This window comes from Phoxinus phoxinus (assembly GCF_949152265.1).
Source record: "Phoxinus phoxinus genome assembly, chromosome: 10".
In the NCBI taxonomy this organism is placed as follows: Eukaryota; Metazoa; Chordata; class Actinopteri; order Cypriniformes; family Leuciscidae; genus Phoxinus; species Phoxinus phoxinus.
The window spans coordinates 23,800,870-23,861,817 of record NC_136885.1 but is presented as its reverse complement, the minus strand read 5'-3'; the positions used below and the strand labels follow the sequence as shown (position 1 = coordinate 23,861,817).

General features: G+C 43.3%; 2 protein-coding genes across 2 annotated transcripts in view; one reads left to right on the top strand and one right to left on the bottom strand.

Moving 5' to 3' along the window:
* Positions 1-7,527: 7,527 nt before the first annotated feature.
* On the bottom strand, positions 7,528-18,474 carry LOC307005084 (uncharacterized protein). The gene is made up of 8 exons (XM_079624888.1): positions 18,431-18,474; positions 18,005-18,054; positions 17,687-17,899; positions 17,379-17,475; positions 9,421-16,936; positions 8,966-9,238; positions 8,772-8,875; positions 7,528-8,143 (listed from the first exon to the last, which is right to left on the bottom strand). The coding sequence occupies exons 4-5, from the start codon at positions 17,472-17,474 to the stop codon at positions 9,833-9,835; spliced, it is 7,200 nt and encodes a 2,399-aa protein (XP_079481014.1). The 5' UTR covers position 17,475; positions 17,687-17,899; positions 18,005-18,054; positions 18,431-18,474; the 3' UTR covers positions 7,528-8,143; positions 8,772-8,875; positions 8,966-9,238; positions 9,421-9,832.
* A 36,061-nt stretch (positions 18,475-54,535) lies between these two features.
* The window catches only part of dgat1b (diacylglycerol O-acyltransferase 1b), a 10,837-nt gene continuing 4,424 nt past the window's right edge, over positions 54,536-60,948 (top strand). Inside the window, exons 1-6 of the mRNA XM_079626213.1 lie at positions 54,536-55,049; positions 57,556-57,643; positions 58,622-58,662; positions 59,379-59,464; positions 59,943-59,995; positions 60,544-60,649. Coding sequence (XP_079482339.1) covers positions 54,844-55,049; positions 57,556-57,643; positions 58,622-58,662; positions 59,379-59,464; positions 59,943-59,995; positions 60,544-60,649 — 580 coding nt within the window. The 5' untranslated portion in view covers positions 54,536-54,843. The remainder of the gene's footprint in view (positions 55,050-57,555; positions 57,644-58,621; positions 58,663-59,378; positions 59,465-59,942; positions 59,996-60,543; positions 60,650-60,948) is intronic.

Here is a 60,948-nt window from a genome sequence, read left to right as displayed (position 1 = left end):
AAGTTGCTCTAAATGGTTGCTAGGGCGTGGCTTGAAAGCTTCACAATGATCCTGAGAGACGGATTGGTCGTCTGAGTAAAATGAGCCCGCCCCCTTGTCTCTATGACACTGTGATCCAGAGTTATATTCAATACAAATGCGGTTTCTATGGTGTAGGACAGCCCATTTCATGGGCTGTCCTACACCATAGTATGTGAATGGGGCAACTTTGGGCCAGGCCTGCCAACCAGGGGTGCAACTTTTACCCCATTGTGTGGTATTTTGTTACAGAGCCTACCAGCCTCTTCAAATGTGATCCAGAGTTATATTCAATACAAATGCGGTTTCTATGGTGTAGGACAGCCCATTTCATGGGCTGTCCTACACCATAGTACTTCATTGGGGCAACTTTGGGCCCCTCCTGCCCCCCAGGGGTGCAACTTTTACCCCATTGTGTGGTATGTTCTTACAGAGCCTGCCAGTCTCTTTAAATGTGCCAAATTACACGTTTCTGCGACATCCTTGCTCTGAGCTATGAGTCTGTGAATTTTGGTTGCTAAGGGGCTCAACAATGGTTGCTAGGGAGGGGCTAGGAAGTGTTGAGGCTATTCAGGATTGGCTGTTTTCTGCCCCGAGTCAAACGAGCCCACCCTCGTGTTTCTATGACACTTCTATCCAGAGATTGCTAGGCAGTTGCTAGGGTGTTCTGGGTGGTTGCTAGGGCACCACAGATGGTTACTATGGGCTTAGGGCTAAGGTTAGGCACTCGGCCTGCGGCCTCGTGCCTATGAGTGAGTTTTTATAGAGTATTTAAAATCTCTATTAAACGAGTGCATTATAATGAGTGCACGAGGCCTGCGGCCTCGTGCCTATAGCCTATGGTTGCTAGGGTGCTGTAACTGGTTGCTATGGTGTGGCTATGAAGATTTTAGGCCATTACTTATTGGCTGCTGGATAATATAAATCCTCTGAGGGAGAGAGAGGGGGAGACATGCAGGGGTGTCAGGCCCTTTGTGTCTGTGTGTGTGAAAAATGACAGTTGGGATTTGAATTTCTGAAAATTCCGCAATGTTAAGTCAATGGGACTTTTTGGGCCGCTTTTTCGTCCGCTGTGCGAACATCGTACACCCGATCGCTTAGAAAAGATATAGCACACCTCTCCTCAATGAGCCGGTCGTTTTGACACCTCACTCAGGGGTCTGTGACAAACGGTGCGGGGCGAGTTACGCGCCGAACTTTTGTGTGGAAGAATAATAAGTATGCAAGATAACACTAATGTTGCTTTGCCTATAGGCAAGCACCATTAACTAGATTAAAAAGTTCGTTGAAACAAACTTTAAGTTGGCTTGTGAAAGTTTGGACCAGATAGTTTGAAAAAGTTTAAAGTTTAAATTAGCTTGAAGTTTAAAGTAGTTTGAAGTTTAAATTAGTTTGAAGTTTAAATTAGTTTGAAGTTTAAAGTAGTTTAAAGTAGTTTAAAGTAGATTTAAGTATAAAGTAGTTTAAAGTTTAAAATAGTTTGAAGTTTAAAATAGTTTGAAGTTTAAATTAGTTTGAAGTTTAAATTAGTTTAAAGTGATTTGAAGTTTGAAGTAGTTTAAAGTTTAAAATAGTTTAAAGTATAGTTTGAAGAAGTTTAAAGTTACTAGGGTGTTTCTAGAGGGTTGCTAAGGTGTTCTTAGTGGTTGCTAGGTGGTTGCTAGGGTATTTTGGGTGGTTGCTAGGGTGTTATGGATGGTTGCTATGGTGTTGCTAGGGAGTTCGGAGGTATTTTGGGTGGTTGCTAGGGAGTTCTAAGGTGTTTTGGGTGGTTGCTAGGGTGTTGCTAGGGAGTGCTAAGGTGTTTTGGGTGGTTGCTAGGGTGTTGCTTGGGAGTTCTGAGGTGTTTTGGGTGGTTGCTAGGGTGTTGTTAGGGAGTTCTGAGGTATTTTGGGTGGTTGCTAGGGAGTTGCTAGGGAGTTCTGAGGTATTTTGGGTGGTTGCTAGGGAGTTGCTAGGGAGTTCTGAGGTATTTTGGGTGGTTGCTAGGGAGTTGCTAGGGAGTTCTGAGGTATTTTGGGTGGTTGCTAGGGAGTTGCTAGGGAGTTCTGAGGTATTTTGGGTGGTTGCTAGGGAGTTCTAAGGTGTTTTGGGTGGTTGCTATGGTGTTGCTAGGGAGTTATAAGGTATTTTGGGTTGTTGCTAGGGTGTTATGGGTGGTTGCTATGGTGTTGCTAGGTAGTTCTAAGGTATTTTGGGTGGTTGCTCGGGTGTTATGGGTGGTTGCTATGGTGTTGCTAGGGTGTTCTAAGGTATTTTGGGTTGTTGCTAGGGTGTTATGGGTGGTTACTATAGTGTTGCTAGGGAGTTCTAAGGTATTTTAGGCAGTTTCTAGGGTGTTATGGGTGGTTGCTATGGTGTTGCTAGGGTGTTCTAACACACACACACACACACACACACACACACAAACACACTCAAGAGTTTTTGAGTTTAGAGTTTAGTGAATGCATGAGTTTAAAGTAGTTTATAAGTTTACATGAGTCTAAGAGTTCAGAGTTTAATGTATATTAGCATCGCTTAGGGCTGAGGATAGGCACTCGGCCAAAAGTTTAAATTAGTTTGAAGTGGATAGATAGATGAGTTTATGAGTTTACATGAGTCTAAGAGTTCAGAGTTTAGTGTATATTAGCATCCTGGAGTTAGGGCTAAGGTGAGGCACAAGGCCTGCGGCCTTGTGCCTACGAGCGAGTTTTTATAGTTTTTATTCATAAAAAGTTTAAATTAGTTAAAAGTTTAAATTAGTTTGAAGTGGATAGATAGATGAGTTTACATGAGTCTAAGAGTTCAGAGTTTAGTGTATATTAGCATCCTGGAGTTAGGGCCAAGGTGAGGCACAAGGCCTGTGGCCTTGTGCCTACGAGCCAGTTTTTATAGTTTTTATTCATAAAAAGTTTAAATTAGTTTGAAGTTTAAATTAGTTTGAAGTTTAAAATAGTTTGAGGTGGATAGATAGATGAGTTTAATGAGTTTAAATGAGTCTCAATGGCTCATATAGTGTATAGAATGGCAGTTTGATTTAGTCTAGGGTTTCAAGGGATTTTGATTTGAATTTTTGGCAGTTGGGGAGTTTGAAAATCTGAACATTCCGCAATGTTAAGTCAATGGGAGTTTTTCCGAGTTTGATCGTCATTTATAGGAAAACCGTAAGTCCGATCAGTCTGAAAAGATATAGCAACTAACTTCAGAACAGTTTGAGTGTCTGAGCCGAGTTTGGAGTATGTAGAGTTAAAGCTCTAGGGCGAGTAGCAGTCAACAGTTTGGTAAGAAGAATAATAATAACTAGAACGTACATTTCCAGAAGAAAATGTGAATGGTGCTTGCAGTGGCAAAAAACACGACCCGGTTGCTAGAGTGTGGTACATGATTGCATACGAGCAAACAACCATGTCTGTACGATGTTCTGCTGCTGAGATATGGCTTATTCATGTTGTTCAGGTGGTGTTCTGGGTGGTTGCTAGGGTGTTGCTAGGCGGTTGCTAGGGTGTTCTGGGTGGTTGCTACGGTGTTCTGGGTGGTTGCTAGGGTATTTGGGTGGTTGCTATGGTGTTGCTAGGGAGTTCTTAGGTATTTTGGGTGGTTGCTAGGGTGTTGCTAGGGAGTTCTAAGGTATTTTGAGTGGTTGCTATGGTGTTGCTAGGGAGTTCTGAGGTATTTTTTGTGGTTGCTAGGGTGTTATGTGTGGTTCCTAGGGTGTTCTAAGGTGTTTTGGGTGGTTGCTATGGTGTTGCTAGGGAGTTCTAAGGTATTTTGGGTGGTTGCTATGGTGTTATGGGTGGTTGCTAGGGTGTTCTAAGGTGTTTTGGGTGGTTGCTATGGTGTTGCTAGGGAGTTCTAATGTATTTTGGGTGGTTGCTAGGGTGTTGCTAGGGAGTTCTAAGGTATTTTGGGTGGTTGCTAGGGTGTTCCGGGTGGTTTCTAGGCAATTGCTAAGGTTTTCTGGGTGGTTGTTAGGGTATTTGGGTGATTGCTAGGACATTTCTAGGCGGTTGCTAGGGTGTTCAGGGTGGTTGCTAAGGTATTTTTGGTGGTTGCTATGGTGTTACTAGGTGGTTGGTAGTTTTCACAGATGGTTACTATGAGGGCTAAGGTTAGGCACTCGGCCGCAGAGTATTTAAAATCTCTATTAAACGAGTGCATTATAATGAGTGCACGAGGCCTGTGGCCTCGTGCCTGTAGCCTATGGTTGCTAGGGTGCTGTAACTGGTTGCTATGGTGTGGCTATGAAAATTTTAGCCCATTCTAGGTGGTTGCTAGGTGGTGGCTAGGCAGTTGCTAGGGTGTTCTGGGTGGTTGCTAGGGACTTCAGGGTGGTTGCTAGGGCTCCACAGATGGTTACTATGGGGTTAGGGCTAAGGTTAGGCACTCGGCCGCAGAGTATTTAAAATCTCTATTAAACGAGTGCATTATAATGAGTGCACGAGGCCTGCGGCCTCGTGCCTATAGCTTATGGTTGCTAGGGTGCTGTAACTGGTTGCTATGGTGTGGCTATGAAGATTTTAGGCCATTACTTATTGGCTGCTGGATAATATAAATCCTCTGAGGGAGAGAGAGGGGGAGACATGCAGGGGTGTCAGGCCCTTTGTGTCTGTGTGTGTGAAAAATGACAGTTGGGATTTGAATTTCTGAAAATTCCGCAATGTTAAGTCAATGGGACTTTTTTGGCCGCTTTTTCGTCCGCTGTGCGAACATCGTACACCCGATCGCTTAGAAAAGATATAGCACACCTCTCCTCAATGAGCCGGTCGATTTGACACCTCACTCAGGGGTCTGTGACAAACGGTGCGGGGCAAGTTACGCGCCAAACTTTTGTGTGGAAGAATAATAATAATATTAAGTATGAGCAATAACACTAATGTTGCTTTGCCTATAGGCAAGCACCATTAACTAGAACGTACATTTCCAGAAGAAAATGTGAATGGTGCTTGCAGTGGCAAAAAACACGACCCGGTTGCTAGGGTGTTCTTGGAGTTTGCTATGAAGATGCTAAGGTGTTCTGGGTGGTTGCTAGGGTGTATTGGGTGGTTGCTAGGCGGTTGCTAGGGTGTTCTAGGTGGTTGCTAGGCGGTTGCTAGGTGGTTGCTAGGTTGTTCTGGGTGGTTGCTAGGCAGTTGCTAGGGTGTTCTGAACGTACATTTCCAGAAGAAAATGTGAATGGTGCTTGCAGTGGCAAAACTCACCACTCGGTTGCTAGAGTGTGGTACATGATTGCATACGAGCCAACAACCATGTCTGTACGATGTTCTGCTGCTGAGATATGGCTTATTCATGTTGTTCGGTTGGTTGCTAGGGTCTTCTGGGTGGTTACTAGGGTGTTCTGGGTGGTTGCTAGGCAGTTGCTAGGGTGTTCTGGGTGGTTGCTAGGCAGTTGCTAGGGTGTTCTGGGTGGTTGCTAGGCGGTTGCTAGGGTGTTCTGGGTGGTTGCTAGGCGGTTGCTAGGGTGTTCTGGGTGGTTGCTATGGTGTTCTGGGTGGTTGCTAGGGTATTTTGGGTGGTTGCTATGGTGTTGCTAGGGAGTTCTTAGGTATTTTGGGTGGTTGCTAGGGAGTTCTAAGGTATTTTGAGTGGTTGCTATGGTGTTGCTAGGGAATTCTGAGGTATTTTGGGTGGTTGTTAGGGATTTCTAGGGTATTTTGGGTGGTTGCTAGGGTGTTATGGGTGGTTGCTATGGTGTTGCTAGGGTGTTATAAGGTATTTTGTGTGGTTGCTAGGGTGTCATGGGTGGTTGCTATGGTGTTGCTAGGGAGTTCTAAGGTATTTTAGGCAGTTTCTAGGGTGTTATGGGTGGTTGCTATGGTGTTGCTAGGGTGTTCTAACACACACAAACTTGCTCACACACACACACACACACAATATGAAGTTATTAAAACCTTTAGTATGGGGTTAGGGTTAAGGTTAGGCATGAGGCCGGTATTTAAAATCTCTATTAAACGAGTGCCTTATAATGAGTGCACGAGGCCTGCGGCCTCGTGCCTATGAGTGAGTTTTTATAGAGTATTTAAAATCTCTATTAAACGAGTGCATTATAATGAGTGCACGAGGCCTGCGGCCTCGTGCCTATAGCTTATGGTTGCTAGGGTGCTGTAACTGGTTGCTATGGTGTGGCTATGAGGATTTTAGGCCATTATTTATTGGCTGCATGATAATATAAATCCTCTGAGGGAGAGAGAGGGGGAGACATGCAGGGGTGTCAGGCCCTTTGTGTCTGTGTGTGTGAAAAATGACAGTTGGGATTTGAATTTCTGAAAATTCCGCAATGTTAAGTCAATGGGACTTTTTTGGCCGCTTTTTCGTCCGCTGTGCGAACATCGTACACCCGATCGCTTAGAAAAGATATAGCACACCTCTCCTCAATGAGCCGGTCGATTTGACACCTCACTCAGGGGTCTGTGACAAACGGTGCGGGGCGAGTTTCGCGCCAAACTTTTGTGTGGAATAATAATAAGAAGAAAAATAAGTATGCAAGAGAACACTAATGTTGCTTTGCCTATAGGCAAGCACCATTAACTAGATTAAAAAGTTCGTTGAAACAAACTTTAAGTTGGCTTGTGAAAGTTTGGACCAGATAGTTTGAAAAAGTTTAAAGTTTGAAGTAGTTTGAAGTTTAAATTAGTTTAAAGTTTAAAGCAGTTTAAAGTAGATTTAAGTTTAAAGTAGTTTACAGTTTAAAGTTTGAAGTTTAAATTAGTTTGAAGTTTTAAAATAGTTTGAGGTGGATAGATAGATGAGTTTATGAGTTTACATGAGTCTAAGAGTTCAGAGTTTAGTGTATATTAGCATCCTGGAGTTAGGGCTAAGGTGAGGCACAAGGCCTGCGGCCTTGTGCCTACGAGCCAGTTTTTATAGTTTTTATTCATAAAAAGTTTAAATTAGTTTGAGGTAGACAGATAGATGAGTTTAATTGAGTCTCAATGGCTCATATAGTGTATAGAATGGCAGTTTGATTTAGTCTAGGCTTTCAAGGGATTTTGATTTGAATTTTTGGCAGTTGGGGAGTTTGAAAATCTGAACATTCCGCAATGTTAAGTCAATGGGATTTTTTCCGAGTTTGATCGTCATTTATAGGAAAACCGTAAGTCCGATGAGTTAGAAAAGATATAGCATACCGAGTCAGAACAGTTTGAGTGTCTGAGCCGAGTTTGGAGTTTGTAGAGTTAAAGCTCTAGGAGGAGATAGAATTGTAAATTTTAGTCAGAAGAATAATAATAACTAGAACGTACATTTCCAGAAGAAAATGTGAATGGTGCTTGCAGTGGCAAAAAACACGACCCGGTTGCACACGAGTATATTATATTGTTGTAAATGGCACATAATAAATGTTGAGTATATAAAGCTCATTTAAATGTAAGCTTTTAAATGACCCGACCACTTACCATCTTAAAGAACCATCTGTGAATATACCTGGATCTTCTCTGAAGTTCACAAGAAAATATTCATACTGTGACAATGATGACTAACTTTCAATAACATTCAATAAAGACAAAAACACAGTGTGTGTCAATTAACCAAATGTTTATTTAAAAGATTTTTTTAAATGCCTGTTGTGTCAAATTCCACGCAGCAAATGGATTAGATCAGGGATGGGCCACTTGGGTCCTGGAGGGCCACTGTCCTGCAGAGTTTAGCTCCAACCCTAATTAAACACACCTGAAAAAGGCAATCGATGTTTTCAGGATTACTAGATAGATACAGGCAGGTGAGTTATCATCAGGGCTGAAGCTAAACTCTGCAGGACAGTGGCCCTCCAGGACCGGAGTTGCCCATCCCTGGATTAGATCCTAGTGTTGTATTAGTTATTAGATATACTTTGTATTAAAATTATCTTTAAAGCATTACCCCTAAGATTATAAAAATATATATTTTTTATTTATTATGTACTAGTTTAGCCTATAGTGCTGAGAATTTTGTTGTGAATACATTTGTAAAAATGCTCTTTATTTGAAGGAGTGGGTAGCTCTGAAAAGAGCCGTTGTTGTCTTTAAAAAGACATTTGGTTTCAACTTTGGAGTTCCACCCGCAGACCGTCTCTCAGGTTTGCTCAGGAGAAGCTGGTTTCAATCTGCGCTCAGGTGAACTCGGTCTCTGGTGTTTCTATGCTGAATGGCACGCATCTGTCTCCCTGGATATCCTGAGGGCAGAGGAGATAAAACGTATATGATAATGTTAGTGAATTTATTTGAATTGTTTACTTATTGAGCAGCATAGTTGATGGGTCAGATGTAAGCCTTTAGTTTTTACATCAAATCATACATCTTTGAACAAAACCCATGGTTTTTCCTGCATTTAACTTTTTTAGCATTTATTAATCTTTGTTAGTGATTTTTACATTTACTAATACGGTACATTGTTCAAATCAAAAGTTGTAAGTGTTAACATTAGTAAATGCAGTGAACTAACATGAATAAACATTGAACAGCAGTTTTTAAAATAAATAACTGTCAAAAAGTTCATACTGGAGTGATTAATATCATAAAGCACATAGCAAGTTGTTGTTAGCTAGCTGTTCATTTTATTCAATTGTTAGCTATATGTTAGAAAATTAAGACTATTAGTTAAAACAAACCTTTTGATTCTATTATTTTTATATGCAATATGATTATATAACAAAATTATGAAATCCAGTGGTAAAATCTGCTCTTTTTTTAAAAATAAGAGAGCAAGATAGGACAACGGTGTCTGTTGGCCACCAACGAAGACATTTGACGCGGGAAAAACCCTGAAACCATTGTATAATAAAATGCACTGAAATACTACACCTTATCAGTAGTATTGACCTCAGTGTGCTTCTTCCTCTGCTTCTTCATCTGCTTCTTCATTCTTCAGAGTTGTCCTCAATGCCATAGTTATTTGGACCCGTTCTCTGGGCAAAGAAATTAACAAATGAACAATAGGATCACGAATACACCCATACTAATAAAAATTAAAAAACAAACTCAGAAATAAAACTTACGGAAAGAAATTGACACACAATCTGGTATCCAGCTCGTCGTCGTCATTGATGTAGCACACGTGATCTTCTCAGACAATCTCACTTCATTTGGATGGTTCATGAAAAACATAAAAATTAAAATTAGAGATTCAAATATAACATTTCCATTCAAACGCGGTTATGAAAAGCAGTAGTACACAGCTAAAGCAAAACATTTTAACACTTAGCTTTAGAAGGTAAATTGCACACTCATATCCAGACAGGACTGCTATGGTCTCCCAATTCTTCCTGCAACTTTACAGAAGGGCACATATCAATCATAGAATAATAGCAGGGGACTGCATATCCCGCACAGATTGTCACAAATTTTGTAGATTGAACATCAATTCAAGTTAAAATGTATGTTATAAGGTCAAAATCAAACATTACAATGGTGTCTTGCTACTTCTCTCTTTCCCTTGTCTTTTATAACTTACTGCCACTGTTGCACTGACTGTCTGTGTCCTCCCTGGAGCTGTCACGCTAGTCCTCTGTCCTTCCTGCTGCTGCTGCTGACGTTGCTCCTTCCTCGTAGCTCAGTGGTATAAACCCTTAAATTGACCTAACCACAATCTCCTAACCACAATCTCTAACGCCACAATCTAACCGCAACACGACCATACGCGCCAACCCGTTTGATGAAGGCTGTCGAAGTCCCGTTGATGTCATGAATCCAGGTCCATTGGCAACGGTTCCGTATGGCATAACAACCCAACCATACGCGCCCAACCGTTTGTATAAGGCCGCGGAAGCCCCACTGTAGTCATTAGTAGCGGATGCAGTGGCAAACGGTTCCGTATGGCATACTAGCTACCGCAACATACAACAATACCGGTCCATCACAAAAACTCATTTACGCAAAATACAGTACACGGGATTGTGATAACTATGATAACTATGCAAGACACCTGACTGAAGGCACAAATCCGGATGAGAGATGTATATATGATCCAGTAGAGTGTTCTTTTTGGTTGTTGCTGTGGTGATCAGTTGCGTGTATCCTTTAGACTGGAACAATTCCAGAACAGTTTTATTCCCTGCGCTGAGGTGATCCTCATTAAAATCTCCACAGATTAGTACTGGATGTTCGTCCACGATGTCCAAATAATCCAGCAGACTCTTCAAGTTTTTCGAGAACTCTTCAAATCCGTAGTGTGGCGGCCTGTACACAGCAGCGATCGTTGCTTTGATCGGGCTATCCACTTTGATGACGACATACTCCAGATCGGTCACATCTTGTATAAACTGCCTAGGCTGAGCAGAAATATGCTCTTTGCAATATATTGCGACTCCACCACCAGCTTTCTGTGCAATTTCTTGGTGTGTCGAGTAGGAGACATGTCTATTTCGCATAAATGCGTTGTACCCTTCCAGTTGGACGTGGGGTGTCATGAGTGACCCGGTCAGGTGAGTTTCCGTCATGCAAAGAATATCCGACAGAAGCAGTTCGTGATGGCATCGGATATCTTCGATGTGTGATGACAGTCCTTCTGTGTTGTGATGGATTATTTTCAGCGTTTGATCCAAGTTGGTTTCCCTCACCTGCTGTAAAAGCGGCATGATTCCTTCGAATGATGCTCTCGTCATGTTTTCCAACGATGCTGTGACTGTAGCATCGGCATAGATCTTCTTTTCGCTGAAGTCCGTGATGTGTAGTCCACGAAGCGAGGTCGTTCTGCTGAGGGCAACGTAGGCCATTCCCGGCTCGAATATCTTCTTCAGTGAAACCACGGCATTCTCCAACGTCATGCCTTGGACTTTGTGAGCTGTGCAGGCGTAGGCCAACTTGATGGGGAATTGTCGACGAACGGCTCCTTTCCTCAGACTTTCTTCGGATCTCTCGATGTACACACAGTCGTCGTCTTCACCTTGCACCCTTTTGCGGTTTTTCTTCCCTGCATGTGGATTGTCGAGCTGAAGCCCTAGCATGTGTACGGTGTCGATTCCATCTTTTGTCTTATTGACAATACGAGAAATCTTCCCAAAGCACCCATTGCATAGACCGTCCTCGACATCCAAATTCCTAGTCACCATTATGCGTACTCCCAACGCAATTTGTATGGTGTCAGGCAAGTCGTCCTTTTTACCGGTGACGGGCCTCGCTTGTCTCTTCATCCCTCCCGTTCTTGGGTCTTTCCTGTAGTCTTCGGCATCGATGGTAATGATGTCAGTGTGAAGAGCATGGATTGTTTCAGTGTTGTGTCTGTGGACTTCCTTGTTGGTGGCAAATACGTGCAGTGCATCACACGGGCAGTCTTTGGGGTCCTTCACAGCCTGGAGCAACAAAGCTCGATCTTCTTCGGCAAGGTCGTCGGTCTTCTGCTTCACCCGTATGCGGTTTAAAAGTTGGGCAAAAGCCAAGTCTTCTTTCTGACGCATGATCTCGGAGAGAGTAACCATTTGGAAATGGTCTTTCCAGAAGTCCAGGACATCCTCTTCGTACACACAGAGGGGTTTGGCTTTACCCAGAGGTGGCAGTTGATAAAAGTCGCCCACGGCGAGGACAGAGATTCCCCCGAAAGGTTTCTTGCTGCCTTTGATCTGCTGACATCTCCAGTTGATGTAGGCAAAAAGATCCTTCGAAATCATGGACACTTCATCGATGATAAGAATCTCCACGTCGCGTAGTTTTGCTCGTAGTTCGTCTAGGGCATTTCCAAGTCCTTGATACGGTGGCTTCAGATTCCTTGGAAGTTTCAAAATGGAATGGAGTGTTTTACCGGAAATATTGAATGCGGCCGTTCCAGTAAACGCACTCAAGAGCACCGTAGGCACGGAGAGATCCCCTTCCTCCCGTAGTCGAGGCAGTTGTCGCAGAATCTTGGTCGCTTCTGTGTGTATGCACTTGATGACGTGCGATTTGCCACAACCAGCACCACCTGACACGAAGTAGAAAAACTGTTCTGGATTATGACCCCACACACGCTTCTGACACCACTGGCAGATCGTGTAGAAGATGGCTGCCTGCGTCTCGTTTAGACTTCTAAACAACCTCCTGACAAATTCGATGCTCATCTGCGGTGCCTCTATTTGTGGCACGACTCCATCTCCATGTTCAAGAATCTGAAATTCTGGGACATCATCTTGTACATTCTCATCATCTGGATTGATGTCTTGTCGTTCTGCAACGCACTCTAAACGATCCACTTCAATTTCAGGTGCAAAAGCGGTCCATGCGTTCTCGGATGGCCCTTGCTGTTGCAGCTGATCGAACGCCTTATCCACCTCGTCGCCGTGTTTTTCGAACTTTCCCTTGTTCGCTTGTACTATGGCAATGACAGGGAAGAGCAAACCAGGGTGAGTAGGTAGTTTCACCCTTGCACTCTTGTAAAACGTCTCATACGTTGGAAATCTAGGCGGTTTTAGCTGTTCGTTGCTCCTATGTGGCATATAAAGCTTGAGCAATCTACTGTAAAACTTTTCGGGTTGTTTTTCCTCCGAAAAACGTGCATACCTAATAACGGCAGCCTTCCCAGACGTTCTTTTCTGAAAAAAACCCATGCCGTTGAGCAGCTGGTGAACATTCTTGCCTTTCGTTTGTTGACCGTACACGATGCGGCACTCCGAAGCAAAATCTGCAAAACACATCTTTTCAAAGTCGTGCGTTTGAGGCCTTGCTCTGTATTTATCGATCATCCCTGACATCCACACATCCTCCGAATCCGGATTTTTATTTTGTAGGACGCTTAGGGGAAGACTCATCTTTAACGCGTCATCATCCGTCGGTAGAAACACAACACTACGTGAACACTTCTTCAACGGTAAGCTGCATGTTCGTGCCACCGACTCCTGAGCGCTAACTTGCCTGTGTTTGGAGTAGGCTTGCATTATCTGCTTCATTTCATCTTCCTCGCTAACGTTCGTTTCACGCACACTCTTGATCACGTTCTTAAGTAAATCGCCCATTTCATTCTCCGGCTTGGAAATGTACGAAAGCATATACATAACGCAGCTAAAAGCGTCAAGAACGAACTGAATGTCCATATTAGCGTTCCATGCCCTCAACAAATCGGGATTGTATCCATTCACCCAAGACTCCTTTGGATCACGCTTCAGCAGAATCACGTTGGCATTGGACAATGCTTTGACGTTCTCATTGTAGTCATCGATGGACAACTTACACTTTGTCAGTAGCTCTGACAAGCTGGCAAAGGAGGCTTGGGGGTCATTCAACAGATCCCACACCGGCTTGAGTTTTGTCCTGGCTTCGCTCATTGCCTTTTGAGCAGCCTCCCGTCTCAACTTACTTCGTTCTGATTCCTTTTGGGCTTTCTCGTGCTCTTCTTCAGGACGCTGTGGTTGTTTAGATGCAAACATGCAGCTTCCAGATGGAGAAGTGTCCGTGTCATCCTCTTCTTCAGGACGCTGTGGTCGCGGACGAGTGATCGTGGTGCTAGACACCGGTAGTTTGGGGAACCCAAATCGACACAATACATTTCCCTTCTTACAGGACTTTGAGTGGTTCCTGCTGTGAAGCTGGACCTCTGTGACGATCCGGTGAAGCTCAGGATCAGCCGAGGAATCGGGCAACTGGCAGGTTATGTTGCGGTCAATAAAGTCACAAACATCCTTATCAGAGTCCTTTTCAAACCCGGGTGCGTCCTTTATCCAGACAAGAAGATGGATATGAGGGCTTCCTCTAGCTTGAAACTCCACTCGGTAAAAGTAGTCCTCAACTTTACCAATGGGTTGGGCAGGCGACAAAAGCAGATGAGTCATTAGCGCATCCACCCGTTTCTCAAACATGCGCATGACAGTGACTGGGTTGCTTCGGAGGATTTCACACTTTGTCGCCCAGTCAAGCTCGGAAAAGTCGACGTGTTCACCTTGCTGGGCCTTGATTGCGGTTATCACTTCAGGCCATCTCATTTCGGCTGCACTGAATGTGCAAAAAAACGTAGGGGTTCCTAACTGTCTAATCATTGCCTGTAGATCTCTCAAAGTTTTCTCCCAATACGATGGAGTGCCTCTCAGTGGTTGCATGAACCGCGTGGCGTCTCTGTTGTGTACCAATCTTTCAATCTCCCGGTTGTCTTGAAGCAGTCTGTTGGAAATTCTCCGGCCATCTCTTGTGACAGGTTTGCCTTTTCGCAACTGGATAGACATGCTGTTTCTAGCCAGGTGCGTTTCCGTTACAAACTGTGCAAAGAAAAGATAACTCTGATCTTTTGCAAAACGCGTGTCCACGCTGAACAATCTCGCGTTGAAATACATACTGGGAGATATTGAAATTTGTCTTTCCTCGTCAATGGAATTCTGTCCAGTGGGGAATTGAACAGGGAACGCCATGGCTTCCAGTTTTGGGATTTTGAAAAATCCAACAGGCTTATGTCCTTGTGCAGGTGCGATACTAAATATTCCCTCACCGTACGACAAGATCTCCTGTCCGATGTCGGGCGGCTGCATGCACGTGTCTAATGTGAGGCCGGGTCGAAGCTCATCCTTTTCCTCAACGCTAACTTGTTGCTCATCCTGCTCAGCAACATCGACTTCTTGTTGCTTCTCAGAGACATCAGCTTCCTCGTCTAAGTGACTTTCAGTGACATCAGCTTCCTCGTCTAGGTGACTTTCAGAGACATCAGCTTCCTCGTCTAGGGGACTTTCAGAGACATCAGCTTCCTCGTCTAGGGGACTTTCAAATACAGCAGTTTCTCTTATGGAGATATCCCTGTATTCTGAATGCATTGCTTTCAGCTTTGATAAAGCTGCAAGCACGTTATGCATATTCACAGTCTGGAACTGCTGGTATCCTTTAAACTTAACGTGTCTCTTCAGCTTCACCTGCAGCAGCTGGGCCTCACTTCTTGGTCTTGGCAGAGAGTTGACAGTCTTCTCCATCTCAGAGGGCACACACACGACGGCACCACGTACTGCTCTCTGCTGTCCTTTGGGTAATGAAATTATTTTTGCAAATGGTAAAATTTTTGCAATGAGTTGACGTTCAAGGACATTTAATTCATCCAATTCCGCAGGGATTGGTGGCAACTCCAGTTTGTTGGCTGCTGCAATTGAAGACATCTGTCCTCTCTTAAGATGGTTGTCACAAGTGTGGCAAATCCATTCCTGTCTTCTCTCTTCCGGAAATACGCAGGAACCTGAGCAGGCACTGACACAAGCGTGAACATACTTCCCGGTTAGGCAAGTCGCTGCAATGTGAACGTTTTTGTCATATCTCGTTCTATTACAGGCCCTGACTTGATCAGGAAACAGGGCTCTGTGGCAGACTGTGCAGACATGTGTAGGGCCATGCTGAATCTTACACCGGAATGCATGTATGGCACTTTCCATCGCTTTGTTAACCAAAGGCTGGGGTGTTTCCTGGCTGGAACGGATGTAAGGTTTATATTTCCTTTTTATCCTGAGTGCGCATTGCAATCGATGAAGAACGTGATATGTAACATCACCGGCACATTTCTGGGTCTTGTGCAGGGTACATCGCAGTATGTGATGTGCTCTGAACTCTGGGTCGCCTGCATATCTCTTAACCATGTAGGCTTTCATTTTCCTCTGGAATAGAGTATCGGTGCTGTACCTCCTAACCATATTGTCTTTCATCTTCTTCTGGAAGAGAGCATCTGTGCTGTATCTTTTCTTCATGTAGTCTTTCATCTTCTTCTGGAAGAGAGCATCTGTGCTGTATCTCTTCTTCATGTAGTCTTTCATCTTCTTCTGGAAGAGAGCATCGGTGCTGTATCTCTTCTTCATGTAGTCTTTCATCTTCTTCTGGAAGAGAGCATCTGTGCTGTATCTCTTCTTCATGTAGTCTTTCATCTTCTTCTGGAAGAGAGCGTCTGTGCTGTATTTCTTCTTCATGTAGTCTTTCATCTTCTTCTGGAAGAGAGTATCTGTGCAGTATCTCCTCAGTATGTAGTCTTTCTTTTTGTTTCTGAAAAAAGGATCCTGATGATACTTTTGTTTAATGACTTCTTTTTTCTTTGTTTGGAATTGCAAACAGCTGACATACTTCTTTCTCTCATATTCCTTTTTTTTATTTCTTCTTATGAGACTAGATGCAGTTGTGCCCTCAAGTTTTCCACGTTGTTTTGAAAATGTTGATGTTTTACGCATTTCTTTTCTTCTCCTGTGCTTATTTGTTTTATATACCACATCTGGGTTTTTAGCTCCTGAGCCAACCAGATTTACATTGGCTCCAACATTTGTTATTGGTTCCTGTAGAGCTGAAATCACTAGTGATACCTGTTCACAAACAGATGTTGAAGGCATCTGGACAGACTGTTGCTCTGTTTCAAAAGATACAGGCATGAATTCATAGCTGGTCTCATCACCACGATCCTGGAAGATCTTGAGAACTCTGTCTGCCATGTCACTCAGGTGGGTGAAAGTCAACATGACAGCAGTTCCATGGCCAGTAGGATGGGGCAAGCCTGCAGCAGTCCTCGAGTGAGAATCAAAGTATCCGTACCGTCCAGATCCGTCTCTGAACACAGCAATACACTCAGGAGCAACAATGAGCAAAGCATGCCTGACATCTGTGGAGAGACACTGCAGTCTTTCAGTGAGTGGAATGCACCACTCTTCAGTGCCAGGGATCCCTGTGGCTCTGAGGTATCCGATCATCACTCCTGACTTCAGCACATTGTGTGTCCGGTTAAATGATGCAACACTCAACGGTATTTCCTCCATCGTCAGAAGGTTGCGATTAAACTGTCTTTCAGCAATAAGCTGCAATTTAATGCTGACATATAACGCATCTCCCTCCTCTAGAATTCTATCAAGGTCAGGCATCTTGAACGCAATCCCTTCACTCTGGTTGGCCAAAAATGTCAACGCTACACAGGTGCACTGATGATTTCTTGAGAAACTGTCATACCTATAATCACCCTGACAATGAGATGCCTGCACAGACAAAACCCTGGGTGCAATATCACCACCTTCTGCATGCATTCTACCTGAAAACTGAGCTACAGCTGCACTGGTGCTTGCCTGTTCAACCTGTAAATAATCATTCATGGAATTAGGCTGCTGGTCAAAATTAGTGCTCTGTGTTAAATTTTAAATCACAATTCATAGTGTTTGACATAAAGACATTTTTGAAAAGTTATAAAGAAACTAAAAAAAGGCAAAAAATGTGTTTGTAAATTATGATACACTTATTATCTCAATGTTTTTTGAGCATCAAATCCTCATATATTCATATTAGAATGATTTCTAATGAGCTGAGAGACAGCTGATGCGAGCTTGACTAAAGTGACCAGCTAGAACTAACGCTAGGCTGGATTTAATCATAAGGTGTAAATTGCAATCAAGGTTGTTCTTTTTTTTTTACAAATCAAGCACTCAAATTTAATCGAGGAATCATAACAGTCCTAGTCCCAAACATTAAGGTGCCCTGAAATTAGCATGTTGAAATCCAAGACACAGATATCAATAGTACCTGGTTATTCCTGGAGGCTCTGGTCTGTTCATCCTCAAGGTCCTCCTTTCGCCGACGCACTTGTTGAGCCTGAGATCTCTTTCCTTTCCGCGGCATCCTTTAAAATATGAAGAGATAAAAAGAATAATTGTTGACAAATTTATCTAACTAGGTAACTTCTAAAAGTAGAGATTTTACTTTCAATACTCAAAACATCAAAATTAACCATGTATTTATTTTTAATCCTCAAAAGTAATGCATAATAAAATACACTTATTTGTTAGTCAAATTCATTTTGACAGGACATTCTCCCTTTGATAGGCACATACTTTGAAACGTCTCCCGATGTAACTGCTGTTGAGCCTGAAAAGATAACAACTGTAGTACTCTCAGGAAGAAAAAACAAAACAGTTAAACAACAATGAAAGAGACACTGTGTAAACTTGTAAAATATATCTTTTTTTTTTCTTTTCTTTTTTTTTGTGGGTAGTGGGGGTGAGAAATTAAATGCTCTCTGCAGAAAACGCCAAAACACAAGGAACCTGTAAAGACACAGAACAGAAAGACGTATTAGAGCACAGGGACTACAATTATGGTGATGTGATGAAAATGTCATAGTAAAGCTAAGAAACCATATTAATACTAACCAAGGAGAAAAGTGCAGCAGAAGATGCAGGTTGTGCTCTGATCAGTCAGTCTGAAAAAAATAACAATAACAACATAATGAAAAATGACTAAACTCGAGTTAACTATACATAACTTATTCAATATTAATTATATATTTATCTCAAGAATCTTTTTTTATCTCAAGAAGAGTCTTTTTCTTGAAGTACATTCTTTTCAAGAAGCAAAGTTATGTCAAATATGCGTCCTAAAACCTCTGATGGACTGGCCATCCAAAGTGGTTTGGAGAATGGATGGGTAATTAATAGTTTCTTGCATAAACAAAACAGTTTTTATTTTAATAGCTTTTTTTTTATCCTGATAATTTTTTAACTATAACTATTTTCTAATCAAGAAGCCAAATCTGAAGCATTTTGTATTTGTGGCCATGTCCCTAATTAAACCTTTACCTTTAAAATGCAGTAAGGATTCGTGAAAACACAAGTATTCTGAAACAGAGAAACAAGAGTGTCATAAAATTCAACACCACACTCACAACCCATGTAACTTGAACTTTCATTGCAAATAATGCTAACACTGGGGGGAAAAACTTTCTGAAAATTTTCACCTCACTCCACTGTAATTTTCTACAAAAATCTACACATTGTCATAAATAACCTGAAAATACTTTAGTTTATTAAGGTTAAATCTTGCTAACCACTCTTAAAATAAATGGGGAAAGTACTTACTTTAGGAGGTGTTCTGAGTAATTGATTTGTATGTAACACTTTATAATATGGTTTGATTTGTTAACATTAGTTAATGTATAACAAACCATGAGCAACACATGTGTTACTGTATTTATTAATCTTTCTTAACATTAGTTAATAAATATACAGCTGTTCATTGTTTGTTCATGTTATTTCACAGTGCATAACTAATGTTAACAAATACAACTTTTGATTTCAATAATGTAGCTATATAAATGGTGAAATTAATATTACAAAAGATTAATAAATGCTGTAGAAGTGCAGTTTATTAATAGTTAATGTTAACTAATGAAGTTAGAAGTTAAACTAGTGTTTAATAAATGCAACCTTATTGTAAAGTGTTATCGATTGGTTTCAGACGTCTCGTGAATTTAGTTCAAAGTGAATCGGTTCAAAGGAGTCATAGTTCGCGAATTTGACGTGTAACGTTACTATCCCAGTAGTTAGGACATCGCATAAGATTGTGCACGTCAACACAGAAAACATTTCATCACTGGGTAAGTTAGTTTTTTTCTCGTTTATTTAAAGTGTAGTTTATGTCAGCTGAATGTGCGGAACGCTTTTCAGAGAAGATAAGGCTAATTGTTTTTCAGCACAATTCACACCCAGCGATAATTCAGGAAAAAAATCGTGAAACTTTGTTGTTCCGAACTTTTACCATCGTGTCATTTGAATTTGATTAATTGAGCGAGGGAGAGACAGATTTGCAGTGCTTTAAAGACGGTGAGGGCGCGCGCGCGCGGTTCGAGCTGGGGCGCGCTCTCTCTCTCTCTGCTCGTTCTTTCAGTGCGCGCCCTGTCACAAGCACAGCACAAGCGCAGCAGTAATCTATCACTCACCGATCAAATCAAGCTTTGGCGGGACAAAAATTTCGCTTTGGAGGCAGCCAAAACATTTTTCAATGCAGGATAAACCCTGAAAAAAAGCTGTCTACTGTGCAAAATTGTTTTCTTAAACATTATATTTGCACTTTGTGGTTTATGATTAGAAAATTGTGTCAGTGAGCGTGCACTGAAATCTGCTATCAACGTATTTCTTCACCGGTGACTAATCTAACCGCCTTCGATTGGATGTTGCATTTTTAAACTCAGCAGAAACGCGTCTGATTGGCTGTACTGCTCAACGCTGCCTTTGATTGACGTGAAGCGACCTGCATCAACGACACTTCATTCTAACATCCATCCATATGCATGAATGTAAAATAAATCAAACACACAAAATATAATTTTACGTTTTCACACAAAGATATAAGTGTGGCTAGCCTGTAAGCCTTACTTTTCATACATTACCATCTTTACAGAGAAAAGGGTAGCTTCAGTGTAAACACAACTGATATAAACTAACGTTACACCTCATATTAATACCAATAACATTGCCTACATTATATTTGCACTTTATTGTTTATGATAACTGTCAGTGTGCGCGCACTGGAATCCGTTCTCACCGGAGACTATAACTTTGATTGGGCGTTAAATGTTTTACCTCAGCAGAAACGTTAAAATAAGCGCCAAAATGAATACACTCCTCACACAGCAAGTAACGTTAAGCTATAGCTACACAAACATCAAAAACCAAAGGACGCAATACAGCCATCAAACACACATATCATTTAACGTTTTTACACAAAGACGCTGTAACGTTAGACATTATCATACATTACAATTTTGACAGAGAAAAAAAAAAGTTCTAGTGTTAGCAAAAACGATAAAAACCACATCTCATATTGTAATACAGATAATATTGCCTATATTTAATTAAAAAAAAGAGCTGCGTTTGACATTACAAGGCTTTATAAAACAGCATATTTGACAATAACCATCTGAACTCACCTCAAGAGAATAATGCGGGAAGTTTGCAGTTCTCCTCCGGTGAAGTCGATCTCTCAGCCAATCAGCAGCGAGCTTTGATTGTACGACCAATAGAATCACACCTTCTAGTGATGAGTCGGTCATGAACGATTCGTTCATCGTGAACAAATCTTTAATATGACTCGGAAGCGAATTGTCTCGAAGCTGTGTCCGAAACCGCCATAGACAGTATAAACCGCTCACTCCTTCACTCATTCACTAACCCCTATAGCACTATAGGAGTAATGAAGTGAGTGAATTCGGACGCTGACGTGCACTTGCTTCTTGTGTATCCTTCTGTTAGCAAATTAAAATATCATGCATCTCAAGCTATAATTTAATACTGAGCAACAGTGCGTAGTATGTATGTAATGCTCTTGTCAATCATCAGTAATGGAGCAAACATATATGAGAAGCTGTGTTATATCCCTGCTAATAAACTATTTTATACCCTTGCACAAAAACATATTTGGGAAGGAAGCTCCGCCCAACCTGGCAAAACGAATGCTGGTTACCCTAGTTACTGTTTCATTCCTATGGATAAAATAAGATATCTAAACAATTTTAATTAAAAAAACTTGTTTTTATGTGCCACAGATAAAGGTTTTTTAAGGAATAAAAGAAAAATCACTGAAACTACAAGTCATTTTGTAATTAAAGTAATTCATGTTGTTACACGTTTATACCAAACAGCATGTTTGGACTATCAACTAGTCTTTGAATATCATCTCATAAACTGTATGATTCAAAAAAAGCCGAACTCCATGTTTCTACAATTTTCTAAAATTTTCTGGAGCTGATATATGGCTTGTATATGTTTTATGGTTGCTAAGGTATTTTGGGTGGTTTCTAGGCAATTGCTAGGTGGTTGCTATGCGGTTGCTTAGGTGGTTGCTAGGGTGTTCTGGGTGGTTGCTAGGCGGTTGCTAGGCAGTTACTAGACAGTTGCTAGGGTGTTCTGGGTGGTTGCTAGGCGGTTGCTAGGGTGTTCTGGGTGGTTGCTAGGTAGTTGCTAGGGACTTCTGGGTGGTTGCTAGGGCACCACAGATGGTTACTATGGGGTTAGGGCTAAGGTTAGGAGTGAGTTTTTATAGAGTATTTAAAATCTCTATTAAACGAGTGCATTATAATGAGTGCACGAGGCCTGCGGCCTCGTGCCTATAGCTTATGGTTGCTAGGGTGCTGTAACTGGTTGCTATGGTGTGGCTATGAAGATTTTAGGCCATTCTGGGTGGTTGCTAGGCAGTTGCTAGGGTGTCCTGGGTGGTTGCTAGGTGGTTTATAGGGTGTTCTGGGTGGTTGCTAGGCAGTTGCTAGGGTGTTCTGGGTGGTTCCTAGGCGGTTGCTAGGCAGTTGCTAGGGACTTCTGGGTGGTTGCTAGGGCACCACAGATGGTTACTATGGGGTTAGGGCTAAGGTTAGGAGTGAGTTTTTATAGAGTATTTAAAATCTCTATTAAACGAGTGCATTATAATGAGTGCACAAGGCCTGTGGCCTCGTGCCTATAGCTTATGGTTGCTAGGGTGCTGTAACTGGTTGCTATGGTGTGGCTATGAAGATTTTAGGCCATTCTGGGTGGTTGCTAGGCAGTTGCTAGGGTGTCCTGGGTGGTTGCTAGGTGGTTTATAGGGTGTTCTGGGTGGTTGCTAGGCAGTTGCTAGGGTGTTCTGGGTGGTTGCTAGGGCACCACAGATGGTTACTATGGGGTTAGGGCTAAGGTTAGGAGTGAGTTTTTATAGAGTATTTAAAATCTCTATTAAACGAGTGCATTATAATGAGTGCACGAGGCCTGCGGCCTCGTGCCTATAGCTTATGGTTGCTAGGGTGCTGTAACTGGTTGCTATGGTGTGGCTATGAAGATTTTAGGCCATTCTGGGTGGTTGCTAGGCAGTTGCTAGGGTGTCCTGGGTGGTTGCTAGGTGGTTTATAGGGTGTTCTGGGTGGTTGCTAGGCAGTTGCTAGGGTGTTCTGGGTGGTTCCTAGGCGGTTGCTAGGCAGTTGCTAGGGACTTCTGGGTGGTTGCTAGGGCACCACAGATGGTTACTATGGGGTTAGGGCTAAGGTTAGGAGTGAGTTTTTATAGAGTATTTAAAATCTCTATTAAACGAGTGCATTATAATGAGTGCACGAGGCCTGTGGCCTCGTGCCTATAGCTTATGGTTGCTAGGGTGCTGTAACTGGTTGCTATGGTGTGGCTATGAAGATTTTAGGCCATTCTGGGTGGTTGCTAGGCAGTTGCTAGGGTGTCCTGGGTGGTTGCTAGGTGGTTTATAGGGTGTTCTGGGTGGTTGCTAGGCAGTTGCTAGGGTGTTCTGGGTGGTTGCTAGGGCACCACAGATGGTTACTATGGGGTTAGGGCTAAGGTTAGGCACGAGGCCTGCGGCCTCGTGCCTACGAGTGAGTTTTTATAGAGTATTTAAAATCTCTATTAAACGAGTGCATTATAATGAGTGCACGAGGCCTGCGGCCTCGTGCCTATAGCCTATGGTTGCTAGGGTGCTGTAACTGGTTGCTATGGTGTGGCTATGAAGATTTTAGGCCATTACTTATTGGCTGCTGGATAATATAAATCCTCTGAGGGAGAGAGAGGGGGAGACATGCAGGGGTGTCAGGCCCTTTGTGTCTGTGTGTGTGAAAAATGACAGTTGGGATTTGAATTTCTGAAAATTCCGCAATGTTAAGTCAATGGGACTTTTTTGGCCGCTTTTTCGTCCGCTGTGCGAACATCGTACACCCGATCGCTTAGAAAAGATATAGCACACCTCTCCTCAATGAGCCGGTCGATTTGACACCTCACCCAGGGGTCTGTGACAAACGGTGCGGGGCGAGTTTCGCGCCGAACTTTTGGGCGGAAGAATAATAATAATAAAAAAAATAATAAGTATGGAGGAGAACACTAATGTTGCTTTGCCTATAGGCAAGCACCATTAATAAGTTTAAATAGGATTTCAGTATGTTGGCTTTCACAAGCCAACTTAACTAGAACGTACATTTCCAGAAGAAAATGTGAATGGTGCTTGCAGTGGCAAAACTCGACACTCACGACTTGCTAGAGTGTGGTACATAATTGCATATGAGCCAAAAACCATGTCTGTACGATGTTCTGGTGGTGAAATATGGCTTATTCATGTTGTTCAGATGGTTGCTAGGTCGTTCTGGGTGGTTGCTAGGGTGTTTTGGGTGGTTGCTAGGGTGTTCTGGGTGGTTGCTATGGTGTTGCTAGGGAGTTCTAAGGTATTTTGGGTGGTTGCTAGGGTGTTGCTAGGGAGTTCTGAGGTATTTTGGGTGGTTGCTATGGTGTTGCTAGGGAGTTCTAAGGTATTTTGGGTGGTTGCTAGGGTGTTATGGGTGGTTCCTAGGGTGTTTTGGGTGGTTGCTATGGTGTTGCTAGGGTGTTTTAAGGTGTTTTGGGTGGTTGCTAGGGAGTTCTAAGGTATTTTGGGTGGTTGCTATGGTGTTACTAGGTGGTTGGTAGTTTTCACAGATGGTTACTATGGGGTTAGGGCTAAGGTTAGGCACTCGGCCGCAGAGTATTTAAAATCTCTATTAAACGAGTGCATTATAATGAGTGCACGAGGCCTGCGGCCTCGTGCCTATGAGTGAGTTTTTATAGAGTATTTAAAATCTCTATTAAACGAGTGCATTATAATGAGTGCACGAGGCCGCAGGCCTCGTGCCTATAGCCTATGGTTGCTAGGGTGCTGTAACTGGTTGCTATGGTGTGGCTATGAAGATTTTAGACCATTACTTATTGGCTGCTGGATAATATAAATCCTCTGAGGGAGAGAGAGGGGGAGACATGCAGGGGTGTCAGGCCCTTTGTGTCTGTGTGTGTGAAAAATGACAGTTGGGATTTGAATTTCTGAAAATTCCGCAATGTTAAGTCAATGGGACTTTTTTGGCCGCTTTTTCGTCCGCTGTGCGAACATCGTACACCCGATCGCTTAGAAAAGATATAGCACACTTCTCCTCAATGAGCCGGTCGATTTGACACCTCACTCAGGGGTCTGTGACAAACGGTGCGGGGCGAGTTTCGCGCCAAACTTTTGTGTGGAATAATAATAAGAAGAACTAGAACGTACATTTCCAGAAGAAAATGTGAATGGTGCTTGCAGTGGCAAAACTCGACACTCGGTTGCTAGAGTGTGGTACATGATTGCATACGAGCCAACAACCATGTCTGTACGATGTTCTGCTGCTGAGATATGGCTTATCCATGTTGTTCGGGTCGTTGCTAGGGTGTTCTGAGTGGTTGCTAGGGTGTATTGGGTGGTTGCTAGGCGGTTGCTAGGGTGTTCTGGGTGGTTGCTAGGCGGTTGCTAGGTGGTTGCTAGGGTGTTCTGGGTGGTTGCTAGGCGGTTGCTAGGCAGTTGCTAGGGTGTTCTGGGTGGTTGCTAGGGCACCACAGATGGTTACTATGGGGTTAGGACTAAGGTAACGAGTGCATTATAATGAGTGCACGAGGCCTGCGGCCTCGTGCCTATAGCTTATGGTTGCTAGGGTGCTGTAACTGGTTGCTATGGTGTGGCTATGAAGATTTTAGGCCATTCTGGGTGGTTGCTAGGTGGTTGCTAGGCAGTTGCTAGGGTGTTCTGGGTGGTTTCTATGGTGTTCTGGGTGGTTGCTAGGCAGTTGCTAGGGTGTTCTGGGTGGTTGCTAGGGCACCACAGATGGTTACTATGGGGTTAGGACTAAGGTAACGAGTGCATTATAATGAGTGCACGAGGCCTGCGGCCTCGTGCCTATAGCTTATGGTTGCTAGGGTGCTGTAACTGGTTGCTATGGTGTGGCTATGAAGATTTTAGGCCATTCTGGGTGGTTGCTAGGTGGTTGCTAGGCAGTTGCTAGGGTGTTCTGGGTGGTTTCTATGGTGTTCTGGGTGGTTGCTAGGCAGTTGCTAGGGTGTTCTGGGTGGTTGCTAGGGCACCACAGATGGTTACTATGGGGTTAGGGCTAAGGTAAGGCACGAGGCCTGCGGCCTCGTGCCTATGAGTGAGTTTTTATAGAGTATTTAAAATCTCTATTAAACGAGTGCATTATAATGAGTGCACGAGGCCTGCGGCCTCGTGCCTATAGCCTATGGTTGCTAGGGTGCTGTAACTGGTTGCTATGGTGTGGCTATGAAGATTTTAGGCCATTACTTATTGGCTGCTTGATAATATAAATCCTCTGAGGGAGAGAGAGGGGGAGACATGCAGGGGTGTCAGGCCCTTTGTGTCTGTGTGTGTGAAAAATGACAGTTGGGATTTGAATTTCTGAAAATTCCGCAATGTTAAGTCAATGGGACTTTTTTGGCCGCTTTTTCATCCGCTGCGCGAACATCGTACACCCGATCGCTTAGAAAAGATATAGCACACCTCTCCTCAATGGGCCGGTCGATTTGACACCTCACTCAGGGGTCTGTGACAAACGGTGCGGGGCAAGTTACGCGCCAAACTTTTGTGTGGAAGAATAATAATAATAAGTATGAGCAATAACACTAATGTTGCTTTGCCTATAGGCAAGCACCATTAACTAGAACGTACATTTCCAGAAGAAAATGTGAATGGTGCTTGCAGTGGCAAAAAACACGACCCGGTTGCTAGAGTGTGGTACATGATTGCATACGAGCCAACAACCATATCTGTACGATGTTCTGCTGCTGAGATATGGCTTATTCATGTTGTTCGGGTGGTTGCTAGGGTGTTCTGGGTGGTTGCTAGGGTGTTCTGGGTGGTTGCTAGGTGGTTGCTAAGGTGTTCTGGGTGGTTGCTAGGCGGTTGCTAGGCAGTTGCTAGGGTGTTCTGGGTGGTTGATAGGCGGTTGCTAGGGTGTTCTGGGTGGTTTCTAGGCGGTTGCTAGGTGGTTGCTAGGGTGTTCTGGGTGGTTGCTAGGCGGTTGCTAGGCAGTTGCTAGGGTGTTCTGGTTGGTTGCTAGGGCACCACAGATGGTTACTATGGGGTTAGGGCTAAGGTCAGGCACGAGGCCTGTGGCCTCGTGCCTACGAGTGAGTTTAATCTCTATTAAACGAGTGCATTATAATGAGTGCACGAGGCCTGTGGCCTCGTGCCTATGAGTGAGTTTTTATAGAGTATTTAAAATCTCTATTAAACGAGAGCATTATAATGAGTGCTCTATAGCCTATGGTTGACTATAGTGCTATTCATGTTGTTCAGGTGTTTTTTTAGGGTGTTCTGGGTGGTTGCTAGGGTGTTGCTAGGCGGTTGCTAGGGTGTTCTGGGTGGTTGCTATGGTGTTCTGGGTGGTTGCTAGGGTATTTGGGTGGTTGCTAGGGTATTTTAGGTGGTTGCTATGGTGTTGCTAGGGAGTTCTTAGGTATTTTGGGTGGTTGCTATGGTGTTGCTAGGGAGTTCTAACGTATTTTGTGTGGTTGCTAGGGTGTTGCTAGGGAGTTCTAAGGTATTTTGAGTGGTTGCTAGGGTGTTATGGGTGGTTCCTAGGGTGTTTTAAGGTGTTTTGGGTGGTTGCTATGGTGTTGCTAGGGAGTTCTTAGGTATTTTGGGTGGTTGCTATGGTGTTGCTAGGGAGTTCTAAGGTATTTTGGGTGGTTGCTATGGTGTTGCTAGGGAGTTCTAAGGTATTTTGGGTGGTTGCTATGGTGTTGCTAGGGAGTTCTAAGGTATTTTGGGTGGTTGCTATGGTGTTGCTAGGGAGTTCTAAGGTATTTTGGGTGGTTGCTATGGTGTTGCTAGGGCGTTCTAAGGTATTTTGGGTGGTTGCTAGGGTGTTATGGGTGGTTCCTAGGGTGTTTTAAGGTGTTTTGGGTGGTTGCTATGGTGTTGCTAGGGAGTTCTAATGTATTTTGGGTGGTTGCTAGGGTGTTGCTAGGGAGTTCTAAGGTATTTTGAGTAGTTGTGTTATTAAACGAGTGCATTATGATGAGTGCACGAGGCCTGCGGCCTCGTGCCTATAGCCTATGGTTGCTAGGGTGCTGTAACTGGTTGCTATGGTGTTACTAGGTGGTTGGTAGTTTTCACAGATGGTTACTATGGGGTTAGGGCTAAGGTTAGTGAGTTTTTATAGAGTATTTAAAATCTCTATTAAACGAGTGCATTATAATGAGTGCACGAGGCCTGCGGCCTCGTGCCTATAGCCTATGGTTGCTAGGGTGCTGTAACTGGTTGCTATGGTGTTACTAGGTGGTTGGTAGTTTTCACAGATGGTTACTATGGGGTTAGGGCTAAGGTTAGGCACTCGGCCTGCGGCCTCATGCCTATGAGTGAGTTTTTATAGAGTATTTAAAATCTCTATTAAACGAGTGCATTATAATGAGTGCACGAGGCCTGCGGCCTCGTGCCTATAGCTTATGGTTGCTAGGGTGCTGTAACTGGTTGCTATGGTGTGGCTATGAAGATTTTAGGCCATTACTTATTGGCTGCTGGATAATATAAATCCTCTGAGGGAGAGAGAGGGGGAGACATGCAGGGGTGTCAGGCCCTTTGTGTCTGTGTGTGTGAAAAATGACAGTTGGGATTTGAATTTCTGAAAATTCCGCAATGTTAAGTCAATGGGACTTTTTTGGCCGCTTTTTCGTCCGCTGTGCGAACATCGTACACCCGATCGCTTAGAAAAGATATAGCACACCTCTCCTCAATGGGCCGGTCGATTTGACACCTCACTCAGGGGTCTGTGACAAACGGTGCGGGGCGAGTTTCGCGCCAAACTTTGTCCAGAATAAAAAGAATAATCAGAAGAATAATAATAAGTATGAGCAATAACACTAATGTTGCTTTGCCTATAGGCAAGCACCATTAACTAGAACGTACATTTCCAGAAGAAAATGTGAATGGTGCTTGCAGTGGCAAAAAACACGACCCGGTTGCTAGAGTGTGGTACATGATTGCATACGAGCAAACAACCATGTCTGTACGATGTTCTGCTGCTGAGATATGGCTTATTCATGTTGTTCAGGTGGTTGCTAGGGTGTTCTGGGTGGTTGCTAGGGTGTTGCTAGGCGGTTGCTAGGGTGTTCTGGGTGGTTACTATGGTGTTCTGGGTGGTTGCTAGGGTGTTATGGATGGTTGCTATGGTGTTGCTAGGGAGTTCTTAGGTATTTTGGGTGGTTGCTAGGGTGTTATGTGTGGTTCCTAGGGTGTTCTAAGGTGTTTTGGGTGGTTGCTATGGTGTTGCTAGGGAGTTCTAAGGTATTTTTGGTGGTTGCTAGGGTGTTGCTAGGGAGTTCTAAGGTATTTTGAGTGGTTGCTATGGTGTTGCTAGGGAGTTCTGAGGTATTTTGGGTGGTTGTTAGGGTGTTATGGGTGGTTGCTAGGGTGTTCTAAGGTGTTTTGGGTGGTTGCTATGGTGTTGCTAGGGAGTTCTAAGGTATTTTGGGTGGTTGCTAGGGTGTTGCTAGGGAGTTCTAAGGTATTTTGGGTGGTTGCTAGGGTGTTCCGGGTGGTTTCTAGGCAATTGCTAAGGTTTTCTGGGTGGTTGTTAGGGTATTTGGGTGATTGCTAGGACATTTCTAGGCGGTTGCTAGGGTGTTCAGGGCGGTTGCTAAGGTATTTTTGGTGGTTGCTATGGTGTTACTAGGTGGTTGGTAGTTTTCACAGATGGTTACTATGGGGTTAGGGCTAAGGTTAGGCACTCGGCCGCAGAGTATTTAAAATCTCTATTAAACGAGTGCATTATAATGAGTGCACGAGGCCTGCGGCCTCGTGCCTATGAGTGAGTTTTTATAGAGTATTTAAAATCTCTATTAAACGAGTGCATTATAATGAGTGCACGAGGCCTGCGGCCTCGTGCCTATAGCCTATGGTTGCTAGGGTGCTGTAACTGGTTGCTATGGTGTGGCTATGAAGATTTTAGGCCATTACTTATTGGCTGCTGGATAATATAAATCCTCTGAGGGAGAGAGAGGGGGAGACATGCAGGGGTGTCAGGCCCTTTGTGTCTGTGTGTGTGAAAAATGACAGTTGGGATTTGAATTTTAGAAAATTCCGCAATGTTAAGTCAATGGGACTTTTTTGGCCGCTTTTTCGTCCGCTGTGCGAACATCGTACACCCGATCGCTTAGAAAAGATATAGCACACCTCTCCTCAATGAGCCGGTCGATTTGACACCTCACTCAGGGGTCTGTGACAAACGGTGCGGGGCGAGTTTCGCGCCAAACTTTTGTGTGGAATAATAATAAGAAGAAAAATAAGTATGCAAGATAACACTAATGTTGCTTTGCCTATAGGCAAGCACCATTAACTAGAACGTACATTTCCAGAAGAAAATGTGAATGGTGCTTGCAGTGGCAAAACTCGACACTCGGTTGCTAGAGTGTGGTACATGATTGCATACGAGCCAACAACCATGTCTGTACGATGTTCTGCTGCTGAGATATGGCTTATTCGTGTTGTTCGGTTGGTTGCTAGGGTGTTCTGGGTGGTTGCTAGGCGGTTGCTAGGGTGTTCTGTGTGGTTACTAGGTGGTTGCTAGGGTGTTCTGGGTGGTTGCTAGGCGGTTACTAGGCAGTTGCTAGGGTGTTCTGGGTGGTTGCTAGGCGGTTGCTAGGGTGTTATGGGCGTTCCTAGGCGGTTGCTAGGGTATTCTGGGTGGTTGCTAGGGCGTTGCTAGGCAGTTGCTAGGGTATTCTGGGTCGTTGCTATGGTGTTACTAGGTGTTTGGTAGTTGTCACAGACGGTTACTATGGAGTTTGTAGCATTTTATTGGCATGATTTAGCACTTAGCTAATCAATATTAGCATGTAGCTATTCACTGCTAGCATGTGTAGCATGTAGCAAGTCCTGTTTGCTAGCATGAGTCAAAAGAGCCAACCCCCATCTCTATACGATGTTCTGATGCAGAGATATACGCCTTGCAAAACGGTTGCTAGGGTAATCTGTTTGGTTGCTAGGGAGTGGCTTGGCAGCTGCCAATCATGAAGCTCCAAAGTCAGTGTGAATGTATAAACCAACCCCCATCTCTATACGATGTTTTGATGCAGAGATATAGGTCTTGCAAAATGGTTGCTAGGGTACTCTATTTTGTTGCTAGGGAGTGGCTTGGCAGCTGTCAATAATGAAACTCCAAAGGCTGCTTGTCAGTATGAATGATATAAACCAACTGCCACGTCTCTGTGACATTCAGAATGGAAGATATCCCTCTTTGGATTTTGGTTGCTAAGGTGCTCGACAATGGTTGCTAGGGAGGGGCTAGGATGTGTTGAGGTGATTGAGGATTGGCTGTTTGCTGCCCCGAGTCAAACGAGCCCACCCTCATGTTTCTATGACACTTATCTCCTGAGATATCCCTTTGATGTCTTTCAATAGAAGTCTATGGAGCTTGTTGCTAAGTTGCTCTAAATGGTTGCTAGGGCGTGGCTTGAAAGCTTCACAATGATCCTGAGAGACGGATTGGTCGTCTGAGTAAAATGAGCCCGCCCCCTTGTCTCTATGACACTGTGATCCAGAGTTATATTCAATACAAATGCGGTTTCTATGGTGTAGGACAGCCCATTTCATGGGCTGTCCTACACCATAGTATGTGAATGGGGCAACTTTGGGCCAGGCCTGCCAACCAGGGGTGCAACTTTTACCCCATTGTGTGGTATTTTGTTACAGAGCCTACCAGCCTCTTCAAATGTGATCCAGAGTTATATTCAATACAAATGCGGTTTCTATGGTGTAGGACAGCCCATTTCATGGGCTGTCCTACACCATAGTACTTCATTGGGGCAACTTTGGGCCCCTCCTGCCCCCCAGGGGTGCAACTTTTACCCCATTGTGTGGTATGTTCTTACAGAGCCTGCCAGTCTCTTTAAATGTGCCAAATTACACGTTTCTGCGACATCCTTGCTCTGAGCTATGAGTCTGTGAATTTTGGTTGCTAAGGGGCTCAACAATGGTTGCTAGGGAGGGGCTAGGAAGTGTTGAGGCTATTCAGGATTGGCTGTTTTCTGCCCCGAGTCAAACGAGCCCACCCTCGTGTTTCTATGACACTTCTATCCAGAGATTGCTAGGCAGTTGCTAGGGTGTTCTGGGTGGTTGCTAGGGCACCACAGATGGTTACTATGGGCTTAGGGCTAAGGTTAGGCACTCGGCCTGCGGCCTCGTGCCTATGAGTGAGTTTTTATAGAGTATTTAAAATCTCTATTAAACGAGTGCATTATAATGAGTGCACGAGGCCTGCGGCCTCGTGCCTATAGCCTATGGTTGCTAGGGTGCTGTAACTGGTTGCTATGGTGTGGCTATGAAGATTTTAGGCCATTACTTATTGGCTGCTGGATAATATAAATCCTCTGAGGGAGAGAGAGGGGGAGACATGCAGGGGTGTCAGGCCCTTTGTGTCTGTGTGTGTGAAAAATGACAGTTGGGATTTGAATTTCTGAAAATTCCGCAATGTTAAGTCAATGGGACTTTTTGGGCCGCTTTTTCGTCCGCTGTGCGAACATCGTACACCCGATCGCTTAGAAAAGATATAGCACACCTCTCCTCAATGAGCCGGTCGTTTTGACACCTCACTCAGGGGTCTGTGACAAACGGTGCGGGGCGAGTTACGCGCCGAACTTTTGTGTGGAAGAATAATAAGTATGCAAGATAACACTAATGTTGCTTTGCCTATAGGCAAGCACCATTAACTAGATTAAAAAGTTCGTTGAAACAAACTTTAAGTTGGCTTGTGAAAGTTTGGACCAGATAGTTTGAAAAAGTTTAAAGTTTAAATTAGCTTGAAGTTTAAAGTAGTTTGAAGTTTAAATTAGTTTGAAGTTTAAATTAGTTTGAAGTTTAAAGTAGTTTAAAGTAGTTTAAAGTAGATTTAAGTATAAAGTAGTTTAAAGTTTAAAATAGTTTGAAGTTTAAAATAGTTTGAAGTTTAAATTAGTTTGAAGTTTAAATTAGTTTAAAGTGATTTGAAGTTTGAAGTAGTTTAAAGTTTAAAATAGTTTAAAGTATAGTTTGAAGAAGTTTAAAGTTACTAGGGTGTTTCTAGAGGGTTGCTAAGGTGTTCTTAGTGGTTGCTAGGTGGTTGCTAGGGTATTTTGGGTGGTTGCTAGGGTGTTATGGATGGTTGCTATGGTGTTGCTAGGGAGTTCGGAGGTATTTTGGGTGGTTGCTAGGGAGTTCTAAGGTGTTTTGGGTGGTTGCTAGGGTGTTGCTAGGGAGTGCTAAGGTGTTTTGGGTGGTTGCTAGGGTGTTGCTTGGGAGTTCTGAGGTGTTTTGGGTGGTTGCTAGGGTGTTGTTAGGGAGTTCTGAGGTATTTTGGGTGGTTGCTAGGGAGTTGCTAGGGAGTTCTGAGGTATTTTGGGTGGTTGCTAGGGAGTTGCTAGGGAGTTCTGAGGTATTTTGGGTGGTTGCTAGGGAGTTGCTAGGGAGTTCTGAGGTATTTTGGGTGGTTGCTAGGGAGTTGCTAGGGAGTTCTGAGGTATTTTGGGTGGTTGCTAGGGAGTTCTAAGGTGTTTTGGGTGGTTGCTATGGTGTTGCTAGGGAGTTATAAGGTATTTTGGGTTGTTGCTAGGGTGTTATGGGTGGTTGCTATGGTGTTGCTAGGTAGTTCTAAGGTATTTTGGGTGGTTGCTCGGGTGTTATGGGTGGTTGCTATGGTGTTGCTAGGGTGTTCTAAGGTATTTTGGGTTGTTGCTAGGGTGTTATGGGTGGTTACTATAGTGTTGCTAGGGAGTTCTAAGGTATTTTAGGCAGTTTCTAGGGTGTTATGGGTGGTTGCTATGGTGTTGCTAGGGTGTTCTAACACACACACACACACACACACACACACACAAACACACTCAAGAGTTTTTGAGTTTAGAGTTTAGTGAATGCATGAGTTTAAAGTAGTTTATAAGTTTACATGAGTCTAAGAGTTCAGAGTTTAATGTATATTAGCATCGCTTAGGGCTGAGGATAGGCACTCGGCCAAAAGTTTAAATTAGTTTGAAGTGGATAGATAGATGAGTTTATGAGTTTACATGAGTCTAAGAGTTCAGAGTTTAGTGTATATTAGCATCCTGGAGTTAGGGCTAAGGTGAGGCACAAGGCCTGCGGCCTTGTGCCTACGAGCGAGTTTTTATAGTTTTTATTCATAAAAAGTTTAAATTAGTTAAAAGTTTAAATTAGTTTGAAGTGGATAGATAGATGAGTTTACATGAGTCTAAGAGTTCAGAGTTTAGTGTATATTAGCATCCTGGAGTTAGGGCCAAGGTGAGGCACAAGGCCTGTGGCCTTGTGCCTACGAGCCAGTTTTTATAGTTTTTATTCATAAAAAGTTTAAATTAGTTTGAAGTTTAAATTAGTTTGAAGTTTAAAATAGTTTGAGGTGGATAGATAGATGAGTTTAATGAGTTTAAATGAGTCTCAATGGCTCATATAGTGTATAGAATGGCAGTTTGATTTAGTCTAGGGTTTCAAGGGATTTTGATTTGAATTTTTGGCAGTTGGGGAGTTTGAAAATCTGAACATTCCGCAATGTTAAGTCAATGGGAGTTTTTCCGAGTTTGATCGTCATTTATAGGAAAACCGTAAGTCCGATCAGTCTGAAAAGATATAGCAACTAACTTCAGAACAGTTTGAGTGTCTGAGCCGAGTTTGGAGTATGTAGAGTTAAAGCTCTAGGGCGAGTAGCAGTCAACAGTTTGGTAAGAAGAATAATAATAACTAGAACGTACATTTCCAGAAGAAAATGTGAATGGTGCTTGCAGTGGCAAAAAACACGACCCGGTTGCTAGAGTGTGGTACATGATTGCATACGAGCAAACAACCATGTCTGTACGATGTTCTGCTGCTGAGATATGGCTTATTCATGTTGTTCAGGTGGTGTTCTGGGTGGTTGCTAGGGTGTTGCTAGGCGGTTGCTAGGGTGTTCTGGGTGGTTGCTACGGTGTTCTGGGTGGTTGCTAGGGTATTTGGGTGGTTGCTATGGTGTTGCTAGGGAGTTCTTAGGTATTTTGGGTGGTTGCTAGGGTGTTGCTAGGGAGTTCTAAGGTATTTTGAGTGGTTGCTATGGTGTTGCTAGGGAGTTCTGAGGTATTTTTTGTGGTTGCTAGGGTGTTATGTGTGGTTCCTAGGGTGTTCTAAGGTGTTTTGGGTGGTTGCTATGGTGTTGCTAGGGAGTTCTAAGGTATTTTGGGTGGTTGCTATGGTGTTATGGGTGGTTGCTAGGGTGTTCTAAGGTGTTTTGGGTGGTTGCTATGGTGTTGCTAGGGAGTTCTAATGTATTTTGGGTGGTTGCTAGGGTGTTGCTAGGGAGTTCTAAGGTATTTTGGGTGGTTGCTAGGGTGTTCCGGGTGGTTTCTAGGCAATTGCTAAGGTTTTCTGGGTGGTTGTTAGGGTATTTGGGTGATTGCTAGGACATTTCTAGGCGGTTGCTAGGGTGTTCAGGGTGGTTGCTAAGGTATTTTTGGTGGTTGCTATGGTGTTACTAGGTGGTTGGTAGTTTTCACAGATGGTTACTATGAGGGCTAAGGTTAGGCACTCGGCCGCAGAGTATTTAAAATCTCTATTAAACGAGTGCATTATAATGAGTGCACGAGGCCTGTGGCCTCGTGCCTGTAGCCTATGGTTGCTAGGGTGCTGTAACTGGTTGCTATGGTGTGGCTATGAAAATTTTAGCCCATTCTAGGTGGTTGCTAGGTGGTGGCTAGGCAGTTGCTAGGGTGTTCTGGGTGGTTGCTAGGGACTTCAGGGTGGTTGCTAGGGCTCCACAGATGGTTACTATGGGGTTAGGGCTAAGGTTAGGCACTCGGCCGCAGAGTATTTAAAATCTCTATTAAACGAGTGCATTATAATGAGTGCACGAGGCCTGCGGCCTCGTGCCTATAGCTTATGGTTGCTAGGGTGCTGTAACTGGTTGCTATGGTGTGGCTATGAAGATTTTAGGCCATTACTTATTGGCTGCTGGATAATATAAATCCTCTGAGGGAGAGAGAGGGGGAGACATGCAGGGGTGTCAGGCCCTTTGTGTCTGTGTGTGTGAAAAATGACAGTTGGGATTTGAATTTCTGAAAATTCCGCAATGTTAAGTCAATGGGACTTTTTTGGCCGCTTTTTCGTCCGCTGTGCGAACATCGTACACCCGATCGCTTAGAAAAGATATAGCACACCTCTCCTCAATGAGCCGGTCGATTTGACACCTCACTCAGGGGTCTGTGACAAACGGTGCGGGGCAAGTTACGCGCCAAACTTTTGTGTGGAAGAATAATAATAATATTAAGTATGAGCAATAACACTAATGTTGCTTTGCCTATAGGCAAGCACCATTAACTAGAACGTACATTTCCAGAAGAAAATGTGAATGGTGCTTGCAGTGGCAAAACTCGACACTCGGTTCCTAGAGTGTGGTACATGATTGCATACGAGCAAACAACCATGTCTGTACGATGTTCTGCTGCTGAGATATGGCTTATTCATGTTGTTCGGTTGGTTGCTAAGGTTTTCTGGGTGGTTGTTAGGGTATTTGGGTGGTTGCTAGGGCATTTCTAGGCGGTTGCTAGGGTGTTCAGGGCGGTTGCTAAGGTATTTTTTGGTGGTTGCTATGGTGTTACTAGGTGGTTGGTAGTTTTCACAGATAGGTGGTTGCTAGGGTGTTCTGGGTGGTTGCTAGGCGGTTACTAGGGTGTTCTGGGTGGTTGCTAGGCGGTTGCTAGGGTGTTCTGGGTGGTTGCTAGGGTGTTCTGGGTGGTTGCTAGGGTGTTCTGGGTGGTTACTATGGTGTTCTGGGTGGTTGCTAGGGTGTTATGGATGTTTGCTATGGTGTTGCTAGGGAGTTCTAAGGTATTTTGAGTGGTTGCTATGGTGTTGCTAGGGAGTTCTGAGGTATTTTGGGTGGTTGTTAGGGTGTTATGGGTGGTTGCTAGGGTGTTCTAAGGTGTTTTGGGTGGTTGCTATGGTGTTGCTAGGGAGTTCTAAGGTATTTTGGGTGGTTGCTAGGGTGTTGCTAGGGAGTTCCAATGTATTTTGAGTGGTTGCTATGGTGTTGCTAGGGAGATCTGAGGTATTTTGGGTGGTTGTTAGGGTGTTATGGGTGGTTGCTAGGGTGTTCTAAGGTGTTTTGGGTGGTTGCTATGGTGTTGCTAGGGAGTTCTAAGCTATTTTGGGTGGTTGCTAGGGAGTTCTAAGGTATTTTGGGTGGTTGCTAGGGTGTTCCGGGTGGTTTCTAGGCAATTGCTAAGGTTTTCTGGGTGGTTGTTAGGGTATTTGGGTGATTGCTAGGACATTTCTAGGCGGTTGCTAGGGTGTTCAGGGCGGTTGCTAGGGTGTTCAGGGCGGTTGCTAAGGTATTTTTGGTGGTTGCTATGGTGTTACTAGGTGGTTGGTAGTTTTCACAGATGGTTACTATGGGGTTAGGGCTAAGGTTAACAGCAGCCATATCACCCTGTAGCCCAAGACTGGTTGCCCACTGAAGCTAAGCGGGGCTGAGCCTGGTTAGTACCTGGATGGGAGACCTCCTGAGAAAACCAGGTTGCTGCTGGTAGAGGTGTTAGTGAGGCCAGCAGGGGGCGCTCACCCTGTGGTCTGTGTGGGTCCTAACACCCCAGTGTAGTGACGGGGACACTATACTGTCAAAAGAGCGCCGTCCTTCGGATGAGACGTTAAACCGAGGTCCTGACTCTCTGTGGTCATTAAAAATCCCAGGATATCCTTCGTGAAAGAGTAGGGGTGTAACCCCGGCATCCTGGCCAAATTTGCCCCTTGGCCTCTGTCCATCATGGCCTCCTAATCATCCCCATATACTGATTGGCTTCATCACTGTCTCCTCTCCACCAGTAAGCTGGTGTGTGGTGGGCGTTCTGGCGCAATATGGCTGCCGTCGCATCATCCAAGTGGATGCTGCACATTGGTGGTGGTTGAGGAGATTCCCCCCTTCTATGTGAAGCGCTTTGAGGTCTCAGATAAAGCGCTATATAAATGTAACGAATTATTATTATTATTATTATAAGGTTAGGCACTCGGCCGCAGAGTATTTAAAATCTCTATTAAACGAGTGCATTATAATGAGTGCACGAGGCCTGCGGCCTCGTGCCTATGAGTGAGTTTTTATAGAGTATTTAAAATCTCTATTAAACGAGTGCATTATAATGAGTGCACGAGGCCTGCGGCCTCGTGCCTATAGCCTATGGTTGCTAGGGTGCTGTAACTGGTTGCTATGGTGTGGCTATGAAGATTTTAGGCCATTACTTATTGGCTGCTGGATAATATAAATCCTCTGAGGGAGAGAGAGGGGGAGACATGCAGGGGTGTCAGGCCCTTTGTGTCTGTGTGTGTGAAAAATGACAGTTGGGATTTGAATTTCTGAAAATTCCGCAATGTTAAGTCAATGGGACTTTTTGGGCCGCTTTTTCGTCCGCTGTGCGAACATCGTACACCCGATCGCTTAGAAAAGATATAGCACACCTCTCCTCAATGAGCCGGTCGTTTTGACACCTCACTCAGGGGTCTGTGACAAACGGTGCGGGGCGAGTTACGCGCCGAACTTTTGTGTGGAAGAATAATAAGTATGCAAGATAACACTAATGTTGCTTTGCCTATAGGCAAGCACCATTAACTAGATTAAAAAGTTCGTTGAAACAAACTTTAAGTTGGCTTGTGAAAGTTTGGACCAGATAGTTTGAAAAAGTTTAAAGTTTAAATTAGCTTGAAGTTTAAAGTAGTTTGAAGTTTAAATTAGTTTGAAGTTTAAATTAGTTTGAAGTTTAAAGTAGTTTAAAGTAGTTTAAAGTAGATTTAAGTATAAAGTAGTTTAAAGTTTAAAATAGTTTGAAGTTTAAAATAGTTTGAAGTTTAAATTAGTTTGAAGTTTAAATTAGTTTAAAGTGATTTGAAGTTTGAAGTAGTTTAAAGTTTAAAATAGTTTAAAGTATAGTTTGAAGAAGTTTAAAGTTACTAGGGTGTTTCTAGAGGGTTGCTAAGGTGTTCTTAGTGGTTGCTAGGTGGTTGCTAGGGTATTTTGGGTGGTTGCTAGGGTGTTATGGATGGTTGCTATGGTGTTGCTAGGGAGTTCGGAGGTATTTTGGGTGGTTGCTAGGGAGTTCTAAGGTGTTTTGGGTGGTTGCTAGGGTGTTGCTAGGGAGTGCTAAGGTGTTTTGGGTGGTTGCTAGGGTGTTGCTTGGGAGTTCTGAGGTGTTTTGGGTGGTTGCTAGGGTGTTGTTAGGGAGTTCTGAGGTATTTTGGGTGGTTGCTAGGGAGTTGCTAGGGAGTTCTGAGGTATTTTGGGTGGTTGCTAGGGAGTTGCTAGGGAGTTCTGAGGTATTTTGGGTGGTTGCTAGGGAGTTGCTAGGGAGTTCTGAGGTATTTTGGGTGGTTGCTAGGGAGTTGCTAGGGAGTTCTGAGGTATTTTGGGTGGTTGCTAGGGAGTTCTAAGGTGTTTTGGGTGGTTGCTATGGTGTTGCTAGGGAGTTATAAGGTATTTTGGGTTGTTGCTAGGGTGTTATGGGTGGTTGCTATGGTGTTGCTAGGTAGTTCTAAGGTATTTTGGGTGGTTGCTCGGGTGTTATGGGTGGTTGCTATGGTGTTGCTAGGGTGTTCTAAGGTATTTTGGGTTGTTGCTAGGGTGTTATGGGTGGTTACTATAGTGTTGCTAGGGAGTTCTAAGGTATTTTAGGCAGTTTCTAGGGTGTTATGGGTGGTTGCTATGGTGTTGCTAGGGTGTTCTAACACACACACACACACACACACACACACACAAACACACTCAAGAGTTTTTGAGTTTAGAGTTTAGTGAATGCATGAGTTTAAAGTAGTTTATAAGTTTACATGAGTCTAAGAGTTCAGAGTTTAATGTATATTAGCATCGCTTAGGGCTGAGGATAGGCACTCGGCCAAAAGTTTAAATTAGTTTGAAGTGGATAGATAGATGAGTTTATGAGTTTACATGAGTCTAAGAGTTCAGAGTTTAGTGTATATTAGCATCCTGGAGTTAGGGCTAAGGTGAGGCACAAGGCCTGCGGCCTTGTGCCTACGAGCGAGTTTTTATAGTTTTTATTCATAAAAAGTTTAAATTAGTTAAAAGTTTAAATTAGTTTGAAGTGGATAGATAGATGAGTTTACATGAGTCTAAGAGTTCAGAGTTTAGTGTATATTAGCATCCTGGAGTTAGGGCCAAGGTGAGGCACAAGGCCTGTGGCCTTGTGCCTACGAGCCAGTTTTTATAGTTTTTATTCATAAAAAGTTTAAATTAGTTTGAAGTTTAAATTAGTTTGAAGTTTAAAATAGTTTGAGGTGGATAGATAGATGAGTTTAATGAGTTTAAATGAGTCTCAATGGCTCATATAGTGTATAGAATGGCAGTTTGATTTAGTCTAGGGTTTCAAGGGATTTTGATTTGAATTTTTGGCAGTTGGGGAGTTTGAAAATCTGAACATTCCGCAATGTTAAGTCAATGGGAGTTTTTCCGAGTTTGATCGTCATTTATAGGAAAACCGTAAGTCCGATCAGTCTGAAAAGATATAGCAACTAACTTCAGAACAGTTTGAGTGTCTGAGCCGAGTTTGGAGTATGTAGAGTTAAAGCTCTAGGGCGAGTAGCAGTCAACAGTTTGGTAAGAAGAATAATAATAACTAGAACGTACATTTCCAGAAGAAAATGTGAATGGTGCTTGCAGTGGCAAAACTCGACACTCGGTTCCTAGAGTGTGGTACATGATTGCATACGAGCAAACAACCATGTCTGTACGATGTTCTGCTGCTGAGATATGGCTTATTCATGTTGTTCGGTTGGTTGCTAAGGTTTTCTGGGTGGTTGTTAGGGTATTTGGGTGGTTGCTAGGGCATTTCTAGGCGGTTGCTAGGGTGTTCAGGGCGGTTGCTAAGGTATTTTTTGGTGGTTGCTATGGTGTTACTAGGTGGTTGGTAGTTTTCACAGATAGGTGGTTGCTAGGGTGTTCTGGGTGGTTGCTAGGCGGTTACTAGGGTGTTCTGGGTGGTTGCTAGGCGGTTGCTAGGGTGTTCTGGGTGGTTGCTAGGGTGTTCTGGGTGGTTGCTAGGGTGTTCTGGGTGGTTACTATGGTGTTCTGGGTGGTTGCTAGGGTGTTATGGATGTTTGCTATGGTGTTGCTAGGGAGTTCTAAGGTATTTTGAGTGGTTGCTATGGTGTTGCTAGGGAGTTCTGAGGTATTTTGGGTGGTTGTTAGGGTGTTATGGGTGGTTGCTAGGGTGTTCTAAGGTGTTTTGGGTGGTTGCTATGGTGTTGCTAGGGAGTTCTAAGGTATTTTGGGTGGTTGCTAGGGTGTTGCTAGGGAGTTCCAATGTATTTTGAGTGGTTGCTATGGTGTTGCTAGGGAGATCTGAGGTATTTTGGGTGGTTGTTAGGGTGTTATGGGTGGTTGCTAGGGTGTTCTAAGGTGTTTTGGGTGGTTGCTATGGTGTTGCTAGGGAGTTCTAAGCTATTTTGGGTGGTTGCTAGGGAGTTCTAAGGTATTTTGGGTGGTTGCTAGGGTGTTCCGGGTGGTTTCTAGGCAATTGCTAAGGTTTTCTGGGTGGTTGTTAGGGTATTTGGGTGATTGCTAGGACATTTCTAGGCGGTTGCTAGGGTGTTCAGGGCGGTTGCTAGGGTGTTCAGGGCGGTTGCTAAGGTATTTTTGGTGGTTGCTATGGTGTTACTAGGTGGTTGGTAGTTTTCACAGATGGTTACTATGGGGTTAGGGCTAAGGTTAACAGCAGCCATATCACCCTGTAGCCCAAGACTGGTTGCCCACTGAAGCTAAGCGGGGCTGAGCCTGGTTAGTACCTGGATGGGAGACCTCCTGAGAAAACCAGGTTGCTGCTGGTAGAGGTGTTAGTGAGGCCAGCAGGGGGCGCTCACCCTGTGGTCTGTGTGGGTCCTAACACCCCAGTGTAGTGACGGGGACACTATACTGTCAAAAGAGCGCCGTCCTTCGGATGAGACGTTAAACCGAGGTCCTGACTCTCTGTGGTCATTAAAAATCCCAGGATATCCTTCGTGAAAGAGTAGGGGTGTAACCCCGGCATCCTGGCCAAATTTGCCCCTTGGCCTCTGTCCATCATGGCCTCCTAATCATCCCCATATACTGATTGGCTTCATCACTGTCTCCTCTCCACCAGTAAGCTGGTGTGTGGTGGGCGTTCTGGCGCAATATGGCTGCCGTCGCATCATCCAAGTGGATGCTGCACATTGGTGGTGGTTGAGGAGATTCCCCCCTTCTATGTGAAGCGCTTTGAGGTCTCAGATAAAGCGCTATATAAATGTAACGAATTATTATTATTATTATTATAAGGTTAGGCACTCGGCCGCAGAGTATTTAAAATCTCTATTAAACGAGTGCATTATAATGAGTGCACGAGGCCTGCGGCCTCGTGCCTATGAGTGAGTTTTTATAGAGTATTTAAAATCTCTATTAAACGAGTGCATTATAATGAGTGCACGAGGCCGCAACTGGTTGCTATGGTGTGGCTATGAAGATTTTAGGCCATTCTAGGTGGTTGCTAGGTGGTGGCTAGGCAGTTGCTAGGGTGTTCTGGGTGGTTGCTAGGCGGTTGCTAGGCAGTTGCTAGGGACTTCAGGGTGGTTGCTAGGGCTCCACAGATGGTTACTATGGGGTTAGGGCTAAGGTTAGGCACTCGGCCGCAGAGTATTTAAAATCTCTATTAAACGAGTGCATTATAATGAGTGCACGAGGCCTGCGGCCTCGTGCCTATGAGTGAGTTTTTATAGAGTATTTAAAATCTCTATTAAACGAGTGCATTATAATGAGTGCACGAGGCCGCAACTGGTTGCTATGGTGTGGCTATGAAGATTTTAGGCCATTCTAGGTGGTTGCTAGGTGGTGGCTAGGCAGTTGCTAGGGTGTTCTGGGTGGTTGCTAGGCGGTTGCTAGGCAGTTGCTAGGGACTTCAGGGTGGTTGCTAGGACTCCACAGATGGTTACTATGGGGTTAGGGCTAAGGTTAGGCACTCGGCCGCAGAGTATTTAAAATCTCTATTAAACGAGTGCATTATAATGAGTGCACGAGGCCTGCGGCCTCGTGCCTATAGCCTATGGTTGCTAGGGTGCTGTAACTGGTTGCTATGGTGTGGCTATGAAGATTTTAGGCCATTCTAGGTGGTTGCTAGGTGGTTGCTAGGCAGTTGCTAGGGTGTTCTGGGTGGTTGCTAGGCGGTTGCTAGGCAGTTGCTAGGGACTTCAGTGGTTGCTAGGGCTCCACAGATGGTTACTATGGGGTTAGGGCTAAGGTTAGGCACGATGCCGCATAGAGTATTTAAAATCTCTATTAAACGAGTGCATTATAATGAGTGCACGAGGCCTATGGCCTCGTGCCTATAGCCTATGGTTGCTAGGGTGCTGTAACTGGTTGCTATGGTGTGGCTATGAAGATTTTAGGCCATTACTTATTGGCTGCTGGATAATATAAATCCTCTGAGGGAGAGAGAGGGGGAGACATGCAGGGGTGTCAGGCCCTTTGTGTCTGTGTGTGTGAAAAATGACAGTTGGGATTTGAATTTCTGAAAATTCCGCAATGTTAAGTCAATGGGACTTTTTTGGCCGCTTTTTCGTCCGCTGTGCAAACATCGTACACCCGATCGCTTAGAAAAGATATAGCACACCTCTCCTTAATGAGCCGGTCGATTTGACACCTCACTCAGGAGTCTGTGACAAACGGTGCGGGGCGAGTTTCGCGCCGAACTTTGTCCAGAATAATAAGAATAAGAAAAACTAGAACGTACATTTCCAGAAGAAAATGTGAATGGTGCTTGCAGTGGCAAAACTCGCCACTCACGACTTGCTAGAGTGTGGTACATAATTGCATATGAGCCAAAAACCATGTCTGTACGATGTTCTGGTGGTGAAATATGGCTTATTCATGTTGTTTAGGTGGTTGCTAGGTCGTTCTGGGTGGTTGCTAGGGTGTTTTGGGTGGTTGCTAGGGTGTTCTGGATGGTTGCTATGGTGTTGCTAGGGAGTTCTAAGGTATTTTGGGTGGTTGCTAGGGAGTTCTAAGGTATTTTGGGTGGTTGCTATGGTGTTGCTAGGGTGTTCTGGGTGGTTTCTAGGCAATTGCTAAGGTATTCTGGGTGGTTGTTAGGGTATTTGGGTGATTGCTAGGGCATTTCTGGGCGGTTGCTAGGGTGTTCAGGGCGGTTGCTAAGGTATTTTTGGTGGTTGCTATGGTGTTACTAGGTGGTTGGTAGTTTTCACAGATGGTTACTATGGGGTTAGGGCTAAGGTAACGAGTGCATTATAATGAGTGCACGAGGCCTGCGGCCTCGTGCCTATAGCTTATGGTTGCTAGGGTGCTGTAACTGGTTGCTATGGTGTGGCTATGAAGATTTTAGGCCATTCTGGGTGGTTGCTAGGTGGTTGCTAGGCAGTTGCTAGGGTGTTCTGGGTGGTTGCTAGGCAGTTGCTAGGGTGTTCTGGGTGATTGCTAGGGCACCACAGATGGTTACTATGGGGTTAGGGCTAAGGTTAGGCACGAGGCCTGCGGCCTCGTGCCTACGAGTGAGTTTTTATAGAGTATTTAAAATCTCTATTAAACGAGTGCATTATAATGAGTGCACGAGGCCTGCGGCCTCGTGCCTATAGCCTATGGTTGCTAGGGTGCTGTAACTGGTTGCTATGGTGTGGCTATGAAGATTTTAGGCCATTACTTATTGGCTGCTGGATAATATAAATCCTCTGAGGGAGAGAGAGGGGGAGACATGCAGGGGTGTCAGGCCCTTTGTGTCTGTGTGTGTGAAAAATGACAGTTGGGATTTGAATTTCTGAAAATTCCGCAATGTTAAGTCAATGGGACTTTTTTGGCCGCTTTTTCGTCCGCTGTGCGAACATCGTACACCCGATCGCTTAGAAAAGATATAGCACACCTCTCCTCAATGAGCCGGTCGTTTTGACACCTCACTCAGGGGTCTGTGACAAACGGTGCGGGGCGAGTTTCGCGCCAAACTTTGTCCAGAATAAAAAGAAGAATAATAACTAGAACGTACATTTCCAGAAGAAAATGTGAATGGTGCTTGCAGTGGCAAAAAACACGACCCGGTTGCTAGAGTGTGGTACATGATTGCATACGAGCAAACAACCATGTCTGTACGATGTTCTGCTGCTGAGATATGGCTTATTCATGTTGTTCAGGTGGTGTTCTGGGTGGTTGCTAGGGTGTTGCTAGGCGGTTGCTAGGGTGTTCTGGGTGGTTGCTACGGTGTTCTGGGTGGTTGCTAGGGTATTTGGGTGGTTGCTATGGTGTTGCTAGGGAGTTCTTAGGTATTTTGGGTGGTTGCTAGGGTGTTGCTAGGGAGTTCTAAGGTATTTTGAGTGGTTGCTATGGTGTTGCTAGGGAGTTCTGAGGTATTTTTTGTGGTTGCTAGGGTGTTATGTGTGGTTCCTAGGGTGTTCTAAGGTGTTTTGGGTGGTTGCTATGGTGTTGCTAGGGAGTTCTAAGGTATTTTGGGTGGTTGCTATGGTGTTATGGGTGGTTGCTAGGGTGTTCTAAGGTGTTTTGGGTGGTTGCTATGGTGTTGCTAGGGAGTTCTAATGTATTTTGGGTGGTTGCTAGGGTGTTGCTAGGGAGTTCTAAGGTATTTTGGGTGGTTGCTAGGGTGTTCCGGGTGGTTTCTAGGCAATTGCTAAGGTTTTCTGGGTGGTTGTTAGGGTATTTGGGTGATTGCTAGGACATTTCTAGGCGGTTGCTAGGGTGTTCAGGGTGGTTGCTAAGGTATTTTTGGTGGTTGCTATGGTGTTACTAGGTGGTTGGTAGTTTTCACAGATGGTTACTATGAGGGCTAAGGTTAGGCACTCGGCCGCAGAGTATTTAAAATCTCTATTAAACGAGTGCATTATAATGAGTGCACGAGGCCTGTGGCCTCGTGCCTGTAGCCTATGGTTGCTAGGGTGCTGTAACTGGTTGCTATGGTGTGGCTATGAAAATTTTAGCCCATTCTAGGTGGTTGCTAGGTGGTGGCTAGGCAGTTGCTAGGGTGTTCTGGGTGGTTGCTAGGGACTTCAGGGTGGTTGCTAGGGCTCCACAGATGGTTACTATGGGGTTAGGGCTAAGGTTAGGCACTCGGCCGCAGAGTATTTAAAATCTCTATTAAACGAGTGCATTATAATGAGTGCACGAGGCCTGCGGCCTCGTGCCTATAGCTTATGGTTGCTAGGGTGCTGTAACTGGTTGCTATGGTGTGGCTATGAAGATTTTAGGCCATTACTTATTGGCTGCTGGATAATATAAATCCTCTGAGGGAGAGAGAGGGGGAGACATGCAGGGGTGTCAGGCCCTTTGTGTCTGTGTGTGTGAAAAATGACAGTTGGGATTTGAATTTCTGAAAATTCCGCAATGTTAAGTCAATGGGACTTTTTTGGCCGCTTTTTCGTCCGCTGTGCGAACATCGTACACCCGATCGCTTAGAAAAGATATAGCACACCTCTCCTCAATGAGCCGGTCGATTTGACACCTCACTCAGGGGTCTGTGACAAACGGTGCGGGGCAAGTTACGCGCCAAACTTTTGTGTGGAAGAATAATAATAATATTAAGTATGAGCAATAACACTAATGTTGCTTTGCCTATAGGCAAGCACCATTAACTAGAACGTACATTTCCAGAAGAAAATGTGAATGGTGCTTGCAGTGGCAAAAAACACGACCCGGTTGCTAGGGTGTTCTTGGAGTTTGCTATGAAGATGCTAAGGTGTTCTGGGTGGTTGCTAGGGTGTATTGGGTGGTTGCTAGGCGGTTGCTAGGGTGTTCTAGGTGGTTGCTAGGCGGTTGCTAGGTGGTTGCTAGGTTGTTCTGAACGTACATTTCCAGAAGAAAATGTGAATGGTGCTTGCAGTGGCAAAACTCACCACTCGGTTGCTAGAGTGTGGTACATGATTGCATACGAGCCAACAACCATGTCTGTACGATGTTCTGCTGCTGAGATATGGCTTATTCATGTTGTTCGGTTGGTTGCTAGGGTCTTCTGGGTGGTTACTAGGGTGTTCTGGGTGGTTGCTAGGCAGTTGCTAGGGTGTTCTGGGTGGTTGCTAGGCAGTTGCTAGGGTGTTCTGGGTGGTTGCTAGGCGGTTGCTAGGGTGTTCTGGGTGGTTGCTAGGCGGTTGCTAGGGTGTTCTGGGTGGTTGCTATGGTGTTCTGGGTGGTTGCTAGGGTATTTTGGGTGGTTGCTATGGTGTTGCTAGGGAGTTCTTAGGTATTTTGGGTGGTTGCTAGGGAGTTCTAAGGTATTTTGAGTGGTTGCTATGGTGTTGCTAGGGAATTCTGAGGTATTTTGGGTGGTTGTTAGGGATTTCTAGGGTATTTTGGGTGGTTGCTAGGGTGTTATGGGTGGTTGCTATGGTGTTGCTAGGGTGTTATAAGGTATTTTGTGTGGTTGCTAGGGTGTCATGGGTGGTTGCTATGGTGTTGCTAGGGAGTTCTAAGGTATTTTAGGCAGTTTCTAGGGTGTTATGGGTGGTTGCTATGGTGTTGCTAGGGTGTTCTAACACACACAAACTTGCTCACACACACACACACACACAATATGAAGTTATTAAAACCTTTAGTATGGGGTTAGGGTTAAGGTTAGGCATGAGGCCGGTATTTAAAATCTCTATTAAACGAGTGCCTTATAATGAGTGCACGAGGCCTGCGGCCTCGTGCCTATGAGTGAGTTTTTATAGAGTATTTAAAATCTCTATTAAACGAGTGCATTATAATGAGTGCACGAGGCCTGCGGCCTCGTGCCTATAGCTTATGGTTGCTAGGGTGCTGTAACTGGTTGCTATGGTGTGGCTATGAGGATTTTAGGCCATTATTTATTGGCTGCATGATAATATAAATCCTCTGAGGGAGAGAGAGGGGGAGACATGCAGGGGTGTCAGGCCCTTTGTGTCTGTGTGTGTGAAAAATGACAGTTGGGATTTGAATTTCTGAAAATTCCGCAATGTTAAGTCAATGGGACTTTTTTGGCCGCTTTTTCGTCCGCTGTGCGAACATCGTACACCCGATCGCTTAGAAAAGATATAGCACACCTCTCCTCAATGAGCCGGTCGATTTGACACCTCACTCAGGGGTCTGTGACAAACGGTGCGGGGCGAGTTTCGCGCCAAACTTTTGTGTGGAATAATAATAAGAAGAACTAGAACGTACATTTCCAGAAGAAAATGTGAATGGTGCTTGCAGTGGCAAAAAACACGACCCGGTTGCTAGAGTGTGGTACATGATTGCATACGAGCAAACAACCATGTCTGTACGATGTTCTGCTGCTGAGATATGGCTTATTCATGTTGTTCGGGTCGTTGCTAGGGTGTTCTGAGTGGTTGCTAGGGTGTATTGGGTGGTTGCTAGGCGGTTGCTAGGGTGTTCTGGGTGGTTGCTAGGTGGTTGCTAGGTGGTTGCTAGGGTGTTCTGGGTGGTTGCTAGGCAGTTGCTAGGGTGTTCAGGTTGGTTGCTAGGGCACCACAGATGGTTACTATGGGGTTAGGGCTAAGGTCAGGCACGAGGCCGCAGTTTAATCTCTATTAAACAAGTGCATTATAATGAGTGCACGAGGCCTGTGGCCTCGTGCCTATGAGTGAGTTTTTATAGAGTATTTAAAATCTCTATTAAACGAGTGCATTATAATGAGTGCACGAGGCCTGCGGCCTCGTGCCTATAGCCTATGGTTGCTAGGGTGCTGTAACTGGTTGCTATGGTGTGGCTATGAAGATTTTAGGCCATTACTTATTGGCTGCTGGATAATATAAATCCTCTGAGGGAGAGAGAGGGGGAGACATGCAGGGGTGTCAGGCCCTTTGTGTCTGTGTGTGTGAAAAATGACAGTTGGGATTTGAATTTCTGAAAATTCCGCAATGTTAAGTCAATGGGACTTTTTTGGCCGCTTTTTCGTCCGCTGTGCAAACATCATCCACCCGATCGCTTAGAAAAGATATAGCACACCTCTCCTCAATGAGCCGGTCGTTTTGACACCTCACTCAGAGGTCTGTGACAAACGGTGCGGGGCGAGTTACGCGCCAAACTTTGTCCAGAATAAAAAGAAGAAGAATAATAAGTATGAGCAATAACAATACTGTTGCCTTGCTAAAGCAAGCACCAGTAACTAGAACGTACATTTCCAGAAGAAAATGTGAATGGTGCTTGCAGTGGCAAAACTCGCCACTCACGACTTGCTAGAGTGTGGTACATAATTGCATATGAGCCAAAAACCATGTCTGTACGATGTTCTGGTGGTGAAATATGGCTTATTCATGTTGTTCAGGTGGTTGCTAGGTCGTTCTGGGTGGTTGCTAGGGTGTTTTGGGTGGTTGCTAGGGTGTTCTGGATGGTTGCTATGGTGTTGCTAGGGAGTTCTAAGGTATTTTGGGTGGTTGCTAGGGTGTTGCTAGGGAGTTCTGAGGTATTTTGGGTGGTTGCTATGGTGTTGCTAGGGAGTTCTAAGGTATTTTGGGTGGTTGCTAGGGTGTTATGGGTGGTTCCTAGGGTGTTTTGAGGTGTTTTGGGTGGTTGCTATGGTGTTGCTAGGGTGTTTTAAGGTGTTTTGGGTGGTTGCTAGGGAGTTCTAAGGTATTTTGGGTGGTTGCTATGGTGTTACTAGGTGGTTGGTAGTTTTCACAGATGGTTACTATGGGGTTAGGGCTAAGGTTAGGCACTCGGCCGCAGAGTATTTAAAATCTCTATTAAACGAGTGCATTATAATGAGTGCACGAGGCCTGCGGCCTCGTGCCTATGAGTGAGTTTTTATAGAGTATTTAAAATCTCTATTAAACGAGTGCATTATAATGAGTGCACGAGGCCTGCGGCCTCGTGCCTACAGCCTATGGTTGCTAGGGTGCTGTAACTGGTTGCTATGGTGTGGCTATGAAGATTTTAGGCCATTACTTATTGGCTGCTGGATAATATAAATCCTCTGAGGGAGAGAGAGGGGGAGACATGCAGGGGTGTCAGGCCCTTTGTGTCTGTGTGTGTGAAAAATGACAGTTGGGATTTGAATTTCTGAAAATTCCGCAATGTTAAGTCAATGGGACTTTTTTGGCCGCTTTTTCGTCCGCTGTGTGAACATCGTACACCCGATCGCTTAGAAAAGATATAGCACACCTCTCCTCAATGAGCCGGTCGATTTGACACCTCACCCAGGGGTCTGTGACAAACGGTGCGGGGCGAGTTTCGCGCCAAACTTTGTCCAGAATAAAAAGAATAATCAGAAGAATAATAATAAGTATGAGCAATAACACTAATGTTGCTTTGCCTATAGGCAAGCACCATTAACTAGAACGTACATTTCCAGAAGAAAATGTGAATGGTGCTTGCAGTGGCAAAACTCACCACTCGGTTGCTAGAGTGTGGTACATGATTGCATACGAGCCAACAACCATGTCTGTACGATGTTCTGCTGCTGAGATATGGCTTATTCATGTTTTGGGTTGGTTGCTAGGGTGTTCTGGGTGGTTACTAGGGTGTTTTGGGTGGTTGCTAGGCAGTTGCTAGGGTGTTCTAGGTGGTTACTAGGCAGTTGCTAAGGTGTTCTGGGTGGTTGCTAGGCGGTTGCTAGGGTGTTCTGGGTGGTTGCTAGGCAGTTGCTAGGGTGTTCTGGGTGGTTGCTAGGAAGTTCTAAGGTATTTTGGGTGGTTGCTATGGTGTTACTAGGGAGTTCTGAGGTATTTTGGGTGGTTGCTATGGTGTTGCTAGGGAGTTCTAAGGTATTTTGGGTGGTTGCTAGGGTGTTATGGGTGGTTCCTAGGGAGTTCTAAGGTATTTTGGGTGGTTGCTAGGGTGTTGCTAGGGAGTTCTAAGGTATTTTGAGTGGTTGTGTTATTAAACGAGTGCATTATAATGAGTGCACGAGGCCTGCGGCCTCGTGCCTATAGCCTATGGTTGCTAGGGTGCTGTAACTGGTTGCTATGGTGTGGCTATGAAGATTTTAGGCCATTACTTATTGGCTGCTGGATAATATAAATCCTCTGAGGGAGAGAGAGGGGGAGACATGCAGGGGTGTCAGGCCCTTTGTGTCTGTGTGTGTGAAAAATGACAGTTGGGATTTGAATTTCTGAAAATTCCGCAATGTTAAGTCAATGGGACTTTTTTGGCCGCTTTTTCGTCCGCTGTGCGAACATCGTACACCCGATCGCTTAGAAAAGATATAGCACACCTCTCCTCAATGGGCCGGTCGATTTGACACCTCACTCAGGGGTCTGTGACAAACGGTGCGGGGCGAGTTTCGCGCCAAACTTTGTCCAGAATAAAAAGAAGAAGAAGAATAATAAGTATGAGCAATAACAATACTGTTGCCTTGCTAAAGCAAGCACCAGTAACTAGAACGTACATTTCCAGAAGAAAATGTGAATGGTGCTTGCAGTGGCAAAAAACACGACCCGGTTGCTAGAGTGTGGTACATGATTGCATACGAGCCAACAACCATATCTGTACGATGTTCTGCTGCTGAGATATGGCTTATTCATGTTGTTCGGGTGGTTGCTAGGGTGTTCTGGGTGGTTGCTAGGTGGTTTCTAGGGTATTCTGGGTGGTTGCTAGGTGGTTGCTAGGGTGTTCTGGATGGTTGCTAGGCGGTTGCTAGGGTGTTCTGGGTGGTTGCTAGGCGGTTGCTAGGGTGTATTGGGTGGTTGCTAGGCGGTTGCTAGGGTGTTCTGGGTGGTTGTTAGGCGGTTGCTAGGGTGTTCAGGGCGGTTGCTAAGGTATTTTTGGTGGTTGCTATGGTGTTACTAGGTGGTTGGTAGTTTTCACAGATGGTTACTATGGGGTTAGGGCTAAGGTTAGGCACTCGGCCGCAGAGTATTTAAAATCTCTATTAAACGAGTGCATTATAATGAGTGCACGAGGCCTGCGGCCTCGTGCCTATGAGTGAGTTTTTATAGAGTATTTAAAATCTCTGTTAAACGAGTGCATTATAATGAGTGCACGAGGCCTGCGGCCTCGTGCCTATGAGTGAGTTTTTATAGAGTATTTAAAATCTCTATTAAACGAGTGCATTATAATGAGTGCACGAGGCCTGCGGCCTCGTGCCTATAGCCTATGGTTGCTAGGGTGCTGTAACTGGTTGCTATGGTGTGGCTATGAAGATTTTAGGCCATTACTTATTGGCTGCTGGATAATATAAATCCTCTGAGGGAGAGAGAGGGGGAGACATGCAGGGGTGTCAGGCCCTTTGTGTCTGTGTGTGTGAAAAATGACAGTTGGGATTTGAATTTCTGAAAATTCCGCAATGTTAAGTCAATGGGACTTTTTTGGCCGCTTTTTCGTCCGCTGTGCGAACATCGTACACCTGATCGCTTAGAAAAGATATAGCACACCTCTCCTCAATGGGCCGGTCGATTTGACACCTCACTCAGGGGTCTGTGACAAACGGTGCGGGGCGAGTTTCGCGCCGAACTTTTGTGTGGAAGAATAATAATTATTATAAGTATGGAGGAGAACACTAATGTTGCTTTGCCTATAGGCAAGCACCATTAAAAATAAGTATGCAAGAGAACACTAATGTTGCTTTGCCTATAGGCAAGCACCATTAATAATAGGAAGTTTAAGTACAATATCAGTAAGTTGGCTCTCACAAGCCAACTTAAAAATAAGTATGCAAGATAACACTAATGTTGCTTTGCCTATAGGCAAGCACCATTAATAAGTTTAAATAGGATTTCAGTATGTTGGCTTTCACAAGCCAACTTAATAAAAAAGTGGTTTCTTTAAAGTTTCAATTCAATTGTCTCTCCTACAGCTATGCGATTCAAAATGAGGGATTATTCATCTACAAATGAAAATTCTGTCATCATTTATTCATCACGTCATTACAGATCTGTATGACTTCTTTTTATTGTGGAGCACAAAGATATTTTGAAGTAAAAAAAAAAAAAAGTCAATTTAAATTTTGGCCCCCAACTTCCATTATATGTACAAAAAAAAATGGTTATTTTGTGTTCCATGGAAGAAGGACTGGTTTGAAATGACATGGGAATGAGGATGATAACAGAATTTTCATGTTTGGGTGAACAATCTTTTTAATTCTCATCATTTTCAGATTCTTCTCTGGAAAAAAAAAGAACAAAGTATCTCAACAATGTCAAACTGCTCAGATCAGAGATCAATTAGTTTCTGTTTTTATATTTTCCATTTTCAATTACATTTTAGGTAAAGTTTGATTATTGTTTTTGTTTCTTTCTCGTTAGTTTTGGGGTACTTCATCTTTGGGTAACTTATAAAGTTCTTAGTATTTTTTTCAGTTTTGGTTTTATTTATTTTAATACATCAACTTAAAATAAATAAAAATGATTAATGTTTCCTTAGTTGACAACTAAAATAAGTTATGTTTAATAAGTTTTTAACCATTATTTTAATTCAGTTAACATTTTTTTTATTTAAAGTAATAAATACAACTAACTATTTTTATGTCTCTACGAATTTTTGTAGACAATTGATATTCAAAGAAATATCTAATCTGAGAGCATCTGAGCAAAAACATGTTTCTCTGGTTTTGTGAGTGGCATAATTACATGTTAATCTAATCATTTGTCCTAGTGATGTCACTATAGCAGACATTATTTCAAAGAACCAACCAGTCAGATGATCCATGAGTGAGCAAGCTTGCGAAAGACAGAGACGTATAGAGAATGACAGCGATATCTGGAGTCAAGTCCTTGACTGAACCGCGAAAGTGCTGACACACGTGCCACCCCTGAAGTGTCTATCAGTCTGCCTGGATCGCAACAGAGATAAACTAGCTTTCGGTCCCTAATGACTGAGTAAATGTGGCATCCCTGTGATAAAACATGACGTGCCACTACGCCACGCAGGAGTGAGTGATTTCAGCCTCACAACTTCATTACAAATCCAAGGACACGATCGCAGCCGGGCACATTCCTCCTCACCTCAGGCCTACACAACCAAACGCCCCTGCCAGCTTGCTCTGACAGTCCTGACAGAAGAGAGGGTCACAAGTCATGCGGCCAGGCATAAAATACAATCAACCTGCCACTGAAATGTATAGAATTAATCTTTCTCAGGCCCCTATTTCATACCGGGGCTCGCAGCCAAGTGAAACAAGCGGCAGTATCTTTACTGAGGGAGCTGAGAACGAATGCAGCCATTTATACTCTAAAGTCACATTTTGCTGCTGCTGCCCTGGCCAGACTTTGAGTGTTTGAACTTACATCGATGCTGCTGACATAAAATAATCAATTATTAATTAAACACCTTTTTCTTTAAATTTTAGATGCACCGGAATCAAAAAATAACCATCATACACCAAAGCCTGGATGGCTGCACGCAACGTAGTCGTTTTTGCTGCACTGCTCGGATACAGCATTCAAAAAGTTGCTTCTGAAATGTCTTTCTCACTTTGATGTACTGCAGAATGTTTTCTTGTAGTTTACTTTGCAACTTTGATAAGAGGGAAGGTGAAATGTTTTGCCTCGATGAGCACTGAGCGTCTTAGGTAGCGGTTGTCTGCACACTGCACATTTTCGAGCTTATTTCCACCTGTTTTTTGTAACTCCTAGAATAAACATGGGAATCAAATATTTTGGAATCACGCAAAATCCTGATCTCAACCATTACTTCCAAAATACCAAATTTACAATAGGCTATATGTTCAATAGGCTATATTCCAACATTGTGGTATTTGTTATAAGCTATCCCTGTCAAAATATCAACAGGAAGATGGAAAAAAAAACTTATACTGCTTGAAGATCCGAGATTTTGTATTGTAACATGCAGTAGATTAGTGTGCAATAACGTATGGTGAAGCTGGTTATATTAAAGGGACAGACTAAAAAGTTGCATGTTGTTCCATAACAGAATTACTTTTTTTTATGTGAAACAAAATTAGATGCGAGACAGAATGGGAGGCTCAGTCACTAATCACCATTCACTTTCATTGTATTGGTTGTGGAAAAGACCTAAATAAAGTAAATGCTGTTACAGTCCATAACATCTTCTTTTTTTTTTTTAAGAAAAGAAAGTCATTCGAGTTTCAACAGTAAATTTGTTCTCTTTCAACAGCAAATATCTTCTCTTTTTTGTTCAATTCATTCTTTATATTAGGCTATTTATAAAGGTCTTGTTTTTTTGTGTGAAATAGCCTATCACAATGTTACCCTTATGGCAGCTCAGAGTTACAGTATTACACACTGACTCCTATTGGCTTAGACGAGTTGTTTTACATGCCAGCCCAGAATCAACGCGGAACTATATCCGGGGGGAAAGTGCCTGAAACTCATTTTATTAACAAACGTGCTAAAGTCCACACAATCGTTTGAGTCAGGCAGCATTATTACACATATTGCGTCAGCCTAATAGCTTGCAAAACTGGGGCTTTACGCAAAAGCTAGTTTTTCCGGTCGCAGAGCATGAAACTCCTGCTCCGACTTGGTATATTACATTTGTTTGCTGAAGGCTTGCTGTAAATTTGCTAGAATCATGATTGACAAGGATGATTTTCGGCCCATCACACGGAATCGTAGGCGCGCGACCATCACGAACGTAAAGAGCGAGACTGTGAAACTCAGAAACGGCGCGACCGCAGCAGCAGCCAGTGATCCCAAGGCACGGGAGGCTCTCACCAAAAACTTACAGGCACCGCTGAACGAAGACAAACGAAAATGCGGTCTCTACGACAAAATGAGGTAAGATGTAGTTTACGCCAAGACGTCATGCAACAAACGTAGGTTGTTGTCGTTGTGTGGGCATTTATATGTGACAACAGTGACAAAGGTGGTGCACTGCACAGAGAGAAAGGCAGGATTCGCCAATGTGCATGTGGCGCTGTAGGCTACAGGACACTTTTAAGTTAACCCCTTTTTACCCAAAATACCATCATTTCACTTATTGTAAAGTTACTGAAAACCTATTCCATTGAGCAAAACTAAAAAATAATAAAGTGATGATATATGTGATGATTCCAGGATTCTCGATCATTAGCTAAATAATTCTGCTAAATGATTTGGGATGTAACAACATATTCCGGATTATGGGGGGATAAAATGTAATAAATAAATAAAATATAGGCCTACTGTCGAAAATAAAAAGAGTATAGACCATTGATCTGCAATTATCTTGGGAGGAGGGGCATGTCACCCTTTATGTTTTTAGAGTGAAAAAGTCAGTTCCTAAAGTAAAAATTCCATTTATTTTCTCCATAGGATAATTGATTTTGAACAAAAAGTTAGAAAACTTTAAGAAAATTTTAAAAGGCAGACATACTGCGAGCTATGAAGTTGGTAATCAAGGGAATATGTTTTAGTGAAAGCAATAAGCAATCAATATTGGGGATATGTCCGTTGGTGGTGACGCCCCTGTGGAAATGAATTGTCTATGGAGCTTTGCCAGACCCTAACTCAGTTACAACTGAGAGTGGTCTGGGTTTTCCCAGGCTATAAACAAAGACTTTAAAAAAAAAAATCCCTATGGTCAAAATATCTCAGGAACCAAGGCAGCTGAAAAAGTGGGCAGGCACTGTTGCACTCTATAGGCTGATTTCATGCAGTGACCACCATTTTGAAATTAAATCCCCAGGTAAACAACAAAGTCATGGGCAGAGGAAAAACAACAGCAGGATAAACATAATGAAACTTACAATTGTGGAGGAGTGCCTCTTACAAACTTTAAAGCTTTTAAATAGGTTTGCTGCCATTTGGAACCACAGTGCACACTCCATACCAAAGATCTTATATTTACAGGTATAATTATACTACCTACTTAAAAATGTTCACGCCCTTTTAAAAACAACTAAAAAACTTGAGTGTACTTGAATTGTGTGCTTACCATTACCAATCTTAGTTCTCTCACCTCAGCCTTATTTTTATTCCAAAAGGGCGGATTGCTAGCCTGGGAAAACCCAGACCACTTCCGGCAAATTTAGATTTGCTCTGCAAGTGGGTCTGGCAAAGAGCCCATTGAAACCCATTTCCAATCCGTCGAAATCGCGGCACCAATCAGAAACGTTGGGGCGGGCTTTACACGATGACGACAGAGCAGAGACGGTGACGCAGATTTTGTACATTACAAAGATGGATGCCGCCGTGAAACATCACAACATCACTCGTTCGAATCAGGTATCGCGTCTGTTTCAAGCGATTTAAAATGGTCATATTCGTTAACATAAACAGAGAATTGCTGAGAGTCTCATATGTTTCTCCGTCGCTCTGCATACGTCATGTCATTCATCACTCTGATTGGTTTTAGATCTATCTGACGTCCGTTGGTGACGCCCCTGTGGAAATGAATTGTCTATGGAGCTTTGCCAGACCCTTACTCAGTTACAACTGAGAGTGGTCTGGGTTTTCCCAGGCTAGCGGATTGCCTGTGTTCTGACGAATAATGCTACCTATCAGATTGTATCAGAACACTATATTTGCACTGTTTTAATGGTAAATATGAGCATTAATAAAGCCTCAAACAACATAAATATGATGCTGGTAGCACAATCTGAAAGGTAGCATTTTTCGCTAATCGAATTGTGCTACTGTTTTAACTAAAGGTAGCACAATCTCTGTAAACGTCAAACTGCTTGATCAGGACAGTTTCGCATTGCATAGCAACTAACATGTTTAGGAAATTACTATGGTGGTGTTTGATGCTAATTGGTGTTTCAGGGGGAAAATCAAAAAGGCCCTTTTAGCCTTATTATACTCTATGGATTTTAGTTAGATACTTAGATTTTCCTGTAATTGGCTGAGCAGTCATTTGGATGGCTCACCAATGTATTAGATATCTCTCTGATACATAAAATAAGTAAGCTTGACCAGAATTTTTGTGGGGGAGAAGAATTTATTAAAGTAGTGTAGCAAAGTTCTTAAACAGAGATGTTAGCATGTCTGCCTTCAAAATAATCTCTGAGGGAAAGAACTTTATGTACAAAGGGGCTACAAACAATACTGTGAGGACATTCCACTGGAGCAATCTACCCTGAGAAATGCTGTTCCTTTGTTATTCGAATAGTACAATTTGGTTGGATCACACCTTTACAGACACAGATACAAAGTTGATTGCACGGTGCACCTAAAATCTTTCAATACCGAACCGATATAGAAAAATTACTATATCTATATAAAGAACAATAACATTACATTCTAAATAGTTAAATTTTTTGTTACTGTTTTTATTTCATGTTTTCCTTGTTTCCTCCTATAGTTGCCACAAGTTGCAGGAGTCAATGCTGAGTTCTGCGAGCAGCTTCAAAAATTACAGAGGCATCCTGAACTGGTGTGTTGTAATGCTGGTGAGTCTGAATCCTGAAACAATCCCTATCGCACTACATGCTTTGACTTGCCTACTCATTCTTCTAGTTGAACTGTGTCACATATATCAGTGTGGTTGTAAACATTTCCTCTTGCTGCCAAAGATTACTACTAATATTTTATTATGCAAGTAAAAAAAAAAAAAACCTGTTAAAGTAAAAACCGGTTAAATAATATTATGTTATGGTTTAAAAGAAGCCAACTTGTTGCTCAGATGTCCACTTCCAGATCATTGGATTATTTGAATATGTCTTGTTTCTGTGAGTACATGTTCATTTAATGAATGAACCACTTGGAAAAGTTTGTCTTTCTGTCTGAAATGGATAAGCACAAGCATTAGGCATTATAGAAGCTAAAATATCTCTTTTTGGACTTAACAGATCTAATTTTAACACAGGAAAACCCACACTAGTGACAGAATTGTATTGCAATGACACATTTTAAGAAACATCGGATGGTGTGTGGCAGTCATGTGGCATGTGAAGAATCTTTGATTAGTTTGTCTGTTTATGGAGACACACTTAATGCCAAGTGAGACCCAAAAATAAACAGCTCAAAACAGCTTGTCTCTCTAAACACTAGCTGAACATGGAGGACAGCCAGCCAAGTCCTTGTCTTCGAAACTGTGTGAAGAATGCATTCACGCTTTTCAACTTACTGTTAATGTGAGCTTTGAGACGACTCAATTTTGTCCTCTGCAAATTTTTTCAGCCTGACTTTTTTCCTTTCATCCATTGTTCTTTCTCATTCTGTACGTATGAATAAGTGTGTCTGTCTTCTGTATGGATTTATGGACATGAATTTCAATATATCTCTGCAAACTGAACAGACAGTGAATAAGGATCTTTGGAAGGTTTTATTCTGGTTGTTCTGACATGTTTTAGCTAGCATTAGTGATGTATTCTTGTGTTGGTTTTAATTTGTTTTCTTCATGAATGTGTGTCTCTGCTTTTTTGCAGGTTTTGAGCAATGCACGCCTGTTCTTGGAAAACCTTCTAAGGTATGAACCGTATGCTTTTTTTTTCTGAAACAGCCATAACATACAGTTTGAATGCTTAAAATGAAAAATCTGCATGAAATTTAAATTCACCCTATCTATTGAATGACTTATCCAGGATTTTTACGACACAATATGGAAGAAAGGGTATGTCGGCATCGCTACTTCCATTTAATTGCGACTTTAATGAATTAAAAATGGGAGATTTGTGGCCTTTGGTCCAATTATTTGTCTTAATTGACAATATCAATATACTGTGCATACTTGATTTTAATATCAATCATTCATCTTGCACAAAAGGGCACATACACCAGAATGCGGTCCTTAAACGTTTACAACTGACCTTTATCTCCAACTTCCCCATTGAGTAGGTGTCGAATGAACACAAAAGTGTTCAAACGCATTCAGTTCTGTTCAGTGTTTTGAGTGTCATGCAGATGAGGATGAGTCTATAGGGTTTGTTTGATAAGTGTACAGGCCTTCCTCTCCCTGAGTGGAATGAAACACTAAACCCCATGCTGAGGGAACCATATGCTGTCATCATGTTGCACACTGCTGCTTGCAGACAGTATGTATACAGCTGCCCGCGGAAACCGCCGCAAATAATCTGAGGTTCAGAACAAGGGACGAATGCAGGAATAAAAATATGTTGCGTCAGATGTGTAAAGGTTTGGGGAACATGTCTGTTTTGTAATTCACATCCATTTTTTGTGTCATAGGTATGGCATTTTAGTGGACCCCATTCAAGTGGTGTCATTGTTCCTCAAGGACCCTTATAGCTGGCCTGCTGCATGCCTGGTCATTGGTATGTATTTTAAGAGGGAGCTTACTATATATATATACTATATATCCCCCTTTAGTTTATTCTTTTGTTTTCCAGACAGGGGCATTATTAATATCAGGCTGGCAGAGAACACTCCCACATATTCAGATAATGCATGTTTGATTTGAAGTTTGTCAAAATACTCCTTGTTAATCTGCTAAAAAGTAGATTTTGTGTATAATGTTTGCATCTTATCAAAGACAGAAGTATAATTGTTTTTAACCCTTAGTCTTTATGGAGCGATTTTATCTTGTTTGTAGCATGTAGTGTGTGTGTGCGTGTGCGCGTGCGTGCGTGCATGCATGTTGGCCGTCTGCCCCGTTGTAAGGTTCATCCTGAGGGTATAATTTTGACCCTTGTCTGTTTCATTACAGGCTGCAAAAATACTTGTATTACTAAAACTGCATTTGTTTTTTTAAATATGATCATATTTGACATTATAACAATTTGTTTCTTGCAGTTTCTAATGTTTTTATACTCGTGGCATTGTACACAGAGAGGAAACTAGCCATGGTGAGTTCAAAAGCCATTCACATTTCTACGTTTAATCTGTTTATCATAATGAATAAAGCCATTGTCATAAAAATGCAAGGGTTCAGTCACTTCACACAGTATAATTTGGCGTTTGAAATTACATTGAGGGGTTATGAAGAGTTCAATTTAGAGGGCGATTTTGATTCATTGCGTTTTAAAAAGCCTGACATATTTGAGAGAGCTTGCAAATGTGAACCGAGTATCAGCACATTTACTCAACTGGCTGAATTGAAACTGAATGAACTTATAAACAGCTCAGGCATTTTGCTGATGTTGTGTAAGACTTGCATAAAAAAAATGAAGTGTAGGGCATTTAGGGAATTTTTTTTATGTGCAAAAACATCTGTTTTATGTTCCTTGGGTTTTGATTGTTTTATGTCATTTCTTAATTTGTTAATTTGTCAGATTATGTTATTATCTAGGCTATTTGTGTATTGATATCTGTGTTTGGTGATTATAGTGCTCTGCTGTGTGTGATTGTGTTGTCCTCAGACATGTTGTAATTGCCTCTTTGGTGTGTTTTCCAGGGGTTGATCAGTGAGAAGGTCGGCCTGCTGATCTACATCTTTAATTTAACAGCCGTCTTATATTTTCCGGTGGTTGTTGTGTTGAAGCTGCCATCTATTACACCAGGTGAGACTGTACATTATACACACACTTTCATGGTGCATTGTGTACACACACTTTCATGGTGCATTGTGTACAATACAACACTTACACAAACACATACACATACACTCTTTCCCCGCCATTGACGAAAATTTCCATCATTTGCGAGAAAACGCTTGCCCGCTATTGATGGAATTTTCCGGCTTTCCGTGTTTTCGCTTTTATTATACGATAGGGGGCGCTGTTACACTTCTTCTGAAAGAGTACTGAATCTCCTGATCAAAACACATGAGAACAAGACGCAGAAACCAGTCATATCATAA

Bases quoted from the DNA above. Each gene is read 5' to 3' on its own strand.
- LOC307005084 (XM_079624888.1), bottom strand. From the start codon at position 17,474: ATGCCGCGGAAAGGAAAGAGATCTCAGGCTCAACAAGTGCGTCGGCGA. The intron at 16,937-17,378 runs GTACTATTGATA...GATTATTTACAG, and splicing joins GAGCCTCCAGGAATAACCAG to GTTGAACAGGCAAGCACCAG.